Source organism: Miscanthus floridulus, chromosome 14 (assembly GCF_019320115.1).
Source record: "Miscanthus floridulus cultivar M001 chromosome 14, ASM1932011v1, whole genome shotgun sequence".
In the NCBI taxonomy this organism is placed as follows: domain Eukaryota; kingdom Viridiplantae; phylum Streptophyta; class Magnoliopsida; order Poales; family Poaceae; genus Miscanthus; species Miscanthus floridulus.
The window spans coordinates 45,004,533-45,076,621 of NC_089593.1; the positions used below are offsets into that span (position 1 = coordinate 45,004,533).

The following is a 72,089-nucleotide window of genomic DNA, read 5'->3' on the forward strand; positions in this document are numbered from 1 at the left end:
TCATGATCAAGAGTTTCTAGCACAACAGACTTGGTGGTTTTGAGTTCTTCAAGATCTTTCTTGAGCTTTTCATTATCATTCTTGAGCTTGACAAACTCATCATAATCATTGGCCTCAACCACTTGCTTGCCCTTGCTACTAGAACTTTGCTCAATGCCCTCAATGATCAAATCATCACATGATGTAGCTATATCAATCTTAACAACATTGTTAGTAGCATCATGTGGCTCATTGAATAAATATTCTTGAGCAATAACTAGATTATCATGATTAATCTTGAGAGTAGTATATTCATATTTTAGCACATTATGGCTAGTGATGAGCTCTTTATGCATCCTTTCAAGTTTATCATGTTTATCTTTAAGCTCTTTCTTAGAAGATTTGAGCTCTTTGAGTTTGGATGACATAGCTTCATTTGCTTCTCTAAGCTCAACACTAGCCTTTTCGGCTATATCACATTTTGCTAAAAGTGCATCATTTTTAGCCTCTAGCTTTTCATTCTTAGCTCTAGTTTTTATAATGATCTTAGTGTATTGTTTTAGCAATCTAGCAAGATCATCATAGGAAGGTGATTCATATTCATCATCATCACTATCGCTATCATCATTACTAGCATGTTCATCACCACTACTATCACCATCATTTGATACCTTGCGTTCACCCTTGGCCATAAGGCATAGATGTGTAGAGGATGATGGCGGTGGTGGCGGTGAAGATGATGAGTCAATAACAATGGCGGCCACCTTCTCGTTGTCACTATCATCATCGGATGAGCCACTGATGAATCAATGTCCGTGAGCCAATCACCGACGATGTATGCCTTTCCACTCTTCTTCTTCTGGTGGAAGTCCTTCTTGCCATCTCTCTTCTTGTATGGCTTATCTTTCTTCTTCTCATCTTCATCACTTGAGTCATCTTTCTTGCCCTTGTTCTTGTTCTTGAACTTGCCTTTCTTGGGCTTTGTGCATTGGTGAGCTAGATGACCAAGTTCTCTACAATTGTAGCAATCCATCTCGGAGATTGGCTTCCTTCTAGAGCTTGTGAAGAACTTTTTTTCTTGCCATCGAACTTGATGCCACTCTTGTTGAGCTTCTTTAGCATCTTGGCGGTTTTCTTCACCATGAGAGCAAGACTTGCATCATCAAATTCATCATCACTTGAGCTCTCATACTCAAGTCTTGCTTTACCCTTCTCTTGGCTAGCTTTGAATGCTAAGTCCTTATCTTTCTTCTTGGTAGAGGATGAGCCATCTTGTGGCGTGATATGCATATACATCTCATGAGCATTGATCTTTCCCAAGATTTGTGTCGGTGTAGCGGTGGAAAGATCACCTTTATGGAGAACGGTCACAATATGCCCATATTTGTCAATGGGAAGGACACTCAATATCTTTCTTACAACATCGGATGGTTGCATTTTAGTAAGTCCAAGCCCATTGACTTCCTCTACAAGAATATTCAAACGTGAATATATTTCATTAGCACATTCTTTAGGAAGCATTTCAAAAGAGTTGAGCTTTTTCATGACAAGATGATAGTGTTCCTCATGCTCACTCTTGGTTCCCTCATGGAGCGCACAAATGTCCGACCATAGTGCATGGGCGTCTTTGTGGTTCCTCACCCGATTGAACACATCTTTATAAAGGCCTCTAAATATGGTGTTTCTAGCCTTTGCATTCCATTTTTCATAATTCAACTCATCGCCTTGTAGGTTAGTAGCATCCCGAGGTCTTGGAAAGCCTTGTGAGGCAGCTCTAAGTATTCCAACATCTAGAGCTTCTAAGTACGCCTCCATGCGAATTTTCCAATATGAAAAATCAACCCCCTCAAAGATAAGAGGAGGTTCATCCCTGTGAGACATCTTTCTCTAGGCGATTAAGCCTAAATACGTGAGCATGAGGCTCCGATACCAATTCAAAGGATCAAGATGCCCAAGAGGGGGGGTGAACTGGGCTAATTCTAAATTTCTTTGCCATAATTAAACTCTACGGTTAGCCTAATTAACCCCTTGTGCCTAGAAAGTGTTTCTATTGATCTAACATATAAAAGTTTAGCACCCTAAGTTCCAATCCTACTCTAGCATGGCAATTCTAGGAATGTAAATGACAAGAATTGAATTGCTCAAAGTAAATGCTCAAAGTAAAGAGAGAAGAAGGAACGCGGTGATGTTTTGCTGAGGTATCGGAGAGTCGCCACTCCCCACTAGTCCTCATTGGAGCACCCGCGCAAGGGTGTAGCTCCCCCTTGATCCGTGCAAGGATCAAGTGCTCTCTATGGGTTGATTCTTCGACACTCCGTCGCGGTGAATCACCCATAACCGCTCATAACTTGAGTTGGGTCATCCATAAGCTCCACCGGATGATCACCAAGCTCTCCAATCACCACCAAGCCATCTAGGTGATGGCAATCACCAAGACTAACAAGCATGAACTCTCACTTGACTACGACAAGCCTAATGAGAAGGGTGGATACACACTTTGCTACTCTTGATCTCACTAATGAGGGCTCTCTTTGGGATTCTCAAATCTCAATCACCTCACTAGGACCTTGCTCTTCTTGGCACTCTCAAAGGTGTTTCTTAGCTGTTGGAATGAGCAAAAGTACCCCCACACATGAATGGAGTTTGTATTTATAACATGGGCTGAAAAACGAACCGTTATGTGCATCTACGGGGTGACCGAACGCTCCAGTCATGTTGACCGGACACTCCGGTCAGTTCACCCTGAACTCTAGTGATCAAAGTGTGACCGGACACTGGCCAGCGTCCGGTCAGCACTGACCGGACGCGTCCGGTCGTAATTTTCCCTCTCTAGAACCTTACTGGAGTCGACCGAACGCTGGCCCTCAGCGTCCGGTCACTTCACCTCTCAGCGTCCGGTCGCACCAGACGAAATCACCTTGGTCAAATGAACTGGCCAGACCCTGAGCCAGCGTCCGATCACACCGAAGCCAGCGTCCGGTCAGTATTTTACCCTCCATTCACTTCCAACTCTCGATCATATGTGAATGAAGTTTACTCCATTGGATCTAAGGGCTATTTTGGAGCTACCTAGTGCTAGTTTTAGCAAGTGTGCACCACACCTAACCCACTAGACTCACCTAGGTCAAGCTACCCGTCCATACCCCCCTTAATAGTATGGCCAAAGGAAAAACAAAGTCCTAAACTACTCTAAGTGTCTCTTCAACTCCAAATGACACTTAGAACTAGTTCATCCTTAACCTTATCATCCATCCTTTGAAAACTGAAAAGATTTCCATCGTAGGGGTATGACCACATTGATTGCCCAATCGATCTCCATTACCATGACCTAACTTAATTGCCTCTGCAAAACACATGTTAGTCACAGTAATCACGTATTGTCATTAATCACCAAAACCCAACTAGGGGCCTAGATGCTTTCACCTCCAATAGATTTAGATTGGAGGGTGGTCGGCGTTGAACCAAAGTGTCCAGAGCCGATTCAGCGATGGAGAAGCAATCGGCGAGCTTCAGACCGACCCGATCGATGGACTCGATTAGATTGTTGTTGTTGATCTACCTCCTCTACTAGCGAGGAAGCGGGCGGCGAGTTGCTGATGAAGGCGACCTTAGAGGTGGTTCCGAGATTAGATCTTCAGTCACAGGTGCGGGGATGATCAGCACAGAATCGATCTGCGCTGGCTCGAGGAGCTCTCTGACTCCGTCAGCGTTGATGATCCAGGAGATCGATCCGACCGTGAAGATCTGGGCGGGCTGTGGGAGGAATGAAGAGCCTATGGAAAAAGCCATCTTGTTCGACAAGGAAACAGCACACAGATCCCTACCTGGCATGCCAACTGTCCACAGAATATCGTCGGCAGTCCTTCGAGGGGTATCCCACGAAGGTAGATTGATCGGCAGAGGAGCGTGAGATCAAGAACAAGAAGGCAACAGAGACACACGAGTTAGATAGGTTCAGGCCATCAATATGACGTAATACCCTACTCTTGTGGTCTGTTGGTTTGTATTAGCTATCATATGATATTGCGTGAGTTTGGAGGGGGTCCCTGCCCGCCTTATATAGTCCGGGGAGAAGGGTTACAAGTCAGTTAGATCTGAGAGATAACCAGAAAGTAATAATTGATTACAGGAATCTTGGGATCATACATATCCTAACAGATCTCATAGTATCTTCAGGATATCTTCCAGATGTCTTGCGAAAGGCGCCGAGCAGAGTCGTGCCTCGCAAGGCTTTGTCTTGTGGGCTGGACCGCCCCTGAGGGCATAGCCCATGTGGTCTGTCATGGGTATCTAGGGTCATACCCCCCATACTGACTCTAAAACCCATTAGGCTATATAGCTAGTCACTAGGGTACAAGTAACAGTCGAACCAAGCCGATAAGGAGCAATCCCTATAGCGGTAAGGACAAGCAACATGAAGCCAAGAAGCTGCTATTGAGTCTATAGTTGCTGCTGCTGAATGACCTACTACTGATGCTGGAACTGGTCCTGCCAAGTCTGCATTTTAGCGAGAGCTGCAGCTATGGCCTATGCCTGACATGTCTACTCCTACTGCATCCTGTCAAGTATCGCTATCAGAGTAGGGTCTATCTGCAGTGGCTGAGGTGTACCTAAGCTGGAACCACTGGCCTCTCTATCGTGAGCCCGTGGGCGCATCCATTGAATAGGCTGGTATTCCTCGTCTGAACTATCAGACAGGTCATCCTTGTCCTCACCGTCCGGCTATGCCTCCAATTCTGCAAGCTCTAACTATGCCAAAGCCCTGATGGCCTCACCCTGCTCGGCCTCTGTCTCTAGCACCTCTAGCCTCTGGTGATGGCTCTGCCTCGGTGTCCTACTCCCAATACTATAACCCATCAGCTGGCGCATGTCGTACTCAGGGAACTCAATAGTAGTACCAGTCAGTCACTACCTCAGGAGGTATATGTGAATAGGCCTATAGTATGAGAAAGCAGATCCAATGGGCATACGGTAGCTGATAGTGTCCCTTGAAGCTCTCTACAAGAGTGTCCTCCATCTCTGAAAGTATCAAGGCCCAAATATCAAACGGTGTCTGAGAGATCAGGTGGTGGACTAACCAAAGCTGAATACGAGTCAAACCCTCGCTGTAGCCACCCCTCGGAAGCAAGGTCCTCCTCATGATTGCGTCTAGGAGACAAGCCATAGGTATAAGGGCACCTTGAGTGCGCCTTGAACCCTCTCCGAATGGCTCTCGACAGCAGGCTCTGACTAAGTCTATGGGTGGCACTGCTCCATCATGAGGACATCTCGGTGGCTGAGTCTGTCCATAGTAGATCTAGTGAATCCTAGTGGCTAACTCTAGAATCCTCAATATCTCGCTGACCCTGTTGTTGTACAACCTATGGTTACATCATCTGAAAGCAAAGTAAATGGGGGCGATCCATAGAGAGGCATAGAACTCGCTGACCCAACTAGCAATGTACTCGTCGGTCTGCCCTAAGAGGTCTACTAAGCCATGCAGGAAAGTGAGGTGGGGACAAACCTACTCTCCTCTAGCTAGCACTATAGCCTCCAAACGACACACTCTTTAACATCTGAAGGCTACACCACTGTTCAGATATGCATTATAGAAATCCTCCTGCAGCACTATGTAGAAACCCTCTAAAGCCCTCTCGTCCTGCTGAGGTGGGAACCACTGCTCAACCTCCACAAAGCGAAGCTGCTGCACCTACCGAGCTATGGCAGCCCTCAAGTCCAAGTGCTCTACTGGCGGCGGGCCTCATGGTCTGGGAGGTGGCTAAGAACCACGCCTCTACCTCTCGGACCTAGGTGTCGATGGGCCACTTGACGATTCAATGTATGTGAGCCAATCACCAACAATATAGGCCTTGTCATTCTTCTTCTTCTTCTGTGAAATTCCTTCTTCTTGCCATCCTTCTTCTTGTATGACTTGTTCTTCTTCTTCTCATCATCATCATCACTTGAGTCATCTTTCTTGCCCTTATACTTCTTCTTGTACTTGTCTTTCTTGGGTTTGGGGCATTGATGAGCTAGATGACCAAGATCTCTACAATTGTAGCAATCTATTTCGAAGATGGGTTTTCTTCTACTACTAGTGAAGAATTTCTTCTTCCTGCCATCAAACTTGACACCATTCTTGCTTAGCTTCTTGAGAATCTTGGTGGTTCTTCTCACCATGAGGGCAAGGCTTGCATCATCAATCTCATCATCACTTGAGATATCATGATCAACTTTTGCTTTGCCCCTCTTCTCTTAGCTAGCCTTGAATGCCAAATCTTTCTTCTTGGTGGAAGAAGAGTCATCTTGTGATGTGATGTGCATGTACATCTCATGTGCATTGATCTTCCCCAATATTTGAGTTGGCGTAGCGGTGGAAAGATCACCTTGATGAAGCACCATCACAATATGCCCATATTTGTCAATGGGGAGGACACTCAAGATCTTTCTCACAACATCGGATGGTTGCATTTTAGTGAGTCCAAGCCTATTGACCTCCTCTATAAGAACATTCAAGCGTGAATACATTTCATTAGCACTTTCACTAGAAAACATTTCAAATGAATTAAGCTTCTTTATCACACGGTGATAGCGTTCCTCACGCTCACTCTTGGTTCCCTCATGGCACGCACAAATGCCCGACCATAGTGAATGGGCATCTTTGTGGTTCCGTACATGGTTAAAGACATCCTTGCAAAGGCCTCTAAAAAGGGTGTTTCTAGCCTTTGCATTCCACTTCTCGTAGTGAACCTCATCACCTTGAAGGTTGGTGGGATCCTTAGGTTTTGGAAAGCCTTGTGAGGCGGCTATAAGCACTCCAACATCTAAAGCCTCTAGGTACGCCTCCATGCGAATTTTCTAAAAAGAAAAATCATCTCCCTCAAAGACAAGAGGGGGTCCATCCCCGTGGGACATCTTGCTCTAGGTGGTTAAGCCTAATTTAAGGAACATGAGGCTCTGATACCAATTGAAAGGATCAAGATGCCCAAGAGGGGACTAAATTGGGCTAATTCTAAATTTCTTGCAATGATTAAGCCCTACACTTAGCCCATTTCACCCCATTATGCCTAGAAGTGTTTCTATTGTTCTACTACATAAAAGTTTTACACCCTAGGTTCCAATCCTACTCTAGCATAGCAATTCTAAGAATGTAAAGATATGAATTGAATTGCTCAAATGTAAATCCTCAAATTAAGAGGAGTGGAACGTGGCGATGTTTTTCCGAGGTATCAGAGAGTCGTCATTCCCCACTAGTCCTCGTTGGAGCACCTGAGCAAGAGTGTAGCCCCCCTTGATCTGCGTAAGGATCAAGTGCTCTCTACGGGCTGATTCTTTGACACTTCGTCGCGGTGAATCACCCACAACCGCTCACACCATGACTTGGGTCATCCACAAGCCCCGTCAAATGATCACCAAGCTTTCAATCACCACCGAACCGTCTAGGTGATAGCGATCACCAAGAGTAACAAGCACAAACTCTTACTTAACCAAGACAAGCCTAAAGAGCAAGGTGGATGCACACTTACTACTCCCTATGCACTAATGAGGTCCTTAATCTTGGATTCTCAAATCTTAATCACCCCACTAGGCACTTGCTCCCCCTTGCACTCCAAAGGTGTTTCTCAGCTGAACAAATGGACAAGAGAGCTAAGTTGGACGAGTAGAAGTATTTATACTACCCACTTCAAAACATACCCATTGGGGTCCAACTCAACATTTCGTGGTGACCGGACGCTCAGGTCAAAGTGGCCAGACGCGTCCGGTCAGTAGCCAACGACTACATGGCGTCATCATGTTAGAGGAGGCCATTAGAGAGACCGGACCCACTGCAGCGTCCGATCCACCTAGACCTGACGCGTCCGGTCCACAAATTTCGTCTCTAGATGCTTATTGTTGTTGACCGAACATGGCCTCTGGTGCGTCAGGTCACAATGTTCTCAGTGTCTGGTCCTTCATGAGTGTTGCACGCTCTCTGCTACAGTTGCGCACGCGTGCGAGTCCGATACTGATTAGGAGCAGCGCGCGCCAACAACTAACCGAACTCACCCTGACCGAGTGCGGTCAGAGCATCACTAGCGTCCGGTCATTAATTTGACCCTCTAATCACATCCAATTCGAAATTCGTCGTGAATGAAAATGACTTTCGATGATCTTTGGACTATCCTTGAGCTACCTAGTGCTAAGTTTGACAAGTGTGCACCACACCTAAACCATTAGACTCACCTAGGTCAAGCTACTAGTCCATACCCCTTTAATAGTATGGCCAAAGGAAAAAACAAAGTCTTAAACTACTCTAAGTGTCTCTCCAACGCCAAACGACACTTAGAACTAATGCGTCCTTAACCTTATCATCCATCCTTTGAAAACCAAAATGATTTCCATCGATAGGGGCATGAAAACCATAGTTGCCCAATTAGTTACCATTACCATGAGCTAACTTAAATTGCCTCTATAAAACACACGTTAGTCACAGTAATCTCATGTCATCATTAATCACCAAAACCCAACTAGGGGCCTAAATGCTTTCACCCCGATAGCCGAGCACCCCCATCATACTAGGGATGGGCGCCACGAAGGGCATCACGTTCTTGTTAGTGGAAGTCAACCCCGCCAAGGCATGCTCGGTCACCAGAAGGTCAAGTTCAGCCCTTCGTCGCCATCACGTATCTCGCCAAGTAAGGCCACGAAGGGCTCAGGGGCTCCTGACGAGATCCTAACATATGGGTATGTTAAGTCTCAGGATCAAGGGTTCCCGACCGACAGACCCCCCGATCGATTCCCCCAGGATCGCCCAAGGGCTCGGGGGCTATACCCATCGGGTACGCTCACGCGCACCCTTAGGTCTAGGGATCAACCCGAGCCCGAGCAAGCCCGCCACCTATGCTCGAGGCTCGAGTGCTCACCCGAGCCCTAGGCTCCTGATCGACGGAGGCTTAGAGCCGATCCTTGGCTTCCTCTCGGCCTTAGGCACTAGCTAAGGCCCGGGCACAAGTAGACAAGTCCCGAGCTACTAAGGCTCGAGGACTCCCCTGCGCTGCCCCTTGGGCGCGGCTCTGCTAACCGCTCCCCCGATAGGGTTACACACGAGGCATGACACAAGAAGACAAGTTCCTTCACGGCCTCCAAGGGCTCGAGGGCTCCCGGTTCACGCATCAACCCCTCGAGCCAACCTTCATCGCCACCAAGAAGCCTCCATAAGGCACACCTAGGGGAGGTCGGTCCAAGCTGACATAGCCTGACACCCAGCATGTTAGAACAAAGCAGCCGGACGACGCCCTGGGCTTCTTCAGCTCCATAATATCGCCACGGTCCACAAAGCGTTGCTGCAAGACCCTCCTGGACTCTGACACATATAGACCATAGACTCAAACCCCCAAACTGCTATGTACCCGACCTATCTCGAAATATAAGGGATAGGTCAGATCCTTGGAGGGGGGAAGACGATTTCAGACACATCATTCCACTCCTCATCAATCCGCTTGAGCTCTGCACCGAGAGTAGAGCAACCGAAAAAGGGGCACCGAGAGCTCCTCCACAACACCCATCGTATTCCTCCTCTCCGACGAGGGGAAGGCTCCACCGGCGGCGAGGCGACCTAAGGATCCGCCCGAGCAATACCCCTACCAAATCTCTCTTTCTGTACACTCTATTGTAACCCCCAATTTTAGGTGCTCTTAAGTAGAAGGATCATCAGTTGCTGGACGTAGGGCACCGATTAGCCCGAACCAAGATAAACCATTGCGTCCCCACTGTGATTCTTATGTTCTTGAGTTCATCCGAGCCACTGGAGACACGTACTCTGACACCACCTCGAACAACAATGCTTGTCGCAGTTTCGACCCCACAACACCGACCTTTTAATGCAGTCACGGTGAAGAATAAGTACTCTCTTCCAAGAATTAATATATTATTTGATCAACTCAATGGGGGCTAAGTTCTTCTCACAAATTGACTTGAGGTACCCATATCACCAAATCTGGATAAAGCATGAAAACATACCAAAAAAATAGTAGAAAAATAACAGCAAAAAATATAGATGATATTTCAACTCCGAAACCTTTGGCCTTTTATCAAAAAATAACTGCAATGGATTACAAGGAAACAAAAATTAAAATCGGTTCCAATGAATAGAACTCATAATTGCCAATAACATGCCAAAGATTGGTATAGGTTCTAATGGCATGTAAAGAATTTTCTCTGGTACCAATGAATTGAACTCATAATTTCCAATGACATGTCAAAGATTGGTGTATAGGGTTTATTGTCATATAACCATTTTTCTCCATATAATACTCCCAAATAGAAGTTACCAATAGTGATAGGATGTACCACATCTAAACCATCCATGTAAAGCTCCAGAGTACAAACAATTCAGATCCACTTTATACACTAATGACATGTTTGATTTAGCAGTTGGTCCCATGCGGCACAGGGTCAATTTCACATGAGTCCATTCAATGAAGTTTTGCTTGCAGAACCAACAGGCTCCACTTGATGCTGCAAACCATACGCGCCGCCGTAAGTGAACCACATGTTACGGCCAACCTATTTACAATGTTGATCTAACCCACCCTCAACAACCAAGCTAAGATTAAACCCTAACAACCTCACAGCAATATACACAATGGTCACTATGGAATAAATCCAAATTATGTGCTGTAAATTCGATTGTAACAGTTCAATAGTCATGTGATGATTAAAATTCCCTAAAGTCCATAAATGATACTCCATACATGGCTCATACAGTTGAGGGCGCGGCAAAGCCTACCATCCATAGACAAGACAACCAATTTAAACTAGCTGCATTTCAAGACAAAATTAGTCCTGAAATTCAAAAACTGAAACCTACATCCCTTCCCACTCATCCAACCCCGGCCGACACGAGGTTGACCGTGTCCAGGACCAAGAAATGGGGAAACACTATGCTTTGACTTCTTGTTGCCACCATAGTTGCATCAAATGTTTAGAGGACATACACTAGTATAACATAGGGAACTCTGATACTACTACTATAACATAGGGAAGAAGGGTAGTTAGTGCAGCCATGGAGACAAACTATTCTGGCCAAAGATGTCCGGAATACCGTCCCAGTTCCCCTTCTCCCTCGCTTCCCAGTATCCACCCACATAGCGGTAACTGTCGTCATCATCCTTCTTAAACCACCTTGGTCTCCATCCTTTTTCTTGCAGTTGTCGAGCCTGCAAAGTATACCATGAGAGGTAAAGCACCAGGATGAGCAAAAAGAATACTGGTCAGGGATGAGCTTGAATACCCAACTAAGATTTTTGTTCACCACTAATGTGAATGTTTATGTAACCATTAGATTGTGCCTTGTAACATGCTGCAGTAGCAAACTGTCCATCCATCCCTACCGTCCTAATTCCGTGAAATGGAAGAGTCTAGTTACCAGCTACATATCAGAAACAGGTATTTTAAATTTATAAATTAATTTCTAAGCAAGTCAGTCCATACTAAAAACAATTACTTAATTTGATCTTCTGTTCTACCTATTCCAGGTGATCACATCTAGTTGTACGATAATGAGCTCATTTTTTATAAACGATAACGAACTACAGTTGTGTTGTATCCACAGATCCAGTACTGCACCAATTTTCTATTTGCTTACACTTACATGGTGATCATCAGTCCAAGACGATTCATGCTGACATAATTCAGAAAGAAAAGCTTCACAACCAAGGGGGCATTAGACCCACATTGCATTTCCTAACAACTTTATTTATGAGATGAACAAATAAATATTATCAAGACATGTCAATTGTTATCTTTGCCTGACAACCTATGAAAGACACAAGACAAAAGGCCATGTCAAGTCATATATAATTGTTGGTTACCTGCCGTTGCAGTTGTTCAAGCCTAAGTTTCTCTGCATTTGCCATCTCATATTCACCATTTTCCAGATGCCTTTGGTCTGGTCTCAAACGAGAATCAGTAGGAGCCAACTTGTTCAACAAATGTGGTGTCAATTCATTTAGAGAAATTGCAAAAGGAGAAAGATTGTAACGTGTCTGATTAAGAGACTTGTCTCTCTCCCATAAAAGAACTGCTTCTGACATTGGGTCATACCCCTTGGGTTTAACACTTGGATCCCCAAGGACATAATACATAGCTTCATCCCATTTTCCAATTAACATAGCTACTTTTTGCCCTGTTCTATTATCTTGCACAAATCCATGCACCTGCACAAATGATTAGAACAATTTAAGTGTCAAAACCTATGCTTGATCAAATAGATATTCAAATGCCTGTACAGCTGCAAATAGACTGCTGCTAACTTACAGCCTACCCTTCAATTTTGGCCTAAGTCTAACACGGTAACCAACTAAACAACTTGGGTTCACATGAATCGCATAACTGGTTCAGAAATCAGCAAACACCACCCAGAGTTCTCTATAAATATCTAGAAAGGTGCTTTAGTTTTTCTTAAACATTTAAGGCTTGTTTCGTCATGACCGCAGTAGGCAGGCAGGTTTGATAGTCTACGGCTGGTGTTCGGTTCAGTGTGTTGAAGTGTATAAGTGGATTGCCTACCTCTTCCAAACGGCTTAAGCTTTTGGGTTCATCTGGTTAGTGCAGTCCACTATAACATGGTATCAAAGCCAGAGGTTTCGAGTTCGAGTCCTGGCAAAGGCTTCATTTCTGCCTCCGCTGCGCCTTCATCTCTGGCTGCATGTGGGCTCACGTTTGCGCCTTCGTCTCTTGCTGCACGTGAGTGGGGGTGTTGAAGTGTATAAGTGGATTGCCTACATCTTCCCGATGGCTTAAGCTTTTGGGTTCATCTTGTTAGTGCAGTCCACTAACACAGTGCAAGACATGGCAAGCCAAATTTTTTTCTTTATTAGGGATAACTGTCAGACTCAGTTTGTTGTCAAATGTTACCTCAAAAAAAAAAGTTTGTTGTCAAATGTTGCCAACAGTTTTTATAAGCAATTTGTTCACAACCAAAACTGTGACCATGTCAACCTTTGCACAAACATGTGGCAAAGTGTGAAAGCAACCAAAAAGGGCCTTAACAGTGTAAAGTTATTTTTTTCTTGTCCATGTCATCCTTGAGCAGGGGCCATGCTAATCTCCTCTGGAACTTTTCAACTTTAACGGATGTCTCGGAAAATACAACAATGTAAAGATTAAGAACGAGAACCATTTGACTCTAAACAGTTTTTCCCCAGCAATCTCAGCCATTGCATGTGGCCAAGGCATTTTTCTCCCAAGCAATGTTATCAAGTTGTCTTGTCAATCCTAGTCACCATGGCACTGACTAGGTGACTAGTCATGATTAGTTGTCGACCAGAGAGATAAGTCGGCACAGTGCTACATTACCAAGCCACAAGACAGCATCCACCAGCTGCAGTACATATGCACATCAGTAAATGGCAAACATGTAGAGCAAAGAGGGACTGCTAGTCTGCTACACTGCTGCAGTAGTCAAGAATCAGGAACAAGATCTCAAGGAAATGGAGGAATGGAGAAAGCACCATCGGAGAAGGAGCTCATCTTCCCAGATGAAGTGGCAGTGGCAGCAGCTGGGATGGGAAGGGAGGCGGCGGTCAGTTCCGTGCAGTGATAGCTTCCGCGACTTTCCTCCACCCGCCTGCACAAGGTCTCCCTGTAGCCTGTACAGTCGTTCTGGCTGCAAGGACTAGGATTGCGAGAAGGCAACGGAAGGAAGGCAAGGGAAGAATGTGGCGCTGTCCAGCAGAGCAGCTTCTCCCGTCCGCATGGCGGGATCTCGCCTGCACCGCCGCTGCTGGCGGCTGGGAGAGAGTGAGATGCGAGAAACAGAGGTACTGAGAGGGTGAGACTGAGGGTGAGGATTCAGGTGTTGGCTGCATGTAGGGTTTCAAATTGGGCTGAAGACCGTAAGCCCAATTGGCCCAAACCATACCAGATGCATCCCACATCATCAGCTGCCCAAAAATCCCTTTATGTTTTTGGTCATCCACCCCCTAGTCGTCCGATTAATCGTGATTAGTCAACGACTAATCGGACGACCAGAAAACTAATCGGCCTACTCGGGTCATAGCAACTAGTCCAAGGAAGCAATTAGGATGACTAATCGTGATTAATCGGACGACTTGACAACACTGCTCCCAAGCACAAGGTTGGCGATCTAGTTTATGAATTGGTAGTCACTTCAACATTTTTGCTTGGCGATCTAGTTTACGAATTGATAGTCACTTCAACATTTTTGTAATGGTCTGCATGCTCCAAGATGTCAGAGGTCTGGAGTGGTTTCAAGACATTTTATCAACTCAATGTAAAGGTCACCACTAAAAAGACAATAAGAGAATTTTCCGCAACGCCCTTCACCCAACCCCCCCCCCCCCCCCCCTCCCCCCTCCACCAGAACCACCACACACACACACTCAATTGGCCCGCCTGCAACCAATGCTTGTGCGCTGACATGTGGCCCCCGGCTTTGATGCCGCCACCCGCCGCAAGTGGCTCCACACTTAACCATCCAAGCCTCCGCCCCCTAGGAACGCATACGTCAACCCGCCCCACTGCAGAACTTGCCTTCACCTTCATCTCTACGGCAAGAGGGAAAGATGCTCAGCCCTATGCCCTGGCTTCTCCCCTTGCCGGTCAGCCCCCTACCAAGGTTTCATTCCAAATGAGCAACCTCGGTCTTCTGCGCCAAGGCAACGATGGCATCACGCTGCAGCAAGGCACTAAGCCGAGCACATCCTTGAGCTGGCGAGCATGGCCGGCTACAATCCGGTCCACGACCCCATGGAGGAGCAGCTCAAGCTGAGCCGAGAAAGCACGGCAGAGGCTGTGGACCTGATGCACTGCCGACGGATCATCAAAAGCCTCCGCTATCTTGTCCACACCTAGCTAGTACTGGCGTTTACTGTCGGGTTCATGAGCATGTTCATGGAGAAGCCCATGGAGGAGCATCTCTAGGCGGTAAAGCGCATCATGTGCTACGTCGCGAAGGCACTTGGACGAGTCAAGGTCCATGAGCTGATGACAAGGATTGGACTGGTCTAAATCAGTCCAACAAATCCAAATCTGATGCGCAAGGATTATGGGGAGAACTGTGTTAGTCTTTTGCTTAGCTAATAGAGTCAAAATAGGTCTCGTCAGCTGACCCTTGGTCAGCAAAATTCCTTAGCTTGGTCAATAAGCTTTCTTGGCTTGCAAGCAGTATGGGTGTGTTTGATTGCGTTTCTCCAGCAAGCCTGGCTAGGAAAATAAGCCATGCTTGAGTTAGCCAGTCCAAGTCAATGCAACCTAGCGGGGTTTGGTTGTCATGTGCTAGCTAAGCCTGGGTAAGTTAGTTTTTGTTTGGTTGCCTGTATTATTTGGTACTGCTACCTCTTCTCCACAGTGGTGACCTTACCTCCATCACCGTCTCGTTTAACTCGTTGCTGACAAGGGATGGGGCTGATTCCGGCCGACCAGCCGCGGCAGCAGGCTGCGCCCACAGGCAGCCTCAGCCCAGCCGGAGGGAGCCCATGGCTTCTTGTCCACGCGAGCCCGCGGCGGCCACAGAGCTGTGCCGGAGGCGGCGCAGATGCAGTGGCCTACCGAGCCAGATGAAGAGGCGGCTGGTGCGCGCATGTATGGGAGATCTAGCAGCGTGGTCAGTGGAGGAGGGAGGGTGGCGCGGAGGAGGAAGAACGGCGGCGGCAGAGGGCGTGCTCGGGCGGCAGCCATGGCTGCTGCTCCGCGCGAGCAGTAGAGCGAGGAAGGGGAGAAGCCGAGAGAGCGGAGAGGGAGCAGCAGCGTTAGGCGGTGCGAGGTGCCCACCAACGAGGCCGCGAAGGAGGAGGACCAGATGTGGAGCGGCGCGATTCGCCCACCACCGATTCGTCCTTCACCGATTCGCCGACGTTCGATTTGCCCTTCACCGATTCGCCCACCACCGGTTTGCGCTTCACCGATTTGCCTACCACGGACATGCTCGTGGGCCGGCGCATGGTGCCCACCGACGAGGCCGCGCGCCTAGCTGAGGAGCACGGCATCTTCTTCTCGGAGGTGTCCGCGCTCACGGGCGACAACTTCGAGCATGCCTTCCTCACGCTCCTGGGGAGGTCTTCGCCGTCGTGCCCAGGGCGCTAGAGCTCGACGAGGTCCGGCGGATGCACGACAACCAGGGCAATGGAGGCGGATGCGGCGGTGAGGTGCTATCGCTCAGGCAACGGGAGGTGACACGAACGGGTGCGACCGCTAGCCGGGGCCTGGCTACGCAGAAAAGACCAATCCCTGAGTTTCCAGCTAGCCAGGCTAAGACCCCTTCGGTAGCTTGGTGTGCCTGGCTAGGGGGTTTCTCCAGCTAACCAAACAGGAGTTGGCTCTGTGAAGCCTGGCTAGAGGGACAGCCAGGGAACCAAACACACCCTATAAGTCTTAGACTGCAAGTCAAGGTCTTTTCTTAGGTTGTAAGAAAGCCACTAGGGCTGTTTTATGTACTCTCTTTCAGCTATATATAAAAGGTAAAAGCACCAGCAAGCTGCAGCTCATTGCATCCCAGAAAAGCCTCCATCATGTCATTCAAAGTGAGGTGCAGCAGCAGCAACAAGCTGCTGCATATTAACACTATCTATCCTAATAGTGAAGGCAGAAGAGGCCTTCTTCCGTGCGAGGAAGGCACTACCCTAGCTCTCCCATGGCTACTGACGTGACCTCAGTTTCTTGCTTCTGCTTTCATCAAGCCTACAAGATTCGTGAATTTATTTATCATCAGTTTGGGGTCTTTGGAGTGGGAAATGTGTTTTTTTCCTTCATCAATTCATAGCGATGCACATTGACTTATGGTCTGAATGATAGGCTGTACCTAAATTGGTCATGTTCGCTTATGCTGAAATTTGGCTTATGCTGATGCTTATGCTGAAATATTGTGAGAGAAAAACACTGTTCCATGGCTGAAAAATAGCTCAAGCAAATATATTCTCCCTAAATTGCTTACACGCCTTTTAGGTGACTGGAGGAATTGTTGTGCTGGCACTGAACCACTGATAAAAACTGAAGCTTCTTGTGCAAACTTTGATCTTCTAGCGGTCCTAAAAAAAGGTACCTTCAGGCCCTGATTGGAAGATTTGTATAATTTCTCACATGTAAGGAGCTTACACCTGTATTTCTCTGTGCACAAAAAAAACATTTGAAATTTTTACCCTGGTGAAATGTTGTTTGGATAATCATATAAATTAACCAGCCATGGATGGAAGCATGCAAGCACAGAGATCCAAATCTGATTCACAATTCTTTTCAACAAGCAAACGCAAGGAGAGGGATTGTGCATCACCACACAGCCAAGGAATGAGAAGAGAGAAGCCATGCAGTCGAAGTCCCCGATGTCCTCGTCATGGAAGGCCAAGTAGTGCTCACCGCCGCAAGTAGTTCTCGCCGCCACCGCCGCCACCGCATGTAGCGCTCGCTGGCACCGTCACTGCTACAGGTTATGCGCTCGTGGCCGTGAACCACCGATGCGCCTTGCAAGCTGCCTCCTCCGCCGATGCACTCCGGATGGCTAGTCCTCGTGGCTAGCGACAGTTCGGTCCGTGTCTCGGTGGAGAAGACGACGGCTAGCGACAGTTCGGTCCGTGTCTCGGTGGAGAAGATGACTGGGTAAGATGAGCCCGATAAATATCGTTTTAAAAGTCGGGCCACGGGAGGTCTTTATTTTTTTCTGCCGGTAATGGAGCAAAATGGACGTATTTAAATTAGGTTGACCACTCTTCCAAACAAGCTTTTGAAACTCACCCTGTAAAAAAATTAGGGGCTGTATTTTACAGGGGTTTTAGCTCTAAAACCAACCTTCCAAACAGCCCCTCAAACAACTTGTTCTAATAAGAATCAAATATTGACTCAAATGCATGCTACAAAGTAAAAACTACTAAATCCGTTCCAAATTATAGTTCGTTTGACATTTTTTACCCCAAGTTTGACCACTCGTCTTATTCAAAAATTTGTGCAAAATCACTTCTTTTGTTGTGGCTTGCTTTATTAACAAACATTCTTCAAGAATGACTTAAATTTGACTATGTTTGCACAAATTTTTCGAATAAGACGAGTGGTCAAACTTAGGGTCAAAAAAGTCAAACGAATTATAATTTGGAACGGAGGGAGTTTTTAGTAAGGAAGCCGTGTGCAAAAATCCTGAAGTTTCAGTTCGAGTTTGACTGCAGAAGTGATCATTGAATGGTGGTGTGATCCCTTTTTTATCTGAAATGGAATCACGATACCACACCATCAGCAGAAGATTCCCTCCCAAAGGTGCTTTCATTGGTTAACCGTTGCGGTGAGTATTACTTCTTCACCTAAGATATATCGATCTGTTCCTTGTCCGATTATGCAAATTCGGTTTGACTCTATACTTCCTGTGGTTAGCTACATGCAGCAGGCCTACCTGCTGTGGCCATAAAAATTAACCACTGAACCAGTGGACATCATTGCATAGACTGACAGGCATGATCCTAATTTTGCGTCCTATTTTTACAGATGCACAAACAGTGACTGCTGAAGACCTGGCTAACATGTCAGCAATGCAGAAAGGACTAGATTAGTTGTATGATGCTTATGAATGTAACTGTGGCAGGTCATGTGCTTCTTGGGGTCTCATTCATGTCATCAGCTTCAGTATTTACCACCATGTTTTGCATGATATGTGTAGTTGTGTTGCTGTAGGTGATTGCTTGTTATGTGCGAGCTTTGTGCTTAGTAATAGTCGCTTAAGCTAATTGAATTGAGTGTTTCGAAATGCTTGCTTAAGACCATGATGTATGTGTGAATGCTCGCTATTTAGATAGTGCCGTAGCTGTCACCCCTTTTGTCCTCGGTAAGAATACGAGTGTTGAAGAGTGCTATCCTAGAACAGCGTCCAAGTTTTGATAATCTCATGGTTATTGTCTCCAATTAAGTTCTCTCTTAGGAGCCTGAGCCTGTACACGTGGTTGCTAGCCCTTGAACGTTGCGCTACGAAGACCTATATCCATGCCTTTGCTTGACCTTAAGCCCAAGCTTAGTTCCCTTGAATGCTTGCATGTGTCGTGGTTGTCCCGCTCCTGTGTGGGAGGACCCTGCTCAAAAATCCTTGTCGGACCTCATTGCTCCTTCTCCTACGGATGATCTGGTGCAACGCTAATCGCTATCTACCCTGGCTTTGGAACCTTTTCCTCGCAGATCATGTCATTGCTTTATCAACTGAATCCCTAGTCAGTGCATTGGCTCTGTCCCTCGAATCTCGTTTGTTTTGTCTCCAACTCTTTCAAGTCTCTGGATGTTTATCAGTCTTGATCTCATGTTGCTGCTCGGCAAGACCAAATCTCATGTTAATCTTTACCTGGTAATCACCTTGGTGGACACAAGGCGTGTATGGAAATTAAGCAAGAGTCCCATGCTCAGTTGTCTTCGGTAATTAAGCTATGTTCTCTTGCGCTGTGTTTTAATCTTCGGATCGCCTCGTTGACTCTTGACCTTGTGACTACCTTTACTTGTTATCCCTCCTTTGCATAATGTTTGTTCATACAACCCAATCTGTACAACTTGAAATTTCACTTTGGGTGTGAGATCAGTAATGGTGTTATGAGTAGCAACTACGGTGCCGCGACGGAACCTAGGGCCTCCTTGTGGCCTGCCGGCACATGGTTATGCTGTTGGGTGCGCGCTGGTATCGAGGTTTCTAGTTATGATCCATTGCAGAACTGCACCGATGTGTTATTTTCATGTGAGCTTTTCCTTGGCTATCTTTCCTTATCTAATCGGAAGATCCTTATATCAGACTAAAAGTAGTAGAGTTTCCTTCTGAAGTTGCAAAGAGGATAACCTTTGAAGAACAGGTCACCGATATGAACATTAACAGACTGCAAGAGGTGGTAGATAAGTGACTCTACTTGACTGTCCCTGTACTTACGTCGGTCATCTAGCAACTTATGTCACCGTTGTTGGATCAAAAGGGCACACAACACTTAATGTTGGATAAGTTATTGTTGGCTGCCAGAGGGCAGCTTGGCCAACAGGCCGCTTGGATTGTATTGAATTGCAAAAATGACTTGCTTGATACAAAGATGCTAACCACTGCATATATAGGCAAGTGGTGTACCTACTCCTTAGCATATTCTAACTGCATAAAGCAGATGCTATGATTCCTACTTGGTTGCCAAGGCACCATGATCAACTTGGTTGCCAAGGAAACACATGACAGTGAATAGTAAATATCTATAGTAGATAATTAGAAAAACAAGACCACTAGGCTAACTACTGACAATTCTCCCCTTTAGCCTTGTGGTCCTTGGAAATGATGTGCTTGAGCCCAATTCTTCCCCTCATCTCTTCAAATTTTGATCTTCCAAGAGACTTGGTTAGAATGTCAGCCAGCTGATTAGTGGTGGATATGTGATCAGCCCTGATACTTCCATCTTCCAAGCAGTTTCTGATGAAATGGTACTTGATTCTGATGTGTTTACTACGCTCATGAAAAACTGGATTCTTGGCTAGAGCAAGTGCAGACTTACTATCAACCTTCAGTTCGACCACTTCCACATTCCTTCCAAGGAGGTCTGCTAGCGGCCTGGATAGCCAAATAGCCTGTTTTGCAGCTGTGGTAGTGGCAATGTACTCAGCTTCACAACTAGATAGAGCCACCACATTCTGCTTCACTGACTGCCAGCACACAAGATTGCTTCCCAGGAAGAACAGAGTGCCGCTAGTGCTCTTGCTGGTGTCAATGTCCCCAGACAAGTCACTGTCGCAGTATCCAACAAACCTTGCTCTCCCTGGAGCCTTAGTGTAGTGAAGTCCAAATTCCAGAGTACCAGCCACATATCTCAGGATGCGCTTGATGGCAGCTTGGTGCTCTGCAGTTGGCCTCTCCATGAATCGACTGACAAAGCCTACTGAGTGTTAGTCGCTGAATTCTCACTCTTGGTAGTAGGAGAATTCTTACTGTCATCGAGAGAGGATGACACTAGGAGTTGGGGCAATTTTCTTGTCTATTTCTCACACAAGCTCACACAAATGCCATACCAACCTGAGGGGTTGGGGTTACATATTTATAGGCTGCTAGCCAGCCAAGCATATGCCAAGATGCTAGTCTAAGATGCTAATATGCTGTCCTAGCTAAGATGCTGTTCTCTAGTCTAAGATGCTGTCCTCTAAGATGTCCTCTAGTCTAAGATGCTGTCCTAAAAACAGAAAAACAGCCACAAGGACCATATGAGCAGCACAGCCCCACAAAGACCAACCACACATGAGACTTATCCATCATTCTCCCCGTAAGTCTTGTGCGTCGTCTTGTGGGAGAGTTGAACCATCCCGATCCTGGAGCAGAGCTCAAGGAACTTGATCCTCCCAAGGGGCTTGGTGAGCAGGTCCGCAAGCTGGTCCTTGGTGTTGATGTAGCTCGCCTTAATGCTCCCTTCCTCCAAATAGCCGTGCTCTGCCTGCTCAACCTCAGCCGCTCCTCCATTGGTGTATGGGCAGGGTTGCAGGCATCCATGCCTCCTAGCTCAAGGATCCTCTTGGCATAATGGGTCTGCCTCAGAGTGATCCCAGCTGAATCTTGGTGTACTTTGACCCCCAGGTAGAAGGACAGGAGGCCAAGGTCGCTCATGTCGAAGACCTTCTTCATCTGAGCCTTGAAACCTTCTATGGCTTGAGTGCTGGCACCGGTGATGATCAAATCGTCAACATAGACACCGATCAGCAGTAGCTCCTCCCCTGTTCCTCGCCTGTACATCGCAGCTTCATGGTCGCTTTGCTGGAAACCCATCTCCTTGAGGGTGGCATCCAGCTTGGCGTTCCAAGCTCGCGGAGCCTGCTGTAGGCCATACAAAGCCTTGCGCAGACGGTACACCATCTTCTCCTTCCCGGCGACGGTGAAGCCAGACGGCTGCTTCACATACACCTCCTCCTTGAGGTCGCCGTTGAGGAAGGCTGATTTGACGTCCATGTGGTGGACGCGCCATCCTTCTTGGGCCGCCAGCGCGAGGACTCGGACGGATTCCATGCGCGCCACAGGAGCAAACGCGTCGTCGAAGTCGATCCCTTCCTGCTGGACGAAACCCCGCGCCACCAAGCGCGCCTTGTACTTGGTCACCGCGCCCCGCTCGTCCTTCTTGAGCTTGTAGACCCACTTCAGAGTGATGGGCCGGTGACCGGGAGGAAGCTCCACAAGCTCCCAAGTGCGGTTCTGCTCAACTGCCTTGATCTCCTGCTCCATGGCTGCCCGCCAGGCAGGATCGCCTTCAGCCTCCGCGAAGTTGGCCGGCTCGCCGGCGTGCGTGAGGTGAAGCTCGGCGAAGAGACGTGAAACCGGCAGCGGTGTGGGTGCGTCCCCGATGATGTTGGGCATGGTACGGTACCGCAGCTGCTCGCCGTCGTAGGAAGCGTCAAGGCAATCGTCGTCGTCCTCGAGCGGTGACGCGAACTCAACTGGGTCCGCCTGCTCGGTCTCTGCTGCTGGTGAAGCAGAGGAGGCTTGTGGATCGTGCTCCCCTGGAGCTGGTGACGGCGCGAGCGGCGGAGCTCCGTCTGTGTCGACTCCCCAGAACTCGATGTCGAAGTCGCTGGAGGCGGAAGCAGACGTCCCGACGGCCGAATTGGACCAATCCCAGCCGCGCCCTTCATCAAACACCACGTCGCGGCTCACCTTAACGCGTCCCGTCGCCGGAACGAGGACCCGGTAGGCCTTGGCGCCCTCGGCGTAGCCGATGAAGACCCCAGCCTTGCCGCGGTCGTCGAGCTTGCGCAGCTGCCCGAGCTCCCTTGTGTAGGCGACGCAGCCGAATGTACGCAGGTAGCTCACCGCCGGCGCTCATCCGTGCCAGGCCTCATAGGGAGTCTTGCCTTGCAAGCTTCTCGTTGGCGCGCGGTTGAGCAGATGCACCGCCGTCATCACTGCCTCCCCCCAGAATTTGGCCGGTATGGTCCTCTGCTTCAGGAGCGCGCGTGCAGTCGCCACGACCGTCTGATTGCGCCGTTCCACAACACCGTTCTGCTGCGGTGAGTGTGGTGCAGAGTAGTGCCGCTTGACTCCTTCTGCGACGAAGTACTGCGCCAGCTCGCCGACGGTGAACTCTCCTCCATTGTCGGTCCGCAGCACCTTGAGCTCACGGCCAGTCTCCTCTGCTTCGGCCTTCACCCGCTTCACGGCATCCGCAGCAGCATCCTTGGTCGGCAGAAGCACCGCCCACATGAAGCGAGTGGCGTCGTCCACCATCAGCAAGAAGTAGCGGCGCCTTCCTGGAGTCGCCGGAGTCACCGGCCCGCACAAGTCGCCGTGGACGAGGTCCAGGGGCGCCTGCGCGCGGTACTGCGCCTGCTGCGGAAACGGCTTGCGGCGGAGCTTGGTGGTGACGCATGTGTCGCAGACTTGCTCCGCATGCTTGATCACCGGCATCCCCCTCACCATCTCCTGCTTGCCGAGCTGGTGCAGCGCCTCGAAGCTGAGGTGCCCGTAGCGCTCATGCCACCTCCATGACTCGTCCTCCTTCCTGGCGGCAAGACATACCGGCTGCGCGGCCTCCAAGTGCAGGATATACAGCCGACTGGGCCCGCGATGTACCTTGGCGAGAAGACGACCACGCCGGTCCCAGATGCGGAGCACTCCATGATCAATCTCCACCCTGGAGCCTCCTTCGTCGAGCTGCCCCAAACTCATAATCGAGTTCCGGAGCGCTGGGATGTAGAAGACGCCATGGAGGACGCGCTGCTCTCCGTTCTTGGCCTAGAAGACGATGGAGCCGGTCCCCTTGATTTCCACTCGAGACAAGTCGCCGAAACGCACCGTGCCGCGCGCCGTGGTGTCGAGCTCGGCGAAGAGCTCCCGGCGGCCGGTCATGTGATGCGTGGCCCCGTTGTCGAGGTACCATCCGTCGAGCGCCTCCTCGTTGGCGCTGGTGTTGAGGAAGACACGCGCGCGCGGCTCGTTGATGTCAAGGGAGGCCGTGGCCTTGGAGCAGACGACTTTGTCCTTCTTGTCGAGCTCGAGGAAGCCGTGGGTGAAAAACAGAGCACCATCATCGTCCTCTGCTTCTGCGATGTGCGCAGCACCGCCACGCCCTCCACCGCGCCGTCCACCTCGATCACCTCCAACGCGGTTGCCTCCTCCGCGTTGGTTGCCACCACCGCCGCCGCGATCACCGCCACCACGACGCGGCTGGCGGCAATCGCGCGCCCAGTGGCCGCGATCACCACAGTTGAGGCAGGTGTCGTCGTCCACCCAGCGATTGTCGCCACCGCCTCTGTCTCCTCCGCCGCGATTTCCCTTTCCGCGCTGTTTCTTGCCGCCGCGTGGACGACGTCGTGGTTCCTTGCCCGACGCGGAAGCGGCAGCCTCATCCTTCTCCTTGGCACGCCACTGCTCCCTTGTCAGCAGCAGTCCACCGATGGCGGCCGGTTCCGCGTCCAGCGCCTCCATGTCGTCCACCGTCTTCAAGCGCCCAGACACCTCGATGGTGAGGTCCTGGAAGTCGAGAAGTGTCTCGATGGCGATCCGGAGCTGGGCGTACTTCGACGGCACGGCGCGTAGGAGCCTCTCCACCGCGCGCTCTTCATCGATGTCGTTGTCGCCATGGAGAAGCTGCTGCTGCTGCTTCAGGACCATCAAGCGAAGGGTGAAGTCCTCGATCTGCTCACTCGGACGGAAGGTGAGCTTCTCCCAGTCGCTGCGGAGTCGCTGGAGCGTGGCGCGGCGCACCGGATCGACTCCGATCCGTGCGGCGGCGATGGAGTCCCAGGCCTCCTTGGCCGATCCCTTCTCGGACAGCGGCATCTGCATCTCCTGCGGCACGGCGGCGATGATCGCCTCCACCGTGCGCCTGTCCTCATGGTATGGCAGATCCTGGTACTCGATCGCATCCCAGAGTTGCCGCGCCTGGAGCTTCAGCTTCATGATCGAGGCCCACTCATGGTAATTTGTCTTGGTGAGCATTGGCCAGGTGGAAATTGCGCCAGAATCCTTGTACACGGTCTGGATCACCGGCGAGCGGCCCCTGGCCCGTCCGCGGCGGCGATCCTGATCCCGATCGGGCGACCGCGTCTGCCTGCGCTCGCGCTCCGGACTCCTCCGCGGAAACGGGCGACGATCGCGCGGCGGATCCTCCTCCACCAACTCTCGACGCAGAGCCGCGGCCGTGGCGGCCGCGTTCCGAGCTGCTGCTGCTGCGGCCTCCGCGGCCTGCTGCGCCTGCGCGGCTGCGGCCTCTGCCGCGGCCAGACGCTGCGCGGCAGCGGCGGCGGCTACTGCTGCTCTCTCTGCGGAGGTGGCCATGCTTTTCCCTCTCTCAACCGGCTCTAGATACCAATTGTTGGCTGCCAGAGGGCAGCTTGGCCAACAGGCCGCTTGGATTGTATTGAATTGCAAAAATGACTTGCTTGATACAAAGATGCTAACCACTGCATATATAGGCAAGTGGTGTACCTACTCCTTAGCATATTCTAACTGCATAAAGCAGATGCTATGATTCCTACTTGGTTGCCAAGACACCATGATCAACTTGATTGCCAAGGAAACACATGACAGTGAATAGTAAATATCTATAGTAGGTAACTAGAAAAATAAGAACACTAGGCTAACTACTGACAGTTATGAGTCGGATAAGAATCGATCGTCACATTATGCTTATGACCTGGCTATCCCAGTCTTAATCTCTATGTGCATGACAATCATATGGTTGAAATCAACCATCGCTAGTGTGACCCCCCTTGTTTGCCGACTTCAGTGGCGACCATCCATTGTGCATCAACCACAATTATGGCTGTTAAGAGTGAAGATTTGAAACTTTAGTGTTGAGAGACAACTGATTAGTTACCAGTAGGAAAGTTAGTCTCCAGCTAGGTAACGACTCTTTGGTAGCTACAAAGGCTATGTCTCATAGAACAATGTTAAGCAAAGAAACAGCAAAGCCGGTCAGCAATGCAATTACTACTTTCTCCTCCAGACCCTGAATCATCAAGTCAATTTCATCTTGGACAATCACACAGATAGTAGCAGATGCGGTATCAGCTAAGTAAAGAGCTAGAGAAAGCACATCCCTAGTTTCAGTCAGCATCATTATGTATATGGTGTCAAAGGGCGCCTAGCTCAAACGGTTAGGTGACCCAGCGGTACTAAGTCCTAGGTTCAACTCCCCGTAGGAGCGAATTTCAGGCTGAGGTTGAAAAAATCTCCTCGTCCGTCCCCATAACCAAAGCATTGGGGGGCCACCAGCCCAATTCTCACTTGGACGATGGAAAGCCACCGTGTAAGGGTGGGGGCGTGGGTTCGGGGGTTTTCTCGGTCGGGTGAGAAGGTCCTTCTTCTTATTTGTAATGCTGCGGGGGCAGTCTTAACCCCCCGGTCGAGTTTTTTTTTCATTATGTATATGATGCTATCAAAAGATTTGTTCAGGACTCTATTGGATGAATCATAGGAGGATCGTCAGCAACGGTCCCTTATCTTTGTAGGACTGTCCCTCTACATGGAGTATGCATTGTGCCCTGCAAAAACAGCCCACAGTCCAATGCTTGTCCATCGTTGAACTGGTGCCTAAATCAACGGTTGAAGTTGTTCCCTGGGAAGCATATGAGGAAAACCCTAGCCTCCAACCTCAGCGAGAAAGCTACCGCTGTCATAAAGAGAATTAGAGAGTGCAGAACACACTTCCCAATGTGTAAATCAAAGGAAAATAAGAGCGAGAAATCTGTCGAGATTTCATGGCACTAAACCGATTATCTTTAAGCCAGAGATTAGTGGCTCAAACATGGTTGAATTCACACCAAACTTGGTGATCTCATTCCTCGCTTAAGATACTTTGATGTCTTAAGTTGGTTTAAGGATTGGTTGAGTAAAGCATCGGATTTGAGAGATGTTTTGACATTTCGGTCACAAAATTTCGGAACAAAGCAGTTTTGATAGATGATTTGTTTGGATACTCAAACGGTGTCCGTTTGAGCTGAATTTTGGTCAGTAGTTAAAGGACTCGTGGATCTAAATGACTACCAAAATTTGTGCACAATGGAGCTGTAGTTTGCAGGATATGAACTGATTACTGAGAGGTAGTGAGGTATAGAATCTGCGATTTCTCTGTTGACTGCTATCACCCCTCCAAATAGAAGGATGAGTTTGTAATTGATGCCAAGATTCACAACATGGTCAATGTTTTGCCGTTAGATAATCCTTTAGGTGCCCTAGAGGAGACTCCTGGCACCCCTTGGTGGCTTGATTTTGCCCTCTCATATCAATAATGTTTAAGCAGTTAAGGTGTTCTACAAGTAAATTTGTACCGTTACGAGTCGAAAACAATTTGAAAAGTGTAAAACAACAGATTTCAGATTATGCTTATGAGTTGTTGATTGACATTTAAAAGGTAGCTTCAATGTCAAATGTAGTTCAACAAAGCTAGTTTTGCTACAGTGTAAGTTAACCCAACTTACTGTGCAACAGCACCATGAAGGAAAATTATACTCAATCTCGGTGGTGTACTATTTCTCCAGTTAGTGAATACTTGCAACCTTTGTTGTCCTACAGACAACGTTATCATTCTTCTTCAGTAATGATTTCCAAGGCGGACTTGTCCTTGGTACCTTCCATGTGTTTTTACCCAAAAAGTTACCTCCGATTCAACTCAGATAACTATTGCCGCTTGGATATGAGGATTCCCTCAAATAATGATCGTCGAAAACGCTGAGTCAACAGTGTCAGCTATCACATTCACCGCTCACTCAACGGATTCAGATAATAAAGTGTTATCATTAGAAAAGGAGAGTCTATGTTGTCTCAACATAGCAGGTCCCAAACCCTAATAAAGGAGGATTATGATAGGCATGGCGAGCCAATATTAAATCTAGTCATTCTAATGGAAATAAAACCCGAAAAAAAAACCGTTGGGGCGTAACCCTCTTGGCGACGCGTCATATCGGAACCCGGGTACGGTGTTAAATGGGCAAGGGCCGGGTCGGCACCCCCTTGTTGACTCGCCATGTCGCGATCTGGGCATGGTGTCAAGTGAGCAAGGATCGGGTCATCGCTTCCTTAGTGGCGCGCTACATCGGCGCCCGGGTGTGGTGAAAAATGAGCAAGGGTCTTCACATCTGAGTCGACGGGTGCAAAAGGTAAAGAATCTAGTGGAACCAACTAGGATCCATTTAGATAGTTGGAATAGTAGGGTCGCTTACAGATAAGTTAAGAGAATTAGTTGATACCGCGATTAGGAGGCGTGTAAATATATTATGCGTTCAAGAGACTAAATGGAAGGGTCAGAAGACGAAGGAGGTGGACAATACAGGTTTCAAGCTTTGGTACACAGGGACAATCACGAATAGAAATAAAGTAGGAGTTTTGATTGATAAGAGCCTCAAGAATGGTGTGGTGGGAGTGAGAAGGCAAGGAGATATGATTATCTTAGTCAAGCTTGTCGTTGGTGATATGGTCTTGAACGTAATTAGTGCGTATGCCCCCCAAATAGGTCTCGACGAAAGTGCTAAGAGACAGTTCTGGAAAGACTTAGATGGCTTGATTAGAGCTGTACCTAGTAGTGAGAAGTTTTTTATAGGGGGAGATCTTAATGGGCATGTAGGTACTACAAGCGCAGGTTTCGAGACAGTTCATGAAGGTTTTAGATATGGTAGTAGGAATCAGGAGGGGAAGGAAGTTCTAGACTTCGCGGTAGCTTTTGATCTGAGATAGCCAACACTTTCTTTAGAAAGAGAGAATCTCATCTAGTGACCTTCAGTAGCGGACAACACTTTAGCCAGATTGACTTTGTCCTCGCAGGAAGAAAGGACAAACGAGTATGCTTAAGTTGCAAGGTGATACCAGGGGTGTGTGTTGTTTCTCAACATAAGCTTTTGGTGGTAGACTTTCGTTTTCAGATGCATGCCCGTAAGGATAAACAAGCTAAAATTGAAAGAACAAAGTGGTGGAAACTGAAAGATGAGACGTCAGAGGTATTCAGGGAAAGGGTTATCAAATATGGCTCTTGGAAGGAAGAAGATGACATAAACAACATGTGGCAGAAGATGGCAACTAACATTCAGAAGGTGACTCAGAGGTGTGTGGAGTAACCAAAGGAAGTGAACGCAAGGCTAAAAATACTTAGTGGTGGAACGAGGAAATCCAAAGGGCTATTAAGGAGAAGAAAGAATGCTATAGACGCTTGTACCATGACAGAAGTGTGGACAACATAGAGAAGTACAAGGTAGCAAAAAAGACTGAAAAGCGAGCTGTAAGTGTGGCAAAGGGTAGAGCGTACGAGGATCTTTACCAACATTTAAGTACGAAGGAAGGAGAGAATGACATTTATAGGATGGCTAGGGTTCTTGAGAGAAAGATAAGGGACTTCAACAAGTTAAGTGCATTAAGGATGAAAGGGAGCATCTCTTGGTGAAGGAGGATAAGATCCGACATCGATGGCAAGAGTATTTTGACAAATTATTCAATTGTGAGAATACGGACACAACCTTTAAGTTGGATGACTCTTTTGATGACACCAATAGACGTTTTGTGCGGAGAATCCAAGAATCTGAGGTCAGAGAGGCGTTGAAAAGGATGAAAGGAGGTAAGACGATAGGGCCGGATGGTATCCCAATCGAGGTGTGAAGATGCCTCGGGGACATAGCTATAGTATGGCTAACCAAACTGTTCAACCATATTTTTCGATCGAACAAGATGTCTGACGAGTGGAGAAGAAGTATATTGATACCGATCTACAAGAATAAAGGGGATATTCAAAGTTGTACTAGTTAACAGGGAATTAAGTTGATGAATCATACTATGAAGCTATGGGAGAGAGTTATCGAGCATCGCTTGAAAACAATAACGCGGGTCTCTATGAACCAATTTGGTTTCATGCCCAGAAGGTCAACCATGGAAGTCATTTTCTTAATAAGACAAGTTATAGAGCGGTATAGGGAGAAGAAAAAGGACATACACATGATTTTTATTGACTTAAAGAAGGCTCATGATAAAATACTAAGGAATGTTATGTGGTGGGCTTTAGACAAACATAAAGTCCCAACGAAGTACGTCGGGCTCATTAAGGACATATAAAACAATGTTATGACTAGTGTTCGAACAAGTGATGGAGACACGGACTTCCCGATTAGGATAGGACTACATCAAGGATCAGCTTTGAGCCCTTATCTGTGTCTTAATGATGGATGAGGTCACAAGGGATATACTAGTGGACATCCCTTGGTGTATGCTTTTCGCGGACGATGTAGTGCTAGTTGATGAAAGCCGAACAAGAGTGAATCGGAAACTGGAGTTATGGCGGGAGACTTTGAAGTCTAAAGGTTTTAAACTCAGTAAAACTAAAACTGAGTATATGAGATGTGACTTCGGCACTACTACTCGGGAGAAGGAAGATATTAGTTTGGAAGGTCAAGTAGTGCATAGGAAGGATACATTTCAATATTTAGGATCAATGCTACAGAGAAACGGGGATATTGATAAAGATGTTAGCCATAGAATCAAAGCAGGTTGGATGAAATGGCGTCAAGCATCTGGTGTCCTATGTGACAAAAGGGTACCACAGAAACTAAAAGGTAAGTTTTATAGGACGACGATTAGACCTGCTATGTTGTATGGTGCAGATAGTTGACCTACAAAAAGACGACATGTTCAACAGATAAGTGTCGCGGAAATACGTATGTTGCGTTGGATTTGCGGTCATACAAGAAGGGATCGAGTTCGGAACGATGATATACGTGATAGATTAGGGGTAGCACCAATTGAAGAAAAACTTATCCAACACCGGTTGAGATGGTTTGGACATGTCCAATGGAGACCTCCAGAGGCACCGGTGCGTAGTGGAATCCTAAGCCAGGATAGTAACGTGAAGAGAGGCAGAGGAAGACCGAAGTTGACTTGGGTAAAAGCAATAAAAGGAGACTTGAAAAGATGGAATATACCCAAAGACTTAGCCTTAGATAAGAGTGCTTGGAAAACAGCTATTCACATGCCTGAACCTTGATGGCTTTGCTGGGTTTCAACTCTAGCCTACCCCAACTTGTTTGGGACTTAAACGCTTTGTTGTTGTTGCTGTTGTTGTAGTATTCGTTTGCCATTTGTAGGAAAGGGTTATGTCATGGTGATCTACCTACCAATGTGACAGTTGTGATTGCAATGATTACTTCTGCTTGCATATTTCCCAAGATGGAATCCTGAAAGAAGAAAATCCTTGTCCTCTCATGTGCTCTCTCCAAAGTAAATCCAGATTGTTTTGTTAAGACTTAAGAGTTTATGTTTCCTCACTCCTAGGTTTCAATTTAATACTGGTTCACATTAAAACTGTCAAGCCTGTCCTTCTAGGTAACCATTCTTAGTATTTCAAAATGGATAAACTGCAAATATAGGAGTGCTACACCAGTGCCATATTTTTATGTAAGTAGTTCAGGTGGGAGTTCTTTCTTGGTCTCGATTTTTTCCCTAACACGCAGGAGAGGTATCTTTTTTGGGAAATCTCAGTCAGAAACCATGAGGTTTAGTTGTGCAATATGGATCCCAAATTGGGATGATACGAATTTTTCTTGGAAAATATTGTTTTTTGGCTCCCCTTGCAATGCACCGGCAAAGACCTTGTAAAAAATAAAGCAAAAATGCATCCTCTTTGGCACATGTCTTTATAAACTGTGGTATGATGCTATGTCAGGTACTAGAGGTTAATAAAAGACCTTGGACAAGAGAACGTAGAAATGAAGTGCTGCTCTATTATAAAAAAAAAATATTTGCCCTTATTTTTCAAAGCAGAAGGTTTCCTTTGAACAGTTCCTATCACACACGTAGAAGTTTCAAGTTACTGAGTTACCTGGTGTGGATTGCGATCTATAATTGACTGTTCTTTAAATTTAAGCTTGCAGGAGTACTGGCCACTTCCATTGATGCGCATTGTGCCATAATGGTCACAGTAAATTTTGCCAATTATGATATTGTAAATGGAAGTAGTCACTTTACTCCACTGAAATGTTTCTCCATCATCAAATTGGAGGGTAAGAACGCCTATTGGGTCAAGCTGAATGGATCGACCCCAGAACTTCCCTCTCAGATTGGAATCACCCCAGAATCTCCAACCTCTACCGTCACAGTGGCATGCAACAACCATTGGGTGATGACTGACCTGAAATAAATATTAGTTCTTGTCACAACCACGTTTTTTTAATCAATTCATGTGAATACCTTCTTAACCAAATAACTTCAGTGAGCACTATAGGTTAATACTACTAGAAAACATGCAAGGTACAAACAAAATCAATGACAGGAACTAGGAATTAAATTACTAGTTCCCTCTGTTTTCTACAATACTTGTCCATGGCCTTGGAAAAAATCATTTCATAATACTTGTCCAACGACGATACCAAGTGTGCAGTTATTGCTGTATTTCCACTCTACCCCTAATTAAATGTTCAGAAGACAGGAACTAAGAATTAAACTTGCATGCTCTATAATTACATTTAATAGGGGTACTGGATGGTCATTTCACATTTTCTTTTTTCTGAAAGTATTACTTTTTCAGACTGTGCATGGTGTGCTATGGACAAGTATTGCAGAACGGAGTATAAAATAGTTCATAGTTCGAACAGCTATGTAACCTTTTCAGAGAAAAAACGAAGTCCTTTATCCGGATAGTCAGCTTCATATGTTTCCCCCAGTAGGGGATTGAAGGGTTTGCATTGCCGACCTTCGGTTGAAGCATAACCTGATACTGCAAACGCTGCTACATGAAGTATCCTCATTAAGCTGTCACCCTACATTTTATTTACCAAGAATCATTGCATTGCAAAACATAAAGCATTGATAGGAAGCAAAGCATAGCACTCAAATTAGGGTGAAGATTACAAAACTGGACCTGCGGGGTAAGACAGCCCCTGGGCAATTAGCTAAGATCTTCTCACGCAGGTCAAGAAAATCCCCAAACCCCCGCCCCACCCATACACAGTGACACCATAGCCCATAGCCAGACCTTAGACCTGTGCTTTGGCATGGGACACATGAGGGGATTTTTTTTAACCCCAGCCTAAAATTCGCTCCCAAACTAGCTTCTTTCCTAAAGGAAAGCATATTGCATACCAAAATTTGTAGCCAGCGAAGAACCAAAAGGAAATTGGATATGAGGTTCTCGTTTTTAATCAGTGTATCAGCTTTTTTTTTTTTGGGGAGGGGGGGGGGGGGGGGGGCGGTTTGGATTCTCCTATGGATTACATGCTATACATGCTACACAGAGACTCTCGTCTCTAAAGATATCAGAAATTTAAACAGCTTGTGCAATGAGTTTGGATGATAGAGATAACACTAGATGACTAGACAGTTCAAATCAGTAAAATTATTCATATTAAACATTGCCTTTTTACAATTATTCAACATGCTTACATAACTTGTTTGGATGAACCAAAACTGGCAGGAATTTCAGCCCAATCCAGGCCTAAAAGTTCTCGGTTGGCCAGGAGGCCAGGATGGGGCAAGCAAAGAAGGCTTCAAATGTAAAGTTTTTTACGTGGACCAAATTTAGTTACTTGAAGTGTCATACATAAAACATATAATGCAGTCTGATATTTTCAAAGAAGAAAATTATAGTTACTAAAAAAACCTTGGCCATGCATAACTAGTTAAATTTTGACCAATATCAAATTTTTTCTATAGACTCCCAAAAATGTTTGATTAAGCAGTTGAAATATATGGAAGATCTTACAAAGAAAAATAAAATGGAACCATAAAGAAACATTGAAATAGAATCTCACATAATTAATCCTTTAAAGAGAGTGTTGGAAAGACTTATTACTCTACCTGTTTTCCCCAGTGTAGTGCATGGTCAACCAAGTAAGAGTACTCCAAATCTTCAAAACATTTTTGTAAAGAAGAAAGAGGCTCATTGAAATAAACAGGTAGACAAACACCTGAGAGGTCTTTCCCTATATTTTCTCTAATTATTGACCATAATCCTATATGCTTCTCTTTTTCCTTAGGCTCCGGTAGCTTATCCCTACGTAGCACAAAGGGATATTTAGTAGTTTTGACACTATTTGTAACAGAAACTCCAACATATTCTGATCCAAAACCTTGTGCAGTTAGTTCCCTCCTTTGACATGAAGCACTCCGTAAAGACTCTGCACATAAAAAGTCTCTTGTATCAAAGTATGTAACTTCATCTTCCTCAGTTTCAACTTCAGCCACGTGGCTTGCAGTGTCAGGGTCTGATTCAGTTGTACTTCCTCCTGATAAAACTGAATAGAAATCTGCACATTTGGCAAACAGCAAAAAAAAATAAGCCCCATTTTAGGAACGAGCTGGACATATATTTAGTACACAAAATAATTTCAAGTTTCTTTTCTGCAAAAAAAATTCATGTTTCTATACAACGAACAAATGTGCATGCTTCTTGGTATATACCGAAGGAGAGATTGTGTGGAATTGCATGATAGATTGTGTGGAATTGCATGATAGATTGATTCAGAGAAGGGGAGCTTTACATAGGTGAGGGTGAGGAGATCTTGTGGTTCATAGAAGTAACACCAATCAAGATCTCCTACAATCTCTCTGCACCTCTACTCTCTCTGAGATCTCCTCTCATCTCTCTACTCCTCTCATCTCTCTGACTAAACCAACCAGGGCCGGCCGGCTAAACAGCCTAGCACTGGACCCATACACACGCATGACATACTACTGTCTAACACGCCCCCGCAGTCGCAGCGTCGGTCGAGCAGACGTTGAGACTGGACCTGACCTCCATGAAGACTGACGAGGTGAATATGTCGGCAAACTGAGATGTTGTTGGTACATGGAGGACACAAATATCACCAAGTGCAACGCGCTCCCGAACAAAGTGTAGATCAATCTCCACATATTTGGTGCGCTGATGCTGAACAGGGTTCGAAGACATGTAGACGGTGCTGACGTTATCACAATACACCAAAGTTGTCTTGCGCAAAGGGGTGTGCAGCTCAGACAACAATTGGCGCAACCAGGTAGCCTCTGCAACGGCATTGGCAACAGCTTGGTACTCAGCCTCGACACAGGAGAAGGTGTTCTGACGCTTGGACGACCACGAAATCAGTTTGTCACCAAGAAACACTGCATAACTAGAGGTGGACTTGCGCGTGTCGGGACAGCCTGCCCAGTCAGCAGAGTACACAACCAAATCAGATTGGGAACAGGGCCGCAGCCGTAAACCCAGCGCCAAGGTGCCACGGACATAGCGCAGGATGCGCTTGAGGGCGGCAAGGTGTGGCTCTCGTGGATCATGCATGTGGAGACATACTTGCTGAACTGCATAGGAGATGTCGGGCCAAGTGAAGGTCAAATACTGAAGGGCACCTGCAAGGCTGCAGAAATCCATGGGATCAGCGACACGGGCACCATCAGCGAAGAGCTTCGGATTAATATCCACAGGTGTTGAGCATGACTTGCAATCAGCCATCCCGGCACGCTATAGAATCTCGATCATATACTGTCGCTGAGAGAGAGAGAGACCCGAGCTGGTGTGCTGAACTGTTAGAATAGGCGCCTAAGGGGCCTGCTATGGGCTGGCACCAAGCCTGTTCGGCTGGTAGCCTAGGGGCTGTTAGAGTATTAGGAATAGTACCACATTGCCTAATCATGTGAGATGTTAGTCCCATGTACTCTATATAATCAGCCCATGAGGCCCAATGCAATATATTAATATTCCTCCAATTATATTCTCTTTCATGGTATCAGACTAGGTTAGGTCTTCCGCTGCCCAACCCACCCCACGCGCGCCGGCAAACAGCCGCGCAGCCCGCCCATGGGGTCGTCCTCTCCACCAACCCCCAAGGGCGACGAAGATAGCTCCGCCACCTCGCTCCAGGGTAGCGAGGTCGCTCGGCGCCTCGCCAATGAGCAGGCCAGCGAAGCCACCGCCACCGCGCAGCGCCTGGAGCGTAAGCGCGTGGCCAAGGAGGAGGCGCGTGATGCTGCTCTGGCACGCGCTCTCGAGGCCGAGCAGCAGGCCACAGCCGCGGCCAAGGAGCGAGACGACGCCGCCCTGCGCGCGCGGCCATGGAACGCGCAGCCGCCGCTGCTGCACTCGCACCTGAGCCATCGGGCGGCGCCTCTCCACCGCCTGGAGGCGCCTCTACGCCAGCCGATCTCCGAGCGGCCATGCTCCACCACGAGGCCGTGGCGCTGCTCCAGCTTCACTCCCAGGCTGTCGCCGTCAGCAACATCCGGAACCACGTCACCACCGTCCTCGACGTCGACTCCGGTAACTTCAAACCGTTGGTGCTATCAATTCCTGCTCATCCTCGGCAAGTTTTCGCTTCAGGGCCATGTCCGCGAAGAGCCTCCAGTCCCAATTTCCCCCGATTGGGCCCGGATGGACTGCGTCGTCAAGTCTTGGATCATCGCCACGCTCACGGACGATCTTGGCGAGATCATCCGTGCCCAGGGCTCCACAGCTCGTCACGCCTGGCTCGCCGTCGAGTCGCAGTTCCTCGGAAATCGGGAGGCCCGCTCCATTCAGCTGGAGACGCAGTTCCGCAACTTCATCCAAGGCGACCTCTCCGTCACCGATTTCTGCCGCAAGCTGAAGAAGATGGCCGATGATCTCACGGCCCTCGACGAGGTCATCACCGACCGCACCCTCGTCCTCAACGTCATCCGCGGCCTCAACGAGCGCTTCGCCCACGTCGGCACCCTGCTACGCCGCGCCAAGCCCTTCCCCACGTTCCTGGAGGCCCGTGAGGACCTCATCCTCGAGGAACTCACCATGGCAAACCGCAAGGAGACTCCAGCAGCTGCCCTTGCTGCCACTACGACTCCTACAGCAGCTCCTTCGTCCAGCACCGGTTCTGGAGGCGGTGGCGGGGGCTCCAAGCCTTCCAACAACCGCCGCAACAAGCGCGGCGGCGGCGGCAAAGGTCAGGGCAGCAGCGGCTCTTCAGGACAGGGTTCCAAGGCTCCTACCGGCAACAACCAGCAGCAGCAAGCTGCTGGACAGCAGCAGCAGCAGGCCGGAGGGGGGCGCCCTTGGCCGAGCTTCTACAACCCCTGGTCCGGCTCCATCCAGATGTGGCCAGGGGGCCCTCGACCACCTCTGGCGCCCATCCCGGTGCCTCCTCACCTCTAGGCGCAGCAGCAGGCGCAACACCAGCAGCAGCAACAGGCCCTGCTCGCCCAGCAGCAGCAGGCGCTTGTTGCTGCCCACCAGCAGGCTGCCGGTCAGTGGGTCGCTCCGGGGTATTACAACCCTATGACCGGTCTCCCCTCCGGGGACCCGACGGACCTCGCGGCGTCATTCAGCACGACGTCGCTGACCCCTCCTTCGAACAATGAGTGGTACTTCGACTCAGGTGCTTCTTCACACATGACAGCTCAGTCTTCTTCTCTTTCACATACTCAACCTTCGCGGTACCCTAACCTTTCATCTATTATTGTCGGTAATGGCTCCCTTATTCCTGTCATTGCAACTGGCTCCACAGAGTTATCACCTTCTCTACGTCTTAATAATGTTCTTGTGTCGCCACAAATTATTAAGAATCTTATCTCTGTTCGCCAATTCACTATTGACAATAATTGTTCTGTTGAGTTTGACCCCGCTGGTTGTTCTGTGAAGGTTCTTCCGTCTCGGAAAGAGATCGTTAGGTGTAATAGCTCCGGGCCACTGTACCCACTTCGCCTTCCACTAGCACTCTCCTTTGCCGCTCAGGGCTCCTCTCCACTGTGGCATCGACGTCTTGGGCATCCCAGTCATGAGGCATTGTCAAAGCTAGCGTCTAGTGTGTCTTTTTCTATTCAGGATTGTTCAGATTTATGTCATGCTTGTCAGCTAGGACGTCATGTTCGTCTACCTTTTCATGTGTCCACCTCTCGTGCGTCTAGCAAGTTTGATCTTATTCACTGTGATTTATGGACCTCTCCAGTTGTCAGCATCTCTGGTTATAAATACTATTTGGTCATACTTGATGATTGCACTCATTATATGTGGACATTTCCTTTACGACTTAAATCTGACACTTTCAGCACGCTTGCTCACTTCATCGCCCACGCCTCCACTCAGTTTGGCGCCCGCGTCAAAGCCGTCCAGTGCGACAACGGGAAAGAGTTTGACAACTCCAGCACCCACCACTTCTTCCTCACCCAGGGCATCCACCTTCGCATGTCCTGCCCTTACACCTCGCCTCAGAACGGTAAAGCTGAGCGCATTATTCGCTCTACAAATAATGTTGTTCGCTCCCTACTCTTTCAGGCGTCCATGCCTCCCTCCTACTGGGCGGAGGCTCTCTCCACGGCGACTGTTCTCCTCAACATATTGCCCACCAAGACTCTAGAGTTCTCCACACCTCATCTTGCCTTGTTTGGCAAGCCACCCACATATGATCATCTGCGAGTTTTCGGTTGCAAATGCTACCCCAACATGTCCGCCACTACTATTCACAAGCTTGCTCCTAGGTCTGTCCTGTGTGTCTTCCTAGGCTATTCAGCTCATCATAAAGGGTACCGCCGCCTTGACCTATCATCCAATAGAGTCATCATCTCCCGGCACGTCATCTTCAATGAAACGGCCTTCCCTTTCGCTGAGCGTCATGGTCCCAATACTCCAGCAGACCTCGAGTTTCTTGCCGATGACAGTACTGATATTGTGCCCGCTCCTATTGGACCGTCGCACAAGTGTTTACCTGCAGGGACTCCCTACAGCACCTTCGACGCCACCCGCGCCCCTGCCGGTCCCCGTGCGGCCGTGCCTGTGGCACCCCTGGAGCCTCCCCGAGGATGCTGAGGATCCTCGGACGCCCGCACTCTACGTTCCCCCCGCCCTGCGGGTGTCAGGGACGTCCACCGCGCCACACACGGCCACCAGGAGTCTCTCTTCCGCGCCACGCGCGGCCCTGGAGCTGCCCGACGCGCTGCGTGCAGGCTCGTCTTCCTCGGGTTCTCCGGTGTCTCTTCAGGCAACCCGTGGGCCACCACCAAGTTTCCCACCCCTCCGGCCACCCCGGCTGCCCAGCGACTTCACGTACGTCTACAGTCGTCGACAACGGGAGCTGCCGGCTGCCCCGACTGCGGCCCCAGCCGGCCCGGCTGCTGCACCGGCCGCCCCCACTGCTGCTGCCGCTGCCCCGCTGCCCAAAGGGGCGGTTCCTGCTCCTCCGGCAGCCAACCAGCACTCCATGGGCACACGATCGAAGAGCGGCTTCAGGATGCCTTCTATCTACCACGCCGTGCCTCTCTCACCGGTGCCGAAGACCTTCCGTAGTGCTCTTGCCGACCCCAATTGGCGAGCAGCTATGGAAGAAGAACACAGTGCTCTCCTACAGAACTGCACTTGGGACCTTGTGCCTCGTCCGCCTCGGGCCAATGTTGTCACTGGGAAGTGGATCTTCAAGCACAAGTTTTAGTCTGATGGCTCCCTCGAGCGGTATAAGGCGCGTTGGGTTCTTCGTGGTTTTACCCAACGGCCTGGTGTGGATTTTGATGAAACCTTCAGCCCTGTCGTGAAGCCTGCCACTGTTCGCACGGTGCTCTCCTTGGCGCTCTGTCGCCGCTGGCCCATTCACCAACTGGATGTGAAGAACGCCTTCCTTCATGGCGACTTGACTGAGACAGTGTATTGTCAGCAGCCGTCCGGATTTGAAGATGCAGCTCATCCCGACTTTGTCTGTCTTCTGAAGAAGTCGCTCTATGGCTTGAAGCAGGCTCCTCGTGCTTGGTACAGTCGGATGGCTTCTTACTTGCTGTCCATTGGGTTTGTTGAAGCCAAGTCATACACTTCTCTCTTCATCTATCAGCGCGGATCAGACACAGCCTACCTGTTGCTTTACGTTGATGATATTGTCCTCACAGCTTCGTCTTCAGATTCTCTTCGGCGGATCATCTCAGCTCTTCAGCGGGAGTTCGCCATGAAAGATCTTGGTGAACTACATCACTTCCTCGGGATGCATGTTCAACGATGCGGCGATGGACTTCTGCTCTCACAGCGACAGTACATGCTGGATATCTTAGATCGCGCCGGGATGGCTGAGTGCAAGCCGTGCTCTGCTCCAGTTGACACCAACTCCAAGGTTGCTGCAGCTGAGGGGGGCCCAGTGTCTGATGCTACAGACTTTCGCAGTCTTGCAGGAGCTCTTCAGTACTTGACATTCACTCGCCCAGATATTGCATATGCTGTTCAGCAGGTTTGCCTTCACATGCATGACCCTCGAGAGCCTCACCTTGCTGCCCTGAAGCGGATTCTTCGCTATGTTCGGGGCACACTCCACCTTGGTCTTCTGCTGCGACCGTCTACTCCGACTGATCTTGTTGTCTACACCGACGCTGACTGAGCTGGTTGTCCGGACACTCGCAGGTCCACCTCGGGCTATGCAGTGTTCCTCGGCGACAATCTTGTTTCCTGGTCATCCAAGCGCCAGAATACAGTGTCAAGATCAAGTGCTGAAGCCGAGTATCGCGCAGTGGCTAACGGAGTTGCAGAGGCGACTTGGCTGCGACAGCTTCTCTTGGAGCTACGTGCCCCTCTTCGGCGCGCCACACTGGTGTACTGCGACAACATCAGTGCCGTCTACATGTCCTCCAATCCGGTGCAACATCAGCACACCAAGCACATTGAGATCGATCTTCACTTCGTCCGGGAGCGAGTTGCTATTGGTGATCTTCGTGTTCTGCATGTTCCTACTGCTTCGCAATATGTAGACATCTTCACCAAGGGGCTGCCTACTTCAGTGTTCACGGAGTTCAGGTCCAGTCTAAACGTGCAGAATGGCTGACGTTTCGACTGAGGGGGTGTGTTAGAATAGGCGCCTAAGGGGCCTGCTATGGGCCGGCACCAAGCCTGTTCGGCTGGTAGCCTAGGGGCTGTTAGAGTATTAGGAATAGTACCACATTGCCTAATCATGTGAGATGTTAGTCCCATGTACTCTATATAATCAGCCCATGAGGCCCAATGCAATATATTAATATTCCTCCAATTATATTCTCTTTCATGAACGCTGAGACCCAGAAAGTCAAGAAGATCGCCGAGGTCCCTCGTAGGGAATTCCTGCTAAGGGCACCAATGGTACGCCGTAGTAAGGCAGTGGAGGAAGCTGTCAACACAATGTCATCCACATAGAGCAGGATGTTAACCATATCTGTGCCATGACGGTAGACAAACAATGAAGTGTCAGATTTGGTCTCAACAAAACCAAGCCGCAGGAGGTGGGAGGCAAATCTGTTGTGCCAAGCACGAGGTGCCTGCTTAAGTCCATAAAGAGAGCGATTAAGGCGGCACACATAATACGGATGAGCAGCATCTTCGAACCTGGATGGCTGAGCATAGTAAACTGTCTCGGACAGGGTCCCATGCAGAAAAGCATCGTCAACATCAAGCTGATGGATAGGCCAGGAGCGCGAGAGAGCCAGAGATAGAACTGTCTGTACAGTGCCAGGTTTGACGACTAGACTGAAAGTCTCCGTAAAATCAACACCAGGGTATTGGGTGAATCCACGAAGAACCCAACGTGCCTTGTAGCGCTCAAAGGAACCATCAGCTTTGAATTTGTGCTTGAAAATCGATATTCCTGTCACCACATTGGACTGGGGCGGTCGAGGAAGATCCCAGGTGTGATTGGACACCAAAGCAGAGAACTCAGCCTGCATAGCAGTCTGCCAATTTGGATCGGCGAGAGCAGCACGGTAAGTCCTGGGAACCGAAGACAGGGGTGCAGCCTCGAACAAGGCCGGCTGATGGAAGCCGTGCTTCCCACAGGTGACCAAGGCATGTTGATTGGCCACGTGTGGCACGGGAACAGCACCAGCAGGAAGGGGCGCTGCCGCTGCAGGGACTGCAGCAGTGCGCACAATGGGCACCTCCGGGGATGCCAACGGTGAGGTCGAGGACACCTGAGGGAGCGGCGCCGGAAACGGCTGAGGGCGCCGGCTGTAGACAGCACCGAACCAGTGGGGAGGACGCGCAGGGGACTCCGGCGACTGCCTCGTAGGAGACGCCGGCGGCTACCTGGTCGCAGACCCATCGAAGACCGCCTAGACACTGAGCACTGCTGGGCTGCGCGTTGCCGACGCGGGGAGCTGAGACAGCTGCGACCTGATGGGCAGAGGCGGTAGGGGCGGTGGGGTCGGGGGCGCCAGGTGCCGCACGTGGCTATGCGGGTGAAGCTGTTCCTGCATGGGTAAAATACGGTGATGGTGGAAAGGGAACCGACACAGGGTTAGTATTATCCTCCAGGAAATCGAAGGCCGCCGGGGTGGGAGGTGAAGGCTCCTCGGAGAAGGGAAAAGAGGACTCCTCGAAGACCACATGGCGAGAGATGATGATGCGATTTGTGTGACGGTCGAGGCAGAGATAACCCTTGTGGTGAAGGGAGTAGCCAAGGAAGACACAGGGCAGAGCGAGGAGCGAGTTTGTGGGCAGAGGTGGCAGAAAGGTTGGGATAACACTTGCAACCAAAACTCGGAGGTGCTCATATGATGGTTGGGTGCCAAAGGGGGAAAAGTGAGGTGTGGAAAAATTTAGTGTTTTTGTTGGGAGGATGTTTAGGAGGTAGGTGGCGGTACTAAGTGCTGCAGCCCAAAACCGGGGAGGGGGGGGGGGACACTAGCTTGGAACAGGAGAGAGCGAACAACATTATTGATGGTCCGGATAATGCGTTCAGCTTTACCGTTCTGAGGTGAGGTGTAGGGACAGGACATGCGTAGGTGGACGCCATGGGAGAGGAAGAACGTGCGGGAGCTATAGTTGTCGAACTCGCGACCGTTGTCGCACTGAACTCCTTGGATGTTGACACCGAACTGGGTGCGCACATAAGCGAAAAAGTGACAAATGGTGGAGAATGTGTCAGACTTGAGACGTAAAGGAAAAGTCCATATATAATGTGAGTAGTCATCAAGAATAACCAAGTAATAATTATGACTAGAGACACTAGTAATGGGGGAGGTCCAAAGATCATAATGTATTAACTGAAAAATATGAGTGGTATGAGATGACGACGCATTAAAAGGCAGACGTATATGACGCCCAAGTTGACACGCATGACACAGTATGGCTAGCACTTTTATTACAAGGAAGACCAAAGTGTTGTGGTAGTCTAGACTGAACTTCATGACCAGAATGACCAAGACGCTGATGCCAGACGGAGGAGGTCGTGGCGGCAAGGAAGGCAGATGCTGGAAGCTGCAACGGATAGAGGGGACTGGAGCTGTCACACCTGGCGATCTCTCTCCGAGACGAAAGAGCCTTCACAGAACAGCCAAAAGGGTCAAATTCCACAGAACAATTATTGTCGGAAGTAAATTGGCGCACGGAAATAAGGTTATTAATAAGGTTTGGAGAAACAAGAACGTTGTTAAGACGAAGGTTATGAGGGAGATGAGTGGCGCCGGTGGTGGTAACAGGGAGTAAATGACCATTTCCGACAATAATGTTGGGTGGAAAAGAGGTGGGAGTGGAAGTGAGTATACCGGCGTCGGAGGTCATGTGGTGTGGCGCCGGAGTCAAAATACCACTCATGTTGTTGCGGCTCCTGGAGGGTCATCGTTTGGAAGTTGGCGTCGAGCGTCTGCGGGTCCCAGCCAGGTGGTGTATAGTCAGGCGACTCAGGAGGCGCATAGCCGCTGGGAGGTGGCACACCCCACTGACCGGCCCACGGACCTTGGGACCCAAACATAAGGGCATAAGGCTATGGCTGTGAAGGTGGTCCTAGCACCATGGAGACCCGTGGTCCAGGCCACATTTGAATAGACCCAGACCATGGGATGTAGGGGCTCGGCCACGGAGCACCGAGGCGCGGCCCAGCGTGCTGCTGCGCACCCCCGGAGTGGTAGTCACCGCCGGAGTTGGAGGAGGGGCCGTCGCTGCGCTTGCCACCGTGTTTGCTGCGCTTGTTACCCCCAGAACCAACGGCCGCCTGTTACTGGGGTTTAGGAGGGGCAGTTAGCGGCACAGTAGAGGAAGACGCACCAGGGGCGCGTCGCCTGTGGTCACAGGAGCCCCGGGGCTGGTCGTCGCAGCCAGCGCCACAACGGGAGTCGTCTTCTTCTACATCGTCAGCTCCTCGAGCTGAAGATCGTCCTGCACTTGGAGGAAAGTGGGGAGAGGGTTGTTGCACCGGAGATGAAGGCCGAGGGGGGTGAAGCGCTCGTTGAGGCCCCGGATGTTGTTGAGGACGAGTGTGCAGTCACTGATCGGTTCGCCGAGGTCGCGGAGGTCCTCTGCCATGCGCTTGTAGCGTCGGCAGTACTCAGGGACCAAGAGATTGCCTTGAGAGAAGGCACGAAACTCCTGGTCGGTGAAGGGCAAGCCGCGCGGTTCCCAAGGAATTAGGACTCGATAGCGAGCCAGGTGGTGCGAGCAGTGACGCTGTCGCGGGGTCGGAACCGCGGCAAGCATTGTTGTTCGAGTCGGTGTCAGAGTACGTGTCTCCGGTGGCTCGGGTGGACTGAACACAAGAATCACAGGGAGTACGCAATGGTTTATCCTAGTTCGAGCCGATCGATGCCCTACGTCCAGCAGTTGATTAGCCTTATACTCAAGAGCACCCAAAACCGAAGGGTTACAACAGAGTGTAAAGGAGGTAGAGAGAGATTTAGTAGGGGGTTAGCTCGGTACTAGTCCTAAGGTTGCCTCGCCACCGGTGGAGCCTTCCCATCGTCGGAGAGGAGGAAGACGACGGGTGCGGTGGAGGAGCGCTATCGGTGCCCCTCTCTGGGTTGCTCTGCTCTCGGTGCCGAGCGGGAGCGGATCGATGGGGAATGGAATGATCTGTCTTGGATTGTCCTCCCCCTGTAGGATCTGACCTTATCCCTTATATATCGAGATAGGTCGGGTACATGGCGATGTGGGGGTTGAGCCTATGATATACATGCGTCGGAGTCCAGGAGGGTCCTGCAGCAACGCTCTGTGGGCTGTGGCGGTGTCGTGGAGCCGAAGAAGCCCTGGGCGTCGTCCGGTTGGCCTGTTCTGACACATTGAGTGTCAGGCTGTGTCGGCTTGGACCGGCCTCTCCCAGGCGCACCTTCCGGAGTCTTCTTGGTGACGAGGGAGGCCGACTCGAGGGGCTGACGCGCGGGCCCGAAAGCCCTCGAGCCCCCGGAGGCCATGGAGAGCTTGTCTTCTTATGTCACGCCCTGTGCGTGACCCTGTCAGGGGAGCGGCCGGCAAAGCCGCGCCCAAAGTGCAGCGTTGGGGGAGCCCCCGAGCCTCGATGGCTCAGGGCATGTCTTCTAGTGCCCGGGCCTTGGCTAGCGTCGTAGGCCAGGCAGGAGCCAAGGGTCGATTGAGAGCCTGAGGCTTGGGCGAGCCCCAAAGCCCTGAGCAGAAGCCTTGGCGTGCTCAGGCTCGGCCGGGTTTCTTAATCTGAGGGTGCGCGCGAGCGTACCCGATGGGTATAGCCCCCGAGCCCCCGGGCGATCCCGGTGGGGTCGGTCAGGGGTCTCTTCGGTCGGGAACCATTAATCCCGAGGCTTAACATACCCATATGTTAGGATTTCGTCAGGCACCACACTCGGAGACGAGGTCGTCGGTGATGGTGCCGTTGAGCCACGTCCGCACGACGCAGTCCATGCGCACCCAATCAGGAGAGTGGGGCGCGGTGAAGTCAGAGAGGACGTGCTGCTAGAGGGAAAACTTGCCGACGAGGAAGGACTCACGCCATCTCGCGAAGAAGGGGGAGTTGAGGTCGAGGACGAGGGGCACGAGTGCGCGGATGTTGTGCACGGCAACCGCCTGCGTGTGCACATTGAGAAGCGCCGCAGCTTCGTGCTAGAGAAGGACCATGAGGCGGCGAGGATCCGCGGCGACCTATCCATCGCCGTCGCCGATGGCGTAGTCATCCTTGGGAGGCTGGGCTGCAGCGCGCTCGCAAGCCGCGCGGTCACGAGCGGCCTGAAGACGCGCGTCCGCCGCATCATGTTCCTGCTGCGTGAGCGCGGCGTCGCGCTCGGGTTCCTCGGCACGAGTGAGAGCCGCAACGCGGTTGCGGACCTCCTGGGCGGCGCGCTCGGTGTCCGCCCGCTAGACATCAACGGTGGCAGCGGCAGCGGCGGTACCAGCATCACCAGGAGCAGGGGCGGCGGGAGCGTCTTGTGGGGTGGCCATGGAGTAGTAGCGTCGGGAAGCGGGTGCACGCTAGGAGCATCAGCGCCGGGAAGCGGGCCCGCGCTAGAAGGAGCAGCAGCGCCGGGAAGGGGGCGTACGCTAGGAGCGGAAGTGGAATCAGGAGATAGCCTAGACTCGTGATACCATGAAAGGAGAGATTGCGTGGAATTGCATGATAGATTGATTCGAAGAGGGGGAGCTTTACATAGGTGAGGGTGAGGAGATCTTGTGGTTAATAGAAGTAACACCAGTCAAGATCTCCTACAATCTCTCTGCACTTCTACTCTCTCTGAGATCTCTCATCTCTCTACTCCTCTCATCTCTCTGACTAAACCAACCAGGGCCGGCCAGCTAAACAGCCTAGCGCTGGACCCATACACACGCATGACATACTACTGTCTAACAAAAATGAGCATTTAGCAGCAGCTGTACAGCAAGAACTGAAGTGGTGGGAGCAAGCCAAGGCAAAATGGTTGCACAGTACAACCTGATTAGTATTTAACAAAGAGAGAATGACATTTAACCATACTCAGCTGAACACTGGATAATTATATAATAATTTGACGATTGAAACTATGACTGTATATCTGATCACTTATGTAAAAAATGTGGAGAGATAAGTCAAGATGCATAGAACGAATCCTTCTATTTTGCCACAGATGAATAATAAAAAAGCAAACAGAGGTTTCAAGTGTTTCACACCAAAATGGCGTAACATCTATGTCAACCCTAAACATTTTGACAAACACTGAAAGATGATGTAAAACAGTTGGCAAACAGAAAGGTAAGCAAAATCATAAGGAATAGTATTATAGCATGAGTAATGAAACTACTAACCACTTTGTCTTCTGTTAGCATAGCCAAGTGTTTCCCTCTCCTTAGTCTCATGGACAACTGTTCTCTCCAGCTCAACTTTCTCTGTCTGCACCAAGAAATGGACCATGCTGACCCTTAAAATTATGGTCAAATTCTTTCACTTTAAAAGAAAAAATCGTTTGCATAAGTTGAACAAAAGAATCTTTAAGGAAGCTTGCAAGGATGAACTTATGCAGTTGCAATGTGCTCTATAAGCAATCCAGATGTTAAAGAAATTACATCATACTAAGACACAAATTGCACTTTGCTGCTTACCAAGTATAAAGTAAACATAAATGTGTCTGTCTGAGACGACTAACTTGTTCCAATTAATGAAAAAGAAATGCAAACAGATTCCATTTATGGATAGTATTATCATATCCTTTGATACGGCGTGGCCAATGAGGAGAGTCCAGGGGAGAGTGGAGCAGGAGATGAGACTGTGAGTTGGAGCGAAGGGGATAGCGAGGCAATGGCGCGGTGGGGAGATCGCCGGCGACAGCGGCAGAACTGCGCGCAGCCACCGTCGAAGAGGAACCCCACCCGCTAGGGAGGTTCTATTCTTCTTGGATGATTCCTTATTACATTCTCTAAGCCCCCTTATAGAACAGGAGCATGCTTCTAAAAATAACTCTGCAGTCCTAGCCACTAGACTGGATCTGCATGCTTCTAAATGCTTCTTAAAAATAACTCTACATTCCTAGCCACTAGACTGCATCTGCATGCTTCTAAATTGACTCGGCATTCTAGCCACTAGCTGGAGGACGCCTGGTCCGGCGCCTGTAGTGGCGGCCTAGGAAGGAGTCCACAACATTTCCCTCCTCCCCAACAAACAGCTCGTCCGCGAGCTGAAATGTTGGGTAGCGCTCTTTGAAGTCGGCAACCGGCTCCCAAGTAGCATCTGCTGCAGAACGACCATCCCAATGCACCAAGAGCTCCCAGTGACCTCGGTTCAGGCGAGCTCGTACTACCTGAGAAGGAGTAGGAACGACACGGCCACGAAGAATGTCTGGAAGTGGCATGATGGAAGCAAGTGGTTCGCCTTCGTACTTCTTCAACAAGGCGACATGGAAGACATCATGTATCCGCGCCTTCGGTGGGAGCTGCAGGCGATAAGCGACAGCTCCAAGTCGCTCTACCACCTGATAAGGCCCAAAATAGCAAGGGCCGAGCTTGGAGGGGGAGGCGGCCGTGATGCCCACCGCCGTGCGCTGCTATAGGCGAAGCAGCACCCAGTCGCCAACAGCAAACTCCACATGGCGACGCTTCTGATTCTGGTGCTCCTGCATAGTGTCTTGGGCTAAGATGTGGCGCTCCTGAATCTCAGCCTGGAAGACATCACGATCCCGGAGCTGACGATCGACGGCAGCCACACGAGCCGCGCCCGGTGTGTAAGTCATCAGAGCCGGTGGCGGCCGGCCGTAGACGACCTCAAATGGCGTGGCCCGAAGGGCGGATTGGTAGGAAGTGTTGAAGTAGAACTCCGCCCATGGAAGCCACTGCAGCCATGAACGGGGGCGATCACCGGCAAGGCACCGCCGGTACATGACAATGATGCGGTTGGTGACCTCAGATTGGCCGTCCGTCTAGGGATGGAACGCTGAGCTGTGCAGGAGCTTGACGCCGGCCAGCTTGAACAATTCTTTCCAGAAGTGGCTGGTGAAGACCGTGTCTCTATCGCTGACAATAGAGCACGGGAAGCCATGGAGCCGGACGATGTTGTCGAAGAATGCCCGGGCCACCGACCGCGCGGAGTAGGGGTGGCTCAAGGCCACGAAGTGAGCCATCTTGGAGAAGCGATCGACGACGGTCAAGATGACTAACTTGCCACCGACGTGTGGAAAGCCCTCCACGAAATCCATGGCGATGTCACTCCAGACATGGTTCGGCACAGGCAAGGGCTGGAGAAGAGCGGCCGGGTGGAGATGTTCCGTCTTGTTGCGTTGACAGATGGCGCACCCCTGCACGAAGTCGCGGACAAGGTGGTGGGCGCGGCTTTTGTAGAACAAAGCCCGCAGCCGGTGGAGTCTTTTGTGCCCCTTCATGGCCGGCCTCATGGGTGTCACAGAGCAGCTGCGGCCAGAGGCTGGAGCCCTCCGGAACGAAGACACGGCCGTTGTAGAGCAGCAGGCCGTCGACGAGCTGGCACCCCTCTGGTGCTGTGCCGGCAGCAAGCTGGTGGCGCAGGTCCTGTGCCACTGCAGCTCCGCCCGCAGGGTGTCGTAGTTGGTGAAGAGTGGGCCGAACAGGACCAAGACCGCCGCCCCCTCATCGCGGTGAGACAGCGCGTCCGCGACGGTGTTGAACTTCCCTGCGCGGTATTCGACCGTGAGGTCGTACCCGAACAGCTTAGAGACCCATGTATGCTAAGGAATGTTCGTCAGGCGCTGGTCGAGGAGGAACTTGAGGCTCCAGTGGTCGGTTCGGATGGTGAACGCGCGACCCCAGAGGTAAGGCCGCCAATGACGGGCGGCCTTGACCAGCCCAATAAGCTCGCGCTCATAGGTCGACAGCTTGGCGTGGTGACGAGCAACCGACAGGCTGAAGAACGCAATGGCACCGTCACCTTGGTGCAGCATAGCGCCAAAACCAGCGCCGGACGCGTCGCAGTCCACGACGAAGCGCTTGGTGAAGTCCGGCAGCTGAAGGAGTGGCGCGGTGACCAGCGCCGACTTGAGGGCGATGAAGGCGGCTTCCGCTTCGGCCGTCCAGGTGAAGGCCTCCCGCCTGAGGAGGGCAGTGAGCGGCGCCGCCACGCCACTGTAACCGGCGATGAATTTCCGATAATATCCGGTGAGGCCAAGGAACCCATGCAGGGCTCGTGTCGTGCGCGGACGTGGCCAAGCCTCCACTGCTGCGACCTTCTCAGCATCCATGGCGACACCATCGGCGGAAATGATGTGGCCAAGGTAGGCCACTGATGGATCGCCGAAGAAGCACCTGTATCGTTTGGCGAAGAGGCGATGATCGCGCATGAGCTGCAGCACAGCTTTGACATGTTGCGAGTGCTCAGCCCACGAAGGGTTGTAGATTAGAATATCATAAAAAACCAAAATAAAGCGGCGGATGACCGGCTTCAGCACATCGTTCATGAGCGCCTAAAATGTCGCCGGCGCGTTGATGAGGCCAAAGGGCATGACGAGGAACTCGAAGTGCCCCCGGTGCGTCCGGAAGGCGGTCTTGGCGACGTCATCCGGATGCATACGCGCTTGGTGGTACCCGCTGCGCAAGTCGATCTTGGTGAAAAAGCGGGCACCCTTCAGCTCATCTAGGAGTTCATCGACCACCAGGATCGGGAATTTGTCCTTGACGGTGGCATCGTTGAGGGCGCGGTAGTCGACGCAGAAGCGCCAACTGTCGTCGTGCTTGTGGACCAGGAGCACCGGGGAGGAAAATGGTGAGGTCGACTCCCTGATGATCCCCTAGGCCAGCATGTCTTCGCATTGTCGCTCGATCTCATCCTTGAGGAGCTGCGGGTACCAGTACGGACGCACCACCACCGGTGGGGAGCTCGGCAGGAGGTGAATCCGGTGGTCTTGGCGGCATGTCGGTGGCAGGCCGCGCGGCTCCTCGAAGATGTCCTGATATGACTATAGCAGCTCCTCTAGGACAACGCGGGGGTCAGCGATGGCGCGAGCCGCCAAGCCCTTGCTGCCAATGCCAGTCCAGTGATGGGACCAGCCATTGTACCAAAAGGACATCGCCAAGGCGCCAAAGTCCTAGACGACAGGCCCCAATCTCCGCAGCCACTGGACGTCGAGGACAAGGTCGAACCCGCCCAAGTCTAGGGCAAAGCAGTCGATGGAGAAGGCCTCGTCGCCGATGGTGACACCGATGGCGAGGCAGACGCTCGGGCTGCACACCCGATCGCCATTGGCCACCATCACGTTCAGGCCAGCGCGTGGAGTGACGGTGAGGCCAAGGCATTGAACGAGCGCTGAATGGATGAACGTGTGAGTGGAGCCGGTGTCCACCCGCGCCCGCAGCTGTTCCCCGCCCACGGTAACCTGTAGCATCATAGAATCAGAAATCACCATGGCCGAGGCCGGTTAGCGCTTGGATATCTCCAAGTCGTTGATCTCGCTAAGGGGGTCTGCCTCGCCATCCGCCAAGTCCATGAGGAAGACACCCTTGGCCGCGCACTTGTGGTCCTTGCTGTACGGCTCCGGGCAAAAATGGCACTGCCCGCTCTGCCGTTTCTCTTGCATCTCCGCTTGCGTGAGACGACGGAAGCAGGGCCGCGGCCCGTCCAACTTGCCGTCTGCGTAGTAGCACCTGGAGCATCAGCGCTGGCCGAGGCAGGGACGCGGCGGTCAGAGGCCTTGGGCGCCGCGAAGCTATTGACGGTGGAGGCCTCCGACTGCCGCTGCTCGTACGCCCGCGCCAAACTCATGGCCTGCTGCAAATTAGCAGGGTGCTGCATCTCAACATCAGAGGCCAGTGGCTGACCCAAGCCTCCAGTATAGAGGTCGATGGCCGTCCGCGTGGAGAGGTTGTCGCAGCGCGAAAGCAGGGCGAGGAAGCGCCACGAGTACTCCTCCACGGTGCCCGAGCGGACCAAGGCCTTGATCTCACCGACGGAGTTGGTACAGATGGGCGGCCCGAATCGGAGGTTGACGAATTCGACGAAACGCGGCCACGGAACCATCCCAAAGTCACGCTCCATCTAGTAGTACCACTTCGCAGCGGTGCCGTCCAAATGCAGGGACGCCATCCAAACCTTCTCATCTTCCGACACGCGATGCCCCCAGAAGTAATTGTCGCCCTTGTTAAGCCACATGAGCGGATCCGATTCCCCGTCGAAGTTGGGGAACTAGATCTTCGGCGGCCAGTGCGGTTTGCAGCGGCCGAAGTCGTCACGGTAGCATCCCCCACCGAAGTCGTCACGGTCGCCACGGTAGCGCCCACCACAAACAAACGTGCAGCCATCGCAGTCGTAATCGTAGCCGACATCGCGTTCGCAGCGAGCGTCGAAGTCGCGGCCGCGGTCTCCGCAATCGTCGTAAGTCACGGCCGCCTCTTCCGTAGTAGTCACGACCGTAGCGGCCGCGATCGTGCGAGTCAAAGTAGCGTTCCCGATCACGCAAGGTGTGGTCGCGAAACTCTGCCCAAGTGCAATCCCGCTCAAAGCCACGGTTGTCGTGGTCCTCGTCGCAGTGGTCATCTTTGCCGCCCGGCTCGATCGTTCCACCCTTGGCGAGATCAGGCTTGCCCGTCTCCACACAAGCGAGGCAGGAGTCATGGGAGTTCAAGCGATTGGTGATGGTGGTGAGTTGGCCGAAGATACGATCCAGCTTCGCCTCCAGAGCCGTAGGATCGAAGGGAGTGCCGGACAAGGCTGTCGATGCACTCGGGCTGGTCTCCGGTACCAAATTGATACGGCGTGGTCTGTGAGGGGTGTGTAAGGGAGAGTGGAGTAGTAGTTGGGATTGAGGATTGGAGCGAAGGGGATAGCGAGGCAATGGCGCGGTGGGGAGATCACTGGCGACAATGGCTGAACTGCGCACAGCCACCGTCAAAAAGGAACCCCACCCGCTAGGGAGGTTCTATTCTTCTTCGATGATTCCTTATTACATTCTCTAAGCCCCCTTATAGAACAGGAGCATGCTTATAAAAATAACTCTGCAGTCCTAGCGACTAGAATGGATCTGCATGCTTCTTAAAAATAACTCTGCATTCCTAGCCACTAGACTGCATCTGCATGCTTCTAAATTGACTCGGCATTCTAGCCACTAGCTGGAGGACGCCTGGTCCGGCGCCTGTAGTGGCGGCCTAGGAAGGAGTCCACAACATCCTTATATCACATATAGCTCATATTTATATCCTTATATCACATACAGCTCATATTTACAAAATGTTTGCAACTTTTAACACAAAACATGCAAAGCACACATTACATGCATATCAGCATGTGACACTGGCTGATGTCATTATTGATGCCAGTTGTCAGCACCACATAATAACGAGAATGAACCAAGCAATGATGTAGATACGCTAGCAGCAACACGACAGACAAGCTATGCAAGGCATTAATGCGGGTACTCTGCTGATTACAAGATAGCATGTAATGTGAAGCCCTAGCTCAGATTAAGCTCAGTGCTAAATCATTATTACTATTTTTGTGCTTTGCAGATAATGATATTTTTCCTTCGCTGAAAAGTATGAAGATATTTTCCCTGCTGCTAGTATTTTTATTTCTAATAATCAATAATAGAAAAGGCAATAATAATAACAAAAAATAAAATCTGATATTATTAAGTAACCAAACCAGAGACAGAAAGATGACCTCCAGTTGCCGGAGGCGGTCTATCAAAATAGAATGCTGCTGCTGCTGAGACTTTATCTGCTTGTGCAGTTCCAGCAGCTCACTCATCATGATAGACTCACACTCCCTGACCACTGCTTCACTCAGACCCTCCTGCAGCAGCCGTGCCCTAAGCTTCTCAGAGGACAACATAATGTTTGCCATGGGACCAAGATCATTGCTAGTCAGTGACCGTGGGAACTGATCCTTCGCTGCCAGCAATGCATCTATCCACGCATTCCTATCTTCCTCAGTTTCACACCTCAAGTGTAGAGTCTTCGTTCCACTGAATATGTACAGCCTCTTATCATCAGACTTGCTTGCACGAATAGATGAGACCTGAATACAAAAGAAGGAAATTCCTGTAAAATTGAGAAATCTATCTTGCTTCCTCCAGCATTGTGCCAAATCATTCAGATAATTCCACAGTGATGATCGATTGTGGCGTTATTGCATTAGACTAAATGTTCTGCATCGATGCAAACATATACATATCTGCGACCAGGTTTCCCTACCACGGCCTGTCATCAATTGGAAAAAGGCAAAATGAAAGGTAAAATGAGAGCCAATCCCCCACTTTTTTTTTACTCTAAGCACATTTACCCGAACAATATTCATGGCTCAATCATTACACGAAGAATGCGGCTTAAGAATTTCACTTCTCAGTGCCGGAACAAGCACGCCTGAAGAAACCGAATCCAGTGGCAGCAGCGTACCTTGAGGTGTATCTCGCCGAATGGCTTCCACAGCTTTCCTGCCCCCGAGGCCACCTCCTGCGCCTGCTGCAGCGCACTCCCGTCCCCGATCACTCTGGCTGCAGCAGCAGCGGACGACGCGGCCACCTCCCCAGCACCAGCTCCGCCTGCCCCTCCGCTGCCTCGAAGCTTGTAGTAGGATAGCACCCCATCCTCTAGCACGAACCACCGCGACCGCCACCCCTTCCCGTAGTTGACCCACTTGTGCAGCACCCCCGCGACCGCATCCTGCTGGGGGGCCGGCGTCGGCGGTGGGGCGCCGGCGAGGATGCGCGTCGGGTGCTCGTGGAGCTGGTCCGCAGCGTGCTCGAGCGAGACCGGCGCGATGCAGCATAACGGGTTCATCGCGTCGCCGCCACCCACCCGTGCGATGTGGATCGGGGGAGCCCGCTCCCCACTCAGGATGCAGATGCCGCCTTGCGGCCTCGCCCGCGCCCGCCGCCACCACCGCTGCCTAGGTTTCGCACAAGCATGGAGATCGGCGCCGCATCGGCCGCGCACAAGACACAGCAGGAGCAGCAGCAGCGCACTCGCAGTGGGAGTACTGGGCGGAGCAGTACCGTGGAGTACTGGGGTTGGCGGTGTGTTTTGATGGCCACAGGGTGTGTTTGGTTTGGAAAAACTTATTTTTGCTGAGCATTTTTTTCCCCAGAAATGGAGGTGGCCTCGGGGGTGCTGCAAAAGTCTATTTAGCTTTTTAGATATTTAAAAAACACTATATTTGGATTTACTTTTAATATTTATGTGTACTAAAATATTTTAATAAAAAATCTAAGAAATACAGTTTGGTTTTAATTAAGTGGACAACTTAGGTGGTTATAGATGCTGGTGCCCATCTAGGACTGTGGATGAGCTCATTGCATATGAACCATAATGTCATGTGGGTAGGGGCTAGATCAAGAGACATGGTTTGGCTAATACTACATAAGTCTACAAGAGAATGCAATTCTAGCGTAGTGTCATGTTTTAGTACCTTAAGTTTAACCAATTGTAGATAAAAATATCAATATTATGATACAAAATAAATACAATTAAATTGATTACGAAATATATTTTTATAATAAATTAATTCGGAGCCATAAATATGAACAACATTAACTAGAAACTTGATCAAACATGAACCACTTTACAGGGCACGCAACCCATAATTGTATTCTTTTGAGGACGAAGGTAGTATAACAAAACCGTTTATAAGAGCACAAATACATGGGCTACTATTGAGACAGTCGCTCGCTCACACTTAAGCCCACGTGAACACGGTAGTTCGAAGTGTCATGAATGTGGAACATAGTCCCTGGGTACCCCAAGGAAGCCAGAAGATATATTCCAAATAGGATTTCCCAAATGTAATCCTAGTAGAACTGCTACCAAATAATGCTACTAGGACTTCTACATTGTAACCGACTAGGAGACTTGCCTCTTGGACTATATAAAGGAGGGCAGGGCTCTCTAGATCGGTAGAGACGCATTAGCATTTGTAAAACACATCATACAATACAATCCAACGCAAGGTCACACGCCAAACTGGACGTATTACGCTATTCTAGCGGCCTAAACCAGTATAAATCGTTGTCTTTGCGTTTACCGTCTAGTTCTGCTTACGCCAAGACCCTTTAATAATTGTCCCGGGTAGCCTTGTGACGTGTTTTCGGTCTATAAACACTAACAGCTGGCGCACCAGGTATGAGCTTTCGGTGATTTTGCGAGAGCTCGATGGACCTGAAGATCAGCATCCTCCATGGCAACTTGACTGATCGCGGCAGTGTCCTTCAACGACCTAACTCGACGTCGACGCAACTAGCCACGACACCATGACGCAATCTCGTCCGCGACGACTCAATCTACGACGACAGCGTCCATTGACATCCAGCTCTAATGGAACTTGGCGTTTAGGTGCAACTTGTGTTCGAGTCAAGCGGCGGCCTCCATGCAACTTCTACGTCCTAGAACAGGCTGACAGATCCAGCTCGGAGACGACGAATGATGCTCCTATCCCGGTCGAGCAAGTCAACCTAGGAGCAACTACATCAACGCCCAACTATGAAGACTGAAAGGATCAAGATGTCTAAGAGGGGGGTAAATTGGGCTAATTCTAAATTCTTTACAATAATTAAGTCCTACACTTAGCCCACTTCACCCCTTGTGCCTAGAATGTGATTCTATTATTCTACCGCACAAAAGTCTTGCACCCTAAGTTCCAATCATACTCTAGCATGATAATTCTAGGAATATAAAGACATGAAATGAATTGCTCAAATATAAATGCTTAAAGTAAAGAGAGGGAAAGGAATGTGGCAATGTTTTGCCGAGGTATCAGAGAGTCGCCACTCCCCACTAGTCTTCGTTGGAGCACCCGCGCAAGGGTGTAGCTTCCCCTTGATCCACGCAAGGATCAAGTGCTCTCTATGGGCTGATTCTTTGACACTCCGTCACGGTGAATCACCCAAAACCACTCACAACTTAAGTTGGGTCATCCACAAGCTCTGCTGGATGATCACTGAACTCCCAATCACCACCGAGCTATCTAGGTGATGCGATCACCAAGAGTAACAACCACAAACTCTCACTTGACCACGACAAGCCTAATAAGAAGGGTTGATGCACACTTGCTACTCTCCTTGCACTAATGAGGCCTTAATCTTGGATTCTCAAATCTCAATCCCCTCACTAGGCTCTTGCTCTTCTTTGCACTCTCAAGGGTGTTGCTCAGCTGAACAAATGGGCAAGAGGCCTCCCTTAGACAAGTGGAGTAAGTATTTATACCCTCTTATTCAAAACATAACGTTTAGAGGCTGAGTCATCACTCTACGGGGTGACCAGACGCTCTAGTCAGTTATCCCCGCCACTGTGCCAGAAAGGGTCGTTAAGTTCTGATCGGATTCTGACCTGCGTCCAATCAGCACTGACCAGACGTGTCCGGTCAAGAAAAACGCTCTTTGGAACCTTACTGATGTTGATCAGACGCTGGCACCCAGAGTCCGGTCACTTCGCTATTCAGCATTCGGTCAGTTACCGGATCCTGACCAGCATCCGGTCAGCACTAACCGGACACGTTCGATCAGGAAACTCCCTCTCTGAAACCTCTCTGGAGTTGATCGGACGCAGGCACCCAGCGTCCGGTCACTTTTCATTCAGCATCCGATCGCAACTAGATGTCTCCAGTTGATCAAATAAACTAACCAGACTCACCCTTCAGCGTTCGGTCACAACCAGACCAGCGTCCAGACAGTCATTTGACCCTCCATTCACTTCCAACTCAAAATCCTATGTGAATGAAGTTTACTCCAATTGATCTAAGGGCTACTCCTAAGCTACCTAGTGCTAGATTTGATAAGTGTGCACCACACCTAACCCACTAGACTCACCTAGGTCAAGCTACTAGTCCATACCCCCCTTAATAGTATGGCCAAAGGAAAAATAAAGTCCTAAACTACTCTAAGTGTCTCTCCAATACCAAACGACACTTAGAACTAGTCCGTCCTTAACCTTGTCGTCCATCCTTTGAAAACCAAAATGATTTCTATGGTCAGCGGCATGACCACCATGATTGCCCAATCAATTGCCATTACCATGACCTAACTTAATTGCCTCTGCAAAACACACATTAGTCATAGTAATCCCGTGTTGTCATTAATCACCGAAACTCAACTAGGGGCCTAGATGCTTTCAATCTCTCCCGTTTTGGTGATTGATGACAACATAGCCTCGAGTATGTAAAAGAGATGTGAGGTTTTCAGTATGCTTTTGACAATAAGAGCAAAGGAGTTAGACATGCTTATATGACCCAAGCCAACATGGTGTACTCAATAGATATGAATTACGCATGAGTACAAGAAGTAAAGCTCATTTGAATCGGAGTAAAACGCGAAAGCAAAGCAAATGAGCATAATCAAGTGACATGACATATATATAAGTATCAATGTAGAGAGCACACATGTCACAAGTCTCACCATCACAAGTATGTAATGCAATGCATGAAGGTAAACGTGAATGCATAATGTATCACACATAAAGAGCCAAAAGAAATGAATCATATGCTCCCCCTAGATGTACCGCTCCCCCTAGATCTAACATACTCGATCCCTCTCCCCCTTTGGCGTCAAGCACCAAAACCTAAGGGTCGGACGGCGAGACAGGAGCAGTCGAGTCGGACGCTGAAGTGCGGTGAGAAATCTAGAACTGATCAGCATCATCCTCTGACCCTAAGATCTAAGCGGTCTGACTCTTTGTCACTGGAAGTGAAGGTGAAGTGGTCTAGGTCTGCTCAGTAACCGGCATGGCCTGTGACTCTAGAAGTATCACTGTAGGAAGTGGAGCTACATCTGCCGCTATCGCTATCGCTGAAACTAGCTCGGATGATGCAACAGACGACGGGATCATCTCTGTAGTACCAGTAACTGGAGCAACTATGGTAGTGACAAGGACTCACAACTCTAGCGGTGTAGGATGCCCTATAAGCTCACTAAAAGTAGCACCGAGGCTCCTGGAGACTGGGGTGTCAGTCACTAGCACTGAGGAACTCTGAGGCGGAGTGAAACCCGTAACAATGGGAGTGAAGTGAGGACCCTAGGCTGTCACTAGCGAAGCAAACCACTAGGACACCTACTCTATAGGTGAAGAAAACTAAGTAGCTGGCTGTCCCTGACTCTAAAGCCCACTGGGTTGTACAGCTAGAGCCACTGAAGTGGTGGCAGGCTAGCCGATCTGAGGTGTAGACTGTGGAGGAGCCACCCCGATAGCAGTAAAGACATGCGGCATGAAGCCAAGTAACTGCTACTAGATCATAAGCTGCTGCTGCTGCATGGCCTGTTGCTGCCTTTAGAACTCATCCTTTGCCTTGAGCCTTTAGTTTTTCTTTCTCCTTTTCCAAGTCCAAGCACTTGATCATCACCATGGAATCACCATCATCATGTCATGATCTTCATTTGCTTCACCACTTGGAATAGTGCTACCTATCTCATAATCACTTTGATAAACTAGGTTAGCACTTAGGTTTCATCAATTAACCATAACCAAACTAGAGCTTTCACGATGACCTCTGAAACCCTTAGCAAGTGTGTCCTCCATCTCTAAAAGTATGACATCCCAAATATAAAATACAGTCTAAGACACCAGAGAGTTCACTAACCACAACTGAATGCGAGTCAAATCCTCATGGTAACCCATCCTAGGGAGCAGAGTCCTCCTCATGATAGCATCAAGAAGCCGAGCTATAGGAGTAAGGTCACGTGGTGTCCTGCTCGACCCCTCGCTAAATGGCTCTATGAAGTATGGGCGGACAAGATCTGTGGGTGGCACAAGTCCGCCGTGAGGGCGTCTCAGAGGCTCTATCAGACCATAACAAACCTTATGAAGGCGAATGGGTGACTCTAGAATCCTAAGAATCTCTCTAACCCTCGAGCTCTAGAGCCTATAGTCATGGCCTCTAAATGCAAAGTGTATGAATCTGTGCCTCGGGTCAATCCAAAGTGAAGAGTAGAACTCACGAACCCATGACGAAACATAGTGGCCAGTCTGTCCAAGAAGATCTATCAAGCCTGGCAGATATGAGAGGTGCAGACAGATCTGCTCACCTATAGCTGCAACAAGTGACTCAATAGAGCAAACTCTCTATGATTTAAAGGCAACTCTAATGGGAATGGGGATCCTGATCTTCCGTCAGGTAGAGGTAACTATCGTTGTGGCAGAGAGTGACACACCGATCCGGCTTCAGATCGAACCCTGCAATCTTAGCACCACAACTCCTCTAGTTATCAACCGAGACATGGATCTGGTTGACCTCGCCAAGAAGGCTAATCCCTACATACGCAACAAAAACATAAGCAAGAACAAGAAAGAAAGCAACCAAATTACAGATGAATGATTAATCTCACAAAGTTGGGGTCTCATAAACCGATGAACGGCGAAACTGTTCTTGACAGATTAATCTAAGTAAAACCCAAAACCTAATAGTGGCAGCGGTGTATGATTATAATGGTCTTAGGGTCATCGCCTACCCTAGACACACCCCCTAATGGGCCCAAACACGATACACGGTCCAATAGACCAAAAGACAGTGTCGCAGCACCCCTAGCAGATTCTGGACGCTAACTTATTTCGACGATTCCCATTGATTTTGAAGGGCTTTTGACGTGAGACCACTTTGATTAGCTTCCTTATCAAATTAGCTTTCCAACCATATGTGGATCGTCGAAAACAGAGTCTGGATGCATCCTGGGTGACCAGTTTAAGGTAGACTAGTCCTGGAGGCCGAGGTAGACTCGAAATCATGTTGGATCGGGCCTCCGGTTTCTGTTGGACGTCCTTGCTAGTCATCATCACCTCCACCACGTCCTCTAAGTCCCTCATTACCCTCTCCAATGTTCCTAAGCAAGATAACATCATTAGGTAGTAGTCTATTCTCAAAAGTATAAAAAGGATCGCTTAAGAACGAGCTCACCTCTAAATTGAGTTGACGCATTCGAGCCCAGGTCATTGGACCTTGCATGATGGTTGGAGGATCAGCGGGTACATACAAAGGAGTGATGTCCTCATCATCCTCCCCCTCTTGAAATTGAGTCATCCTCGACTCAAGCTCATCTTCTTTTCCCAAATAAGGCTTTAGATCTGCAATGTTAAAGGTGGGACTAACCCTGAACTCGGGTGGCAACTCAAGTTTGTAGGCATTATCATTTATTTTCTCAATTATCTTATAAGGACCGGCTGCTCTTGGCATTAATTTAGACTTATGTAGCTCAGGAAATCTATCTTTTTTCTCAAATGTAACCAAATCAAATCACCTGGTTCAAGTTTAATTTCTTTTCTACCTTTACTACCAGCAATTCTATACTTTTCATTCATTCTTTCAATATTTGCTTTAGTTGTTTCGTACAACTTACGAATGAATTCAGCACGCTCTTTAGCATCACTTTATGTTCTCTCAGTGGTAGGTAAAGGCAAAAGATCAATAGGAGCGCAAGGGTTAAAACCATACACTACCTGAAAAGGACTTACCTTGGTGGTGGAATGTTCCGCCCTGTTATATGCAAACTCCACATGCGGCAAACACTCTTCCCACATCTTCAAATTACGCTTCAAAATTGCTCTCAACATGGTGGACAATGTTCGATTCACCACCTCAGTTTTCCTATCAGTTTGGGATGACATGTTGTAGAAAACAACAGCTTGGTCTCCAATTTATTCCACAAAGTGCGCCAAAAATGACTTAAGAATTTTGCTTCATGATCTGAAACAATAGTAGAAGGCATACCATGCAAGCAAACAATTTCTTGAAAGAAAAGGTCAGCAATATGAATAACATCGTTGCTCTTATGACAAGGAATAAAATGTGCCATCTTAGAAAAACGATCAACCACCACAAAAAAACTATCCCTCCCCCTCTTAGTCCTTGGCAAACCCAACACAAAATCCATAGATATATCGGCCCAAGGAGTAGAAGGAACAGGAAGAGGCATATCCAAACCATGTGGGTTCAACCGCGACTTAGCTTTTTGACATGTGGTGCACCGAGCCACATACCGTTCTACATCTCGCCTCATCCTAGGCCAAAAGAAATGTGTGGACAGCACCTCCTCTATCTTCTTAGCTCCAAAATGTCCCATTAATCCGCCTTCATGTGCCTCCTGTATCAACAAAAGACGAACGGAGCCAACTAGAATGCATAGGCGGTTAGCTCTAAACAAAAACCCATCATTGATCATAAACTTATTCCATATACGTCCCTCTACAATTTAGCAACACGTCCGTAAAATCAGGATCAAGCGCATATTGTTCTTTTACTAATTCAAGCCCAAAATCCGACAATCAAGTTGGGACAGCAATGTATATCGTCTAGACAAAGCATCGGCAATCACATTATTCTTCCCTTTCTTGTGTTTGATAATTTAAGGAAAAGATTCAATAAATTCAACCCATTTAGCATCCTACGATTCAGATTATGTTGAGAGCGAAGATACTTAAGTGATTCATGATCAGAATGAATAACAAATTCTTTAGGCCACAAATAATGATGCCACATCTCTAAAGAACGGACAAGTGCATACAATTCCTTATCATATGTGGAATAATTCAAAATAGGACCATGCAATTTTTCACTAAAGTAAGCAATGGGTTTACCATCTTGCATCAAAATGCCCCCAATGCCAACTCCACTAGCATCACATTCTAGCTCAAAAGTCTTACCAAAATTTGGAAGTTGCAGCAATGGTGCATGTGTGAGCTTGTCCTTCAAAGTGTCAAATGACTCCTTATGTGCCTTTTCCCAATGAAACACCACCCCTTTCTTCGTCAACTCATGCAACGGGGCAGCAAAGGTGCTAAAATCTTTGACGAAGCGGTGGTAGAATCCTACAAGACCAAGAAAACTCCTCACCTATGTGACGGTTTGGGGAACCGGCCAGCTCTTTATGGCTTCAATTTTCATCTCGTCCACCTCAATTCCCTGTGGAGTTACAACATAGCCAAGAAAAGAAACTCGATCCATGTAAAAGATGCACTTCTCAAGGTTACCAAATAAACATACATCACGTAAAGCATTAAAAACAGCACGTAAGTGATCCATATGTTCATCAAAAGACTTGCTGTAAATCAATATATCATCAAAATAAACTACCATAAAATGACCAATAAAAGCTCTTAAAACCTCATTCATTAAGCGCATAAAAGTGCTAGGTGCATTTGTCAAACCAAAAGGCATTACTAACCACTCATACAACCCAAATTTGGTTTTAAACGCAGTTTTCCATTCATCTAGTTTCATTCTAATTTGGTGGTAGCCACTTCATAAGTCAATCTTGGTAAAAATTATAGAACCACACAACTCATCAAGCATGTCGTCTAGCCTAGGAATAGGATGACGATACCGAATAGTAATATTATTGATGGCTCTACAATCAACGCACATACGCCAAGTTCTATTTTTCTTAGGAACCAAAAGTACAGGAACAACACAAGGACTAAGGCTTTCATGTACATACCCGCGGTCCAAAAGGTCTTGGACTTGCCGCTGAATTTCCTTAGTCTCTTCGGGATTGGTTCGATAGGTAGCTCAATTGGGCAAGGTTGCTCCCAGAATCAAATCGATTTGATGCTCTATCCCTCTCATAGGTGGTAGCCCCGGGGGTATCTCAGCTAGAAAAATATCCCCATACTCCTACAAAAGGTTAGTGACAGCAGGAGGCACCGAGCTAACAATATCATCAAGCGAAAACATAGCTCATTTGCATACCAAAGCATAGCAAATATCATCATTAGAAATTTCAGCAAAGTCACATTTTGTTGGAAGCATAACACCACCCTTCAATTTAATCCCCTTGGCCTTAGAATTAGATGTAGACTTTATCCTTTTTAGGTGGGAGAATAGAATTAGCAACTTGTTGATTTTCATATTGAACATCATTCAAACTAGCAGTACGTTCTCTACCAGCTTGTATAATTTGAGCAGGGTCAAAGGTACCAAAGTAATTTTCTTTCCTTTATACTCAAAGGTGTATTTATTACTTCTACCATATTGTATAGCATCATTATCATGTTCCCAAGGATGACCCAATAAGAGTGAATAGGCTTGCATAGGTACCACATCATAATCAACAGAATCAACATAAGAACCAATGGAAAATGAAACTCTGCAAGTTTGTGTTACCTTTGCTTTTCCAAAATCATTTAGCCACTGAATATGGTATGGACATGGGTGTGGGCGTGTGGTCAAGCCAAGCTTCTTGATCAATTCAGAACTCACCAAATTATTGCAGCTACCTCCATCAATAATGACACGTGCTCGACGATTGCTGATGACGAGGAAAATCTGGAACAAGTTATGGTGTTGTAGCTTTTTAGGTTGCTAGGACTTGTGAGCTGAGCACCCGCTATACAATGATGCTCCTATAGGCCAGTCGTGGCCTTGTCACCAAGGACTTCGCCGTCCTCCTCATCTTGCATCTTAGTCTTCTTCATCCTCAATGTAGAGGTGCTGATGTAACCATCTTCTGTAGCAATATATGCCCGCTGACTTGGGCAGTCCTTCTGCACATGGCCAATGCCATGGTAGCAGTGGCACTGAATGCCCGAAGTGCGCCCCGTCGATGCAACAAGATGAGGCACTCTTGGTAGGCACCTGTAAAGAATTTTTACCTGAATCTGAAAGGTTGTGCAGGAGGTGCCTTAGGTGTAGTGGAAACTCCAGAGGCTGTTGGTCGTTTGCTCGCTGGTGGTTGTGGCTGAAAAGTGGTTGGCTTGGTCAGCCCGAATATGGTGCCGATCGTGGCAGTATATGTGGTGCTGACCTTGCCCTTGCTCTGTTGTTCACTGCCCCTGCAATTCCTTTTCTACAAGCATAGCAAACTGAAACAACTGGTTGATAGTGTTAAATTCTTTATAATCAACAATGTCCTGAATCTCATGCCTCAAACCCGAATAAAAACGACAAATAGAATCTTTGTTCCCCTCGATAACACTACAACGCATCAATCCCTTTTGGAGCTCACCATAGTAATCCTATATAGATTTATCTCCTTGTTCTAAACGCATCAATTTCTTACGCAAGTCTCTATGATAAGAAGGAGGTACAAAGCGATCACGCATAGCTACCTTAAGTTCTTCCCACGGACTAGGTAAAGCATCCCTGTGCAGCTAGCCCATTCCACCAAATAATGGCAAAATCCTTAAACTCACTAGTAGCTTGTCAAACTCTATGATGCTCAGGCACAAGGTGGGCGCTAAACTTTTATTCTACTATCATCTCCCAATCAAGATATCCCTTAGCATCATAATGACCCAAAAAAGATGGTATTGTGAACTTAATCTTAGCATAAGGATCAGCGGGCACACGGTGATTATTACCTTGATGGTGGTGGACACCACCCATACCTGTCGTGTTGTGGCGAAGACGTCGTCATAATCTTGCTTGTCAGAAGGCTGCTCGATCTATGTTCCCACTAGCATCATGCACCGTGTCTTCTGGCAAGAGACCATTGGTGTTGCTGCTGGAGACGTCGTTATTGCTCGCCATAAAGGTTTCTAACTCAGTAACCTTGTCAGGTTAGCGTGGAAATTAGTTTGTCCAATCTCTCCATGCTATTGCCTAATGTTGAGTTCAATGAGTGCATCAGTGATGGCCTTCCTGACGGCCTCATTCATCCTTTTTTGGGCATCCTCTACAATAGCTTGCAGTTGCTCTTGGCTGACACACTTGTTGAAACCCTTAGGATTGTTATCTCCAATCTGTTCATCTCCTGCCATTGTAAACACAAAAATAGGAACAAACGGTGAAAGTTATCCCTACCAAATAACTACGTGGTTGCAGTTGTAGTGGTGTCACTTTTCACAGCAAGTGGAAGCATCTTACCAAGCTCTTACAAAGTTCTTACCAACACAAGCAGTGGGCGGTACAACCGGTGGCTGGTTTGTGATACCTATGTAGCAGTGGTACCGAGATTGCAAGGTCCTTTTTCTGTACTGATCTGAAGAGTTTGTGAAGCTTGGAAGGCACACAAAGAATAATATGTATATTTGGCACATAAGTCAGTAACAGAAAGTAATGCTGAATTATAGTCCAAAGTACTTATTCTCGTTGCTAGTCTAAAATGTTTCAAGTACCAGGTGTGTGACAAATAAGTATGATGGATATCAAGGTGACAGGTAATTTTTTGGCCTTCGCAAATAAGAAAGTAATATCTTATTTGTGAAGATATTGTCACACAAGTCTAATAATAAGTATTAGACTTATTATTTTAGTCTTCTTATTACCAGGTGTCTTGTTTCTGTGCAAATAATAAGTCTAATAAGTACCAGGTGTCTTATTTCTTATTTGTGAAAAATAAGTCTAAAATGTTTCTTATTACTTTCTGGCCAAGAAGACTAATCCCTGCCTACGCAACGAAGAACACAAGCAAGAACAAGAAAGAAAGCAACCAAATTACAGATGAATGATTAATCTTACAAAGTTGGGGTCTCACAAACCGATGAACAGCGAAACTGTTCTTGACAGATTAATCTAAGCAAAACCCAAAACCTAATAGTAGGCGGCAGCGTATGATTATAATGGTCTTAGGGTCATCAGCCTACCCTAGATGCGCCCCCTAATGGGCCCAAACACGATACACGGTCCAACGGACCAAAAGACGGTGTCGTAGCACCCCTGGCAGATTCTAGATGCTGACTTGTTTCAACGATTCCCATTGATTCTGAAAGGGATTTTGATGTGAGAGCACTGGGATTAGCTTCCTTATCAAATTATCTTTTCAACCATATATGGATCAGTCGAAAACGGAGTACAGATGCGTCCTAGGTGACTAGTTTAAGACTAGACTGGTTCCTGGAGGCCGAGGCAGACTCAAAATCATGTTGGATCGGGCCTCCGGTTTCTGTTGGACATCCTTGCTGGTCATCATCACCTCCACCACATCCTCTAAGTCCCTCATGACCTCTCTCCAATGTTCATAAGTAAGATAACATCATTAGGTAGTAGTCTATTCTTCAAAAGTATGAAAATGATCGCTTAAGAACGATCTCACCTCTAAATTGAGTTAACGCATTCGGGCCTAGGGTCATTGGACCTTGCATGATGGTTGGAGGATCAGCGGGTACATCCAAAGGAGTGATGTCCTCATCAAACTCCACTGTTCAAATAAGCATTATAGAAATCCTCCTGCAGTACTATATAGAAGTGCTCTAAAGCACGCTCATCCCGCCTCGGTAGAAACCAGTCCTCAAACTACATGAATTGGAGCTGTTGCACCTGTTTGACTGTGGTTGCCCTCAAGTCAAGGTGAACCACTGGAGGTGGACCCTAGTAGTCTGAGAGGTGGATGGGAACCCCTCCTCTGTGTCTCAGGCCTCAATGACATCTGAGTGCATGTACGACTAGAGCATCGAAGCTATGCCTGTGTGGCCTGCTCTAGTCTCCTTAGTCTGCTCTGCCTTGCCGAGTATCCTCTGATTGCTCTACTGGCTATAGTCTGCTGCTCAATAGTCTCCCCCTGAGGCTGACTCTCCTCTAAAGCGACACGCTATCCTTCAAGCATGATAGTCCTAGCTAGACTACCATGATGACTCTTAACCCTCTTGATGGCGGCCCTCTGAGTTGGTGATAGCTGATCGGCAATACGGAGACCACTTCTAGCTCCACCTCTCTCCACTCACACAACGGCGGCTGCCACTGCTACTGCTCTCTTAGTCTCCACATCAATGAGCTTTTGCTTCTTTGTTGTGGTCTTTTTCGCCTTCCCCTTTTCTTGAGCAGTCAGGCTAGCCGGAGGCCTTGGATCCTCATCACCAGGACCACCTCTGGCATTCTTGACTCATGCCATTGCTGGAGCTATAAAGAATTACTGCCAATGATAAGAACCAACTACCAACTGACACTCGCATGGGTTGGCCTCGATCCGTACTCGTGGGGTTGGCCCCGAGTTCACTGACAACTGCAAATACAAACATAAGAGCACCGACTCGCTGCACGATAGAATAGATCAGATATATAAATAATCACAATATACATCTAGAGGTGCGAAACCCTAAGAAGCAAGCAGTAAATATGAAATTGAAAGTGATGGCTTGCTACCTATTGAACCGGCAATCGACGAGCAAAGGAGAGGATCATGAGGTACCACCAGAATACTCCTAGGGTTAGGGTTTGTGATGCGGCGGTAGAGAAGAGGTGGCGGCAGAGGTAGACTAGGGCACCGGCGTGGATGTGGCAGCGCGACGATAGAGGTGATCGTAGGCATAGCAGCATAGGGCATGGCTAGGCGATGGCTCAGGCGGCGGTGCTGGCGCTAGCACGGCGGCATGGGTGCAGGCAAGACTGGCTCGGGCATGGCGACGCTGCTGTGGTGCGGGTGTAGTGGCATGACTACAGAGGTGGGTGTGGTGGTGCAGCGGCACGAGGCACACGACAACACGGGCGAGATGGCTATGGGCGCTATGGCTGGATGAGGCATCTTGAGATTAGGGCAAGTGTGGGCCCAGCAGTTAGGGTAAGAGCAGGAGTGGCGCGGCGTACATGATATATGGTGGCCCCCATGTGTTAGATGAGGAAACGAAAATAGAGTTTGAGATCCACACGATTTCCACTGACTGGACGCACTAGTGGTAATGATCGGACGCTATCCACCCAGAGTCCGGTCGACAATAGAGAGGTCCAAAACCCCTCAAGTCATGACCGAACGCGTTCGCTCCCACGTGATCGGACGCACGCAGAGTCCGGTCAGTTCAGATAGCTTATTCTTCGATTAACAGGATTCAGGGACACCTTCACACCGGATGCAGGATGATCACTATTTCAGCGTCCGGTCACTCCTGTGCGCTTTTGTTCACCTCCTGTGAATTGACCGGATTCTGGAATCTAGAGTCCGGTGCAGCGTCCGGTCACCATTTTTCTGTGAATCTTCAATGTTCCTTCGTGCTACCTATTCCTAATCAAGTCCCAACCTTAATAAGACCCAAATAAACACCAATTGGGACTGATGTGAGTGACCTCTCTCAAACCCTCAAAATTTTTCAAAATATTTTGCTTTAGTCTATAATTCTTTTTAAGAAAATAGGCAATAAAAGGGTAATAAAAAGGAAACGACAAAGCAACACACATGCATATGCAATGCAATACTTGAAAGTGATTCTAGTTGCTTGTCAAGTTTGATCCAAGGTTAAGCTTCTTCACATGCTTTTCGGTGGTTATCTTAACCATGTTAGACAAGCCCTAAGTGCATTACCAAAAATTAAACATGTTGTATATTACAATGCAATGCAAGGGACAATACAAGCTCATTTTCTAGTGAAGTTACTAAAATCAAGCACATTGAGCTCATTCCTCAACTGACAAAATGTAGCCTCATCTAGCGGTTTAGTGAAGATATCCGCCAATTGATCCTCGGTCCTTACACCTTCTAGTGATATATCATTTTTAGCAACATGATCTCTAAGAAAGTGATGGCGGATATCTATGTGCTTGGTGTGAGAGTGTTGAACCGGATTATTAGCAAGTTTTACCGCACTCTCATTGTCACACAAAAGAGGTACCTTTTCTAGAACTACACCATAGTCTAGCAAGGTTTGCTTCATGTAAAGAATTTGTGCACAACAAGCACCCACTGGCAATGTATTCCACTTCGGCGGTGGACAAAGCCACACTATTTTGCTTCTTGGAGGACCGAGACACTAGTGATCTACCAACCAAATGGCACCCTTTGAATGTGCTTTTTCTATCAAATTTGCAACCGGCATAATCCAAATCGGAATAGCCAACTAGTTGAAATCTAGCTCCTTTGGGATACCAAAGGCCAATGCTTGGTGTGTGCTTAAGATACCTAAGGATTCTTTTAACGGCAACCAAATGAGCTTCCTTAGGATTAGCTTGAAATCTAGCACACATACACATACTAAACATGATGTCTGGCCTAGATACGGTCAAATATAACAAGCTACCAATCATAGAGCGGTACAGAGTATGATCAACCATTTTACCTCCCTCATCTAGGCCGAGATGTCCATTAGATGGCATTGGTGTCTTGATTGACTTACAATCATCCATATTGAACCTCTTGAGAAGGTCCTTGGTATACTTTTCTTGAGAGATGAAAATCCCTTCTCTCATTTGCTTGACTTGAAAACCAAGAAAGAATGTAAGCTCTCCAATCATTGACATCTCGAACTCCTTCGACATCAATTCACCAAACTCTTTGCAATAATCTTCATTTGATGATCCAAAGATGATATCATCAACATATACTTGGCAAATGAAGATCTCTCCATCAAGCTTCTTGGTGAATAGTGTAGGTATCGACCTTCCCAATGGTGAAGCCCTTCTCAATGAGGAAATCCTGAAGGCGCTCATACCTAGCTCTTGGGGCTTGCTTAAGCCCATATAGCGCCTTGGACAACCTATAAACATGATTCAGATATCTAGGGTCTTCAAACCTAGGAGGTTGGTCAACATAGACTAGTTCATTTATGAAACCTATTAAAATGCACTTTTAACATCTATTTGATATAATTTCATTTCATGATGCGATGCATATGCAAGGAGGATATAAATGGCTTCAAGTCTTGCAACCTGGTGCAAAGGTCTCTCCAAAATCTAACCCTTCAACTTGAGAGAACCCCTTTGCAACAAGTCTTGCCTTGTTCCTCACTACAATGCCTTGATCATCTTGCTTATTGTGGAACACCCACTTTGTTCCAATGACTCTTGTACCTTGTGGTCGCTCTTCAAGAGTCCAAACTTCATTGCGAGTGAAGTTGTTCAACTCTTCATGCATGGCATTTATCCAATCCAAATCTTGAAGAGCTTCTACATTCTTAGGTTCAACACAAGAGATAAAAGAGTGATGCTGAATAAATGAAGCAAGTTTTTGAGAGCGAGTCATTACACCCTTTGAAGGACTCCCTATGATGAGATCTTGTGGATGAGCTTGTAGTAGAGGTGAATTTCTTCTATCAACCACTTGAGGGGGAGGTTGTGGAGCATCAACATCTTGAGCTTGTGCCACCATTTGATCATGGGAGACATGAGTATCTTAATTTTCTACTCTCCCATTTTTATCACCATCTTAGTGGCACATTTGATGAAGAAGATGGATCAATCACTTGTACATCATCTTCATCATCTTTAGGTTTGATGTCTCCTATCGGAATGTTCTTCATGGACCTCCCTCAATGGTTCATCACCTACATCATCAAGATTCTCATGTACTCCTTAGGAGCCATTAGATTCATCAAATTCCACATCATATGTTTCTACAACCAAGCCAATGGCATGATTAAATACTCAATATGCTTTGGACTTTGATGAGTAACCAACAAGAAAGCCAATATCACAATGCCTTTGAAACTTCCCTAGGTGTTGCCGCTTCTTGTAGATGTAGCATTTGCAACCAAACACCCAGAAGAATGAGACGTCCAGCTTCTTCCCATTGAGCAACTCATAAGGTGTCTTGCTAAGAAACTTTTGAAGGAATAGGCGGTTGGATGCATAACATGTGGTGTTGATAGCTTCTAGCCCATAGAGCTTTGGGTGTATTGTACTCATCAAGCATTGTTCTTGCAAGTGTGATAAGTGTCTGGTTCTTTCTCTCAACTACACTATTTTGTTGAGGAGTATATGTTGTGGAGATCTCATGCTTGATTCCAACTTCATCACAATAAGCTTCAATGTTTGCGTTGTCAAACTCTTTTCCATTATCACTTCTTATCTTCTTGAGCTTCACTTCAAACTCATTTTGTGCTCTCTTGGCAAACTTCTTGAAACATGATACAACTTCAGTCTTGTCATGAAGGAAGAACACCCAAGTATATCTAGACTAGTCATCAATTATCACAAGACAATATAGATTTCCTCCCAAACTCTTGTAGGTTGTTGGTCCAAATAGATCCATGTGAAGGAGCTCTAGCACTCTTGTTGACATGTAAGCTTTTGTAGGATGAGTGTTTGCAACTTGCTTGCCGGCTTGACATGCACTATAAAGCTTGTCCTTCTCAAATTTCACATCCTTCAACCCTCTCACCAATTCATTCTTCATTAGCTTCTTGAGTGAGCTCATTCCAACATGAGCAAGTCTTCTATGCCATAGCCACCCAAGCGATGTTTTGGTGAATAGGCATGTCTTCAAGTTGGCATCTTCAGAGGTGAAATCCACTAGATATAGGTTGTTGTACCTAAAACCCTTGAATATCACTTGATCACCAAATGTAAATCTTTCTTGACCATCTACTTCTTCATCTAGTGAGGTGAACATACGAGGATCACCGGTCATATGTTGAGTGCAACCACTATCAATTACCCAATGACTTCCTCCGGTCTTGTAGTTCACCTACACACAAGAGATCAAGCTTGCTTAGGGACCCAAACTTGATGAGGGCCCTTGACTTTCTCAACAAGTGACTTTGCAACCCAAATTTTCTTAGGCCTATTCTTGTTGGGAGGTCCTAAGAACATGACTTTCATTTTTCCACTAGGGTCCTTTCTAAGCATATAATGAGCTTTGAAAGCATGCTTGGGCAAGGGTTGTGGTGGTGGAGTTTGACACTCATGGGCAAAGTGACCTTATTGTCCACACTCAAAACACCTCTTTAGCTTTGGCTTTGACTTGTGTTGTTGTTGATGTTGAGCTTGAGCCTTCTTCTCTTGATTTGCTAAATACCCAATACCACTTCTATCCATCTTCATGACGGTGTTCATGAGTTGCTCACTTTGGAGATATTGGCCTCTTGTGAACTTGCTCCAGCCGGTCTTGAGATGTTGTTTCT

At 48.6% G+C, this 72,089-nt stretch overlaps 1 protein-coding gene and 1 non-coding gene across 3 annotated transcripts; both read right to left on the bottom strand.

Annotated features, from left to right (window-relative positions):
• Positions 1–10,110: 10,110 nt before the first annotated feature.
• Positions 10,111–54,431, bottom strand: LOC136502754 (oxysterol-binding protein-related protein 1D). 2 transcript variants are annotated; one of them, XM_066498006.1, is made up of 8 exons: positions 53,814–54,431; positions 53,080–53,436; positions 46,776–46,860; positions 33,683–34,131; positions 32,491–32,646; positions 31,710–32,018; positions 11,811–12,155; positions 10,111–11,156 (listed from the first exon to the last, which is right to left on the bottom strand). In XM_066498006.1, exons 1-8 carry the CDS (start codon positions 54,195–54,197, stop codon positions 10,992–10,994), a joined length of 2,250 nt encoding a protein of 749 aa, XP_066354103.1. In that variant the 5' UTR covers positions 54,198–54,431; the 3' UTR covers positions 10,111–10,991. The 2 variants fall into 2 exon arrangements, 1 of the variants encoding a protein (XP_066354103.1); XR_010770688.1 differs by lacking the exon at positions 10,111–11,156 and adding an exon at positions 16,892–17,064 and having other exon boundaries at positions 12,024–12,155.
• Positions 12,988–13,090, bottom strand: LOC136506372 (U6 spliceosomal RNA). The gene has a single exon (XR_010771581.1). It is a non-coding gene; the product is annotated as a U6 spliceosomal RNA (small nuclear RNA).
• Positions 54,432–72,089: the final 17,658 nt, after the last annotated feature.

Excerpts from the sequence above, each read along its gene's own strand:
- LOC136502754 (XM_066498006.1), bottom strand. The coding sequence starts at position 54,197 with ATGAACCCGTTATGCTGCATCGCGCCGGTCTCGCTCGAGCACGCTGCG. Across the intron at positions 46,861-53,079 it reads ACCGCCTCCGGCAACTGGAG|ACAGAGAAAGTTGAGCTGGA; the intron begins GTCATCTTTCTG and ends TTCTTGGTGCAG. Across the intron at positions 12,156-31,709 it reads TAGATCGCAATCCACACCAG|GTGCATGGATTTGTGCAAGA; the intron begins GTAACTCAGTAA and ends TCATTTGTGCAG.